This window comes from Diadema setosum, chromosome 15 (genome assembly GCF_964275005.1).
Source record: "Diadema setosum chromosome 15, eeDiaSeto1, whole genome shotgun sequence".
Lineage (NCBI taxonomy): Eukaryota > Metazoa > Echinodermata > Echinoidea > Diadematoida > Diadematidae > Diadema > Diadema setosum.
This window is the reverse complement of record NC_092699.1, coordinates 37305043-37377131: the sequence shown is the minus strand read 5'-3', so window position 1 is coordinate 37377131 and position 72089 is coordinate 37305043. Positions and strand designations below refer to the sequence as shown.

The 72089-nt window shown below is 37.0% G+C and overlaps 1 protein-coding gene across 1 annotated transcript; it reads right to left on the bottom strand.

Annotated features, from left to right (window-relative positions):
* Positions 1-16150: 16150 nt before the first annotated feature.
* Positions 16151-46837, bottom strand: LOC140238739 (uncharacterized). Its single transcript, XM_072318634.1, has 5 exons — positions 45425-46837; positions 19398-19641; positions 18658-18756; positions 17415-17506; positions 16151-16261 (listed from the first exon to the last, which is right to left on the bottom strand). Exons 1-5 carry the CDS (start codon positions 46835-46837, stop codon positions 16151-16153), a joined length of 1959 nt encoding a protein of 652 aa, XP_072174735.1.
* Positions 46838-72089: the final 25252 nt, after the last annotated feature.

The following is a 72089-nucleotide window of genomic DNA, read 5'->3' as shown; positions in this document are numbered from 1 at the left end:
TCATCCGCGGGGAAACAAGTAATTCTCCTGGAGAAAATTATAGAATAAAAACATCGGCCATGATATTTTCAGACATAAGCAGTTTCTGGTACTGTGATTCACAAAAGGTATATTCGTTTTTATTTCGCTTTGTTGAAAATGAAGATTATTTTAGAGTAAGAATGATAATTAGGAAGAAAAGAGTGATCGGGTAAGAAATCTTCCTCTGGTCAGCTCGTAGAGACCGCGTGAGTTTTATTCACTCTAAAAACGGCCAGAGGAAGAAGAAACGTTTTGCGTCGGAGGAAAAGCAAAAGTTTTGGACAATCATCCCGATTTTGGAGAACATCCGGGTTTTCTGAAAAGCGCGAACTCGTAACACAACAGAGATTCCTGTGTTGGATTCATTTTTTTTTTTTTTTTTTTTTTTTTTGCTTGAGTCATTCAGAAACATTGAAGGCCCAAGTTCCTTTAACTGAAGTCTCCCGACATCCTCATTGGTGTGAACCCCGTGGACCTAAACCGTCTATATACCTATTATATACCACTTCACGACATTACTATCCGCCTCATTACTGTTACTGTTTTACTTGCTGTTTGTTGTCCCTTTCACTGCACAGAGCGCGACTTAATAAATATTGAGCACTTGAATAGACCCTATACTTTAAATCCTCTTTTCTGAGTACACACTTTTACAGAGTGCATACTTTCTTTTCAAGATTAAAATAGGTTAGGAGAGTCCATTTGAATTGAATCATACATCATTCTAAAGCTTAACTAAGAATCCATGTCTGGCGACTTTTTGTTGGTTTCTAGTGCAGGGTTCACATACAGTGAGAAAATTACAAAACATTGACAATTGTTAACGAAAGTAAAACAAGAAGAGATTGATACATGAAAAGGTTCGTTTAAGAAAATAAAAAGTGAGTGTTTCAGTGACAAAATATCAATAAAAAATGGAAATGTCATTGTCATATAAATTTGCAATGTATTTTCCAGCTCCACACTCTTGCCCATATACGGCTTACGCCCATAAATATTTCCCCATAGGGATGTGTGTTAAAAATCAAATTTCAAAAAATTCAGTAAAATAGCTGGGAGAAATGAGGTGTTTCAGCTTCACTAACCTGGATAAGTGAGATATACACTTCCATCCATCAAATTTTCAGGGTGGATTCTTCAGTCCAAATTCTGCCCAGGGGTCCGCAAAGCCAGACTACGAGTTCTTGTCACTTAAAAAAATCACCCACTTTCCGCACACGTACCCAATGAAATATAGTCCCCTCAAATTCCACCAGAAAAGCTTTCATCTTCCATCTAAAATGCAATTTGTAGAGGAATTCATACTCAATATCTACAGCTATTCAGTTTTTTGCCAAACTACATCATTGATTTTTAATTAATTTTTTTCTTCATTTATTTTGGTATCTTTGGTACGAATTTGTGAAGGGGTCTGGGACATTCCATTGTATTTACGGGTGTGAGCCCTAGATAGCGGAGGTGGGAGCCAGGTCGGCAGATGACGCTAATGATAGAGTGCCAACGTTGACATACTCTGGGTTAAAGGAGACCTCCGCATTATTTCTAGACTCTTACATATGGACAACTATAAATTGGTTATAATGGGTAATGAGTCTCAAAATTTGTAGTGATTGGGATGAGGAATCGGAGTGTTTTCAAAATTTATAAGAAATCTTGGATTTCGTTAACGAAATGGTCATTTTGTCGACGAAATGGCTGATTTCGCAACGAAATAGGCCATGCGACACTTGGCGCCCCATACAACACTACGTTCATTGTCCATGGTTTAAACGAAGGACAAAGATTGTTCCATCTTCGTGAATTCGGGCCCAAGTGGACAAGGCCAAAGAACTCGACATCACGTATAATAAGCCCACGAGCTATACTTTACGAGCTATACTAACACTCGAATTCACAGTGTTTTCCTGCGCAAAACTAATGCTCGAAATCATTTTTTTTTTTTTTGCGAAAGATAAGTGCCAAAATTCCATGTAAATTAATGATATCACAAATTGGAATTTGTGATATCACAAAATGTATTTCTTGATATCAAGAATGTGAATTCGTGATATCTCAAATTGAATTTGTGATGTCACGAATTGAATTAGTGATATCACTAATTCGATTTCGTGATATCAACAATTATTTTGTTTTACGTGATAAACCAATGGGTATTTGTGATATCAAAAAATGAATATGTGATATCAGAAATTCGAATTTTTGATATCACGAAGTGGAATTCGTGATATCAGAAAATCTTTTTATAAAATCAAATTGGCTTGCCATAAGACCGAGACTCTGCAGACACAATAGAAGCTCGAATCACAAGCTTATCGTCCGTCGAGGTTTACACACAATGTGTCTTGTTCCGCCACCGCGTTTTTGACAGATTTTCAGAGACACAACGCATTGTCGAGGAGATTGACTTGTTGGCAATAGGGATATCTATCTTTGAGCAAATTTCATGGTAAGTGAACTTGTGATAAACCTCTCTCTTGGTACCTAATTTATCAAGAAAATAAAACGTGTACAGACCTTGGATGTACTTTATCTATATCTTTAGAATGAAATTAAGACAGATTTTAACACAAGTTTATATCTGTTATTCACCAGAACCGTTCTATAGGTCAAATTAACTCCGCTAAAGATATAAAGCGTTTTAAAGATTCTTCTTATCTTATTGGAATAAGAATTAGATTCTTTCATTATTGTGAAGACCATACAGATTGAATATTTCTGCGAATGAGATCACAAGTTTAAGCAGTTTGCTAAAAAAAAATGGGGGGGGGGGGGGTAATTAACTGAGATTGAAGCATGTCGTGAGTGTGTCCAGGCGTGATAAATGTAGACAGTGTTCTGCGATGGCCCTCGTCGCTGCTGTCTATTATGTCCATAATCACACGTCGAAAAGACGTATATCTAAATTTCATTTGGAAATTTAAAAGTTACATTGTACTTAATTTGTTTATATGATATTGTCATATTATATGCTTTGGTCGGAAATGAAATAAAAATGAAATGAAATGAAATGAAATGATTGGGCTTGACCTTCTATTGAAGGAAATGATAGAGAGTGAAAATCCAAGTGCCTTATCTGTTACTGGTCCTTCACTGCTCCTGAAAGTTAATAAGATCAGAATCGAATTCATGTGACCATGGTCACGTCACATCTCGATAAGACTAGTTTTATGTGCTTTGGCATCGACCCTTGAACTCTTCCTCCTTTGCTCCTTTTCCTGTCCTCCTCTTCCTGTCCCTTTTCTATCCTTTGGCCTCCTGTTTATTCTTTCCACGCGAATGTAAGAGAGCTGCTTTGTTTCTGTCTGTGTGTCCGCTTGTGAGCTTATGGTTTGTTTTATGTTCTCTCTGTTTTCCAAGCAATATGTCATATCGTTTTGTTTGATTATTACTATAATTTATTACTCACGAGGGGAATGCATTCTACAAGCCAGGCTTTTTAGCAGTCCTCTCCATTTCCGACATTTTTTCTTCGTTACGATTCAGTTGCAGTTTCTTTATCTAAAAGTATGTTTTACGCTGTTTTATGTCATTGTAAAAAAAAAGAGAATGAACTGCATTTAAATCTCATTTAAATATGCCAACATCACATTGTACTCTACTTTGCTTATACGCGAATTTTATATTGTATACTCTCGTCGGAAGTGAAATAAAATGAAATGAATGAATGAAATGAACTGAAATTTTGGACCGACTGGTCCACGTAATCAAGATCCCGTGCATTGTTGCTAGCGCAGCACAGCCCTGTGTGTATCCATTTTGCTGCATCTTTATTATGAATCCAGGCTATATATGCGATGCAGATATCCATGATATCAGACAGCATTTAGCATGATATTATGGGGTTGTAATCTGAATTTCTAATTGAAAGATTCAACACATGACCTCACTTATTTTCTGATTAAAAATGTGTCTTGTAATGAGTGTCGTCCTATTAGCTTTACACTTTCCGAATCGTCGGCTAGCTGCCGTTTATAGTTCAATAGTTCCGCAAACTCTATTTTTGGCGTTTGTTATTACGTGAATTTTGTAGTTTATCCGTTATGTCCATGATGATTTTACTTGGCCATGATATCATTTTATCAGTTCACCTAATCCGTTGGAGAGAGGAACATAAACATCTTCACCCCTTATCATAGCTATAATCATATCCTGATCATATTAGGTTACATCGAGTGGATTTCGCTCCACTAAATGTGAATTTCGGTGCCATAAAACACCCATACACGTCAAATGGGCATGTCGAAACTGCCTTGTATAATTCACATTTTGAATTAATGAAATTAAATCATGCTATGGCTTTAGTAAACTTAAACATTTTATGATATGATATTTGCCCTTTTAAAGTGAAATAACGTGTTAAAACACTCCTTAGAATGAACAGCATTTATCGAAACAATAATGATGAAAATATGGCATAACTTTTTTTGTGCATACTATTCGGACCATTGCGGGCTGACCAGCTGACTGGTCAACACATGATTTTCAAACTTTGCAGATATAACTAGATATTTTAACTATACATTGATGTACACTATACGGTTTCCATAAATCATGCAAATTATCAAAATACTTCAGTTTACTAATCAGTTTAGTTATTTAATTTAAAGATGATAATGATTTTGGAATATTCTCTAAGCTCTGTCCTGGCTCAACTGGTCTTCTGATTTTACAGCTGCACACACCACGGATTCTCTTGGTCGAACTAGTGTTGTGAAGTCGCTAAGAGAAGTGCTGCTCCGACTTGGTTCTTCAATATTCCATAGGCTACTGCTACTTTGCTCCTCGAGGGACCACAATAACATTGTCAACGGACAACCGGAAGTGACTATTTGCGACGACCATCTGCACCCAAATAAGCAGTGGATCACGATGGACCATTAAGTGTATCTGCCAGATTATGGAAAGAGGAACACAAATGCCATAGAGATCTGGTGTCAAAACAGAATATTTTGAAACGGGGATACTCTCTGAGGGCATAAAAAGTTAGAATCCTCGTTTGCTCGTCAGCTCACATAAAGTTGAGAAGTTATTACCGTCGTTAAGGGCGTTACAGAAGTGTCTTCCATATGTTGTATGGTAACATCGAATCCGCCCGGGCAACACCGAGAGTTCTCTGTGAAAGCTTACAAAGAAAGATTGATCCACATCAACTTACATGAAGATAATTCCTTTGATAGAGGGTCATACAGCTGAAGTGGTTGAAGTTTCCTTTTTGCAGTACACAATTTCACTTAGATATTCAGGAGTCAATTCAAATGAACAAACTACGTTTTGCATTAATGTAATGATTCTCTCAATTGTGAGAATATTTGTACAGTGTACTGTAGAATTTTTATATATCCTGAAGGTTTATGATTTTTGTACAGATAGCGAAACTTAGCGTATAATGAAAATATAATTTCGTCATTGAAAAGAATTCATAAATATTAAAGTCCAGTTTGTCTCACAAAAAAAGCCCCCGAAAATTACTCGAAATTAAAAAAAAAAAGAATTTGGTTCTGTTTAGAATTACATTATGGAGTCAGTAAGGAGCGGCAATGTGTATGTAAAGAGGTCAACTTATTCGAGCACATTACTGCTCTGCATGATAACCGGGGCCAGTTTATTTTGCGCCGTCTGGCCAATTCTTCCATCAAAAGACGGTCACGAAACATCCCCAAAGAACCAAGTCATCCCATACACAATCACCAGATACTGCCTCACTGTTATCTGTGTCTTCTTCCTCGTCTTTTCCATTGTGGTAATACGCAACATGGAAAAATTCCATAGGGAGCAGAAAGTATTCTGGCCAATGCGGTGTCGACACTGCGCATGGGCAGTGGGACTCGTTGACAACCAGCCGGAAGAAAGGGTCAATGACCAAGGAGTTCCTGAAGACCGTCAGCAACTCAATCTTCCCGGAACTCTCTCCTCATCCTTACCAAATCTCTCCGCGAGGTTGTCGTCCCCTGAACAAACGTTGACGATTGAAAACAGTGCAGCATTGATATCGACTCATCCGTTACATCCGTTTGCGCCATCTGTTTCATCCTTATCTTCTTACAGAAGAGGGTATAATCACTTTACCTCATCGGAACACCATTCCCTTTATATAAGACCGCACACATCTCTCCTTAAAGTTTTGTACGTGTTTGGCACTCTAGCAGCGATTAATCTTCCCATCCCCATCTCCACTGTAGTGTTATGTTTTACCAGACAGAATTCTCCTCTTGAAACTGGCATGCTTGTGGGACAGCTCCTTGTAGACATTGCGTTCGTTATCATGATAGTTGATGGAATGGTGTTCTTCAGCAAATACTATGACGCGGTTTTTGTAGACGAAGTTCGATTTTCTTACCCTATAGCGTTCTTCATCGCATTTTCCGTTTGGATTGCTGTAATGAAGCTGACATACCCTGTAGTAACAGAGTTAAAATTTTCATCTTTTCGGATCTCCAATCCGTGCGAACTTAATTCAAAGTACGGAAGTTTTGCTCTGCTAGACGAAGAAATGATGACACCTGAGTATGCTGAGTGTGGCATCATCGCGGCAGGGTTGTTCCTACAGATGTGGCATTCCCTTCTCCCTCAGTGTTGTATCAAGAAACGAAGCACTCCTCCGTCCTTTGACTTCTACAACACACCACGGACAACCGCTAATTCACGAAGGATGACAAGGGATATGTGGCTTTATGGACGTGAGTCGAGAAGGTACAGACTACCACGAATGTGGCAATATATATTTCCCGGAGTTGCTATCATGTTTGCTTCCATTTTCATAGGATTAAACCTTTTCGTCAAGAACATTGAATATGCAGGCTTTTCTGTCATTAACAAAACCTGCATTACTTGGGGTTTTGATGTTGTGGCATATTTGCCGCTGTTGGTTCTTTGTCGTCACCAGTTAACCGTGACAAAAAGCAAAGAAGTCTTCTCGATTGGAAAGGACGTATCCGTCCTCCACAGTCTCATTTTGGGTCACGACCGCATCCTATTACTGGGATGCGGAGGCATCTTTACCATGAATTCATTTCGTTTCGTAGCAGGAATAGGGTTGCTGATCCATGCTGACAAAATTCAGGATGACGAAATCGCTCTTGCGTGTTTTGCTACCTTGTATGCGATCTTTCAAATATGCTGTGCCTGGATCCTCACTTCGTTTCTGCTCTCTGTACAGAGACAATGCATTGAGGATGAGCCGGGACGTCAGTGGACGAAGATATGCCTCCTCTACGCCTGTGCCGTCGGTATTTCCACGTGGGTGTTATCGGTTGTTCAGGTTGGTCCTTGGCCAGAGATGGAAGCTTACTTCGGGGAGGGGACGGGCAAAACCATCGCAGTCCTCATAGATCCAATCATTTCACTGTTCAGCATTCATGTCGCTATGATTGCTTATGAATCCCACAAGTCCTTGTCAAAGAACATGTAGCGAACTACGGCACACCAGTACAATGTTTTGTGGCATGACATTTTGTTTTTAATCAATTTTCACCGTCTCTACATATGCATTTGTAAGATCACAACTGCTGATCTACTATTTAACAAACATGTCGGGTGCCAGTGGGAATCAAACCTGCCATCTACTGCTTTCCTGGCAGCGACCAAGGACGTGAGACGACCCTCCCTGCAGCGATGCTACCGCCAGGCTATTCCTGGTTACCGGCAATGACGATGATTTGAAACAACAACTCAACCTCTAGAAGTCCGATATTTTCTTGATAGTCCAAGTCTAGAGGACAAGGCTTATGGAGAAGCTAGAGAATATCAATGCGATGTTTTGTTTTGTACTATTTTTTTAATCAAAAGGGACAACATTGGTAAATAGATTTCCCGATACAGTCAAAGCAGCTGTTACTAAAGATTCTCTCGAAAGCTATGGATCATTCAAGTGCACGGTTCACTTATGATCGAGTGGAAAACCTTCAAGTTACAATTCTTATAGTCTTCTTCTTTTTTTTTTTTTTTTGGATGAGTTGACGAAAGCATTGAGAATTGCGTATAAAGAACTCATGACAACTTGCAAGTCTACTCTTAATGTGCCACGTTTGCACGCCTGACTCAGTCGAAGGTGTGCCAACTTCGCGTATTCTGCTCAAACCCACAAACTCGCCCAAACCGATCGATAAATCGCCAGATGCCACAGTACAATGAAGCGTTTTTCGCGATTTCGTTCCTCTCACATAGCTTGCATTTTATGTGGTGATTGACCAAGAAGCAGTGTTGCCTTCTGGATTTGCGTATAAATTCTAAGTGTTTGTCACTGTTTTGTTTGCAAAATTCATGCATTTACAGTAATGTAGCTACTTGTCATTTGAAAGGAAAACAGGAATAGATTTGTCAACAATTAACGTTCAAGCATGCAGGGCTTGGCACTTTCTAAACAACTTTGATTACTACATGCCCAGCCCTTTACAGAAATGCAGAAAAATTACATAGATTTGAAAAATAAAATGTTTTCTAAAAACATAACTGGGTTGGTGTCTCGGAATAATGTGGTACACAGGGGGTTTCCATCATGGCACATAAAGAGATTAGGTGTTTTGCACATGTGATGACACCTCCAAAAGATACTTGATTGCGTACAGAGTGGGTTAATCAGATCTGAAAGCAGTTTCCACACAGACGAGCAGATGTTACTAATTAATTGTATATTTTAAGTATGCATATTGCCACAACGCATACGTCGATGGTAAGGCAGCTTGCAGTTTGTATATTTATTACGTGTGTGAATTTATGAAACACCTGAAATTTCTTCATTTTTTACTTTGTACTTTACGCGCGAGATTTATATAATATTAGATGCACTTGAGTGGTATATCAGATATATTGCATTCATCAACATGAATATTGCACGAGTCGAAGACGAGTGCAATGTTCGTGTTCGTGAATGCAATATATCTGGGCCCTGTTTTATGAAGAGTTAAAATTGATTATATAGTTGATTTCAACTGTAAGTCTATGGCAGCCTGTGTAGTAAGGAAATTTAAAATCGATTTTATCTTTTGATAAAACGGGGCCCTGATATACCACGACAGAAATCCAGTATTATTATTATTATACATACAAACCACTGTCCACGACAACACCACATTCAATTTCCAAAAAAAAAAAAAGAAAAACCGTTTCATTCACCATTATATTGTTTACAAAATCTAACCCTTCAACTTGTACCCATACGGACGTGTATCTACGCACTATACAGTACAGTACAGAGCATATCAGCGAGCGACTGCCGCAGACAGCTAGCACAGACGACTTACGTGTACTCCTATGGCATTTCTCAACCCCATCGCGCATTTCTCAACCTCATCGCGCATATCTCAACCTCATCGCGCAATGCCACTGCACTTTGCTTTCTTTGCAAGCGATACTGCGCGCGCGTATAAAGAAACATTTGAGTGCGATATTAACAGCAGAGTACAATATTGGAAACAATATTGTACTCTTTTTCTCCATTGATACGGGTAATGTAAAATGCATAGGACAGGTATTATGCTAACAATATTGTATGTCATTAAGTAAACCCCTTACTGGAATATTGATACATGGTTTTATTGTATCGAAAAAGTGGCTTGTATGTATAATAATACAAAATATTGAATGATCATTTTTATAGTGCTTATCAACTGATGCAACATTGTATTATAAACTTGAGTGTTCACCCGATTTTTTATGGAAACCGAATGATATACAAAAGTGTGCAAGTTGAATGCCTAAGCCCCATACTTAATTGAATTAGAAATTACACAAAATTAAAGATAATGTAATAGGTAATGTAAGGTTAAGATGTTATGTGATAGTGAGAGGCAGTATTTGAAAAAAAAAAGAAGAAGAATATTCCAGTTGAGAAAAATGGTAAGAAAGTTTTGAACCATGTGTAAATGCTTTACTGCATGGATATGAGATTATGAATAACTTATAAGTGATTTCATATTGTATGATGAAGTAGTACACAAACATTCGACATTATTGATATTTTCATGTACATTTAACAATGGAAGTCGAACAATTTACTGTTTATTTACTACTATTTACTTATTCTGGATTCCAATTAAAGGATGCTTTGATTGTTTCCATTTGACCTGATCAATGGAGGTTGAGCTATGTCATTCCGTTCTCAACATCCAAGGCTCATTTTTCTCATGAATGAGGATAGAGCTAAGGGTCTTGTAAGATGGCTGAAAGGAGAGGAAATGCCCTGCATATTTCTGATTATTTCATCCATGATGTATACTAGTAGATGCATTAATAAATTAGTGCATTCCACATATTCTTTGTAATATAAGCATACACACACATATATGTTTAATTAGCATATCTATTGGATGATACGTATGTATATATTCAAACATCTATTATACATTTGAACGCATGTCATTGAATCTTGTATGAACAGAACATGATCTTGGCAAAGAGATGTGATACATTTGTTGCTTTTTTTCGTGAGATCATTTCCCCCCCCCCCCCCCTTCTCTTTAGCCTAAACAATTTTCGTTATGCTGTAATATATTTTCATTGTTTCCATGAGGTTCTGTAGAGCGATTTCATAAGATGAGCTTTTCCTAAAATACAAGAAATTTTAATTTCACTGCACACGGTTGTCTAAATTCTTGGAGCACTTATATGTAATCGTCTACTGAGAGACGTTGGAAGTGCCAAGAGCCAATTGACAATGTTTGTGGAACTATGGAGCTTAAAGGATATTCTGACGTCACGAAACAGATGTTTCTTAATCTTGCTCATCTTATCATGGTGTAAATATGTATCTTTTATGTTTACATGTGAACATCTCACAGAGTATCCGATATCATTATTTTTTTCGACAAACCTGTGGCCCAAATAAACCACAAAAAAGCCACTTTTGAAAAAAAAAATCCGTTTACTTCGGTACTGATAACATTATAGAATTAGTTGCAGTGATGTCTAGCGAATTGCTGTGTGTATTTAACATTTATTTGCTTGAGGTACATTGACGTTAACTGTTGAATTGTAGTAATAAATCGATATAGATACTCCTCATAACCATTTTCATTCTTGAACACATATTCCAGTTAAACTGCGTTCAGAGATTGTCTAATGTAACATAATATCTGCGCATGTAATTGAAGGGGTCAGTGCAATATAGTGCTAACCCACACTTCTGTTAAAAATGAGTTACATGCATTTTGATAGTCCTTATCCTTCACTCTAACCTCCGTGAAAATATCATATTTGAATTCTATCCATAAGATGGTAAAAAATGCATGTATTCATGTTTTATTAATGTTCAATGTATGGACTTTCCAAACATTCAGCAGCGATTATCTCAAAATGACTATTGTGTGGGTTAGCACAATATTGCACCGACCCCTTCAATTATCCGTTGAAGTACACAGAAAGCAAACAAATAACAATAGGGTTTTATGACATGGCTAGTTTATTGGCAATCATAATCATGTAATGTATATACTCTGATCAATATCCATTCGTTTATAAAGCTACTCTCATAAATCGTGGTTTGTGTGTGTGTGTGTGTGTGTTTTAGTTTGTGCAAAAACAATTTGCCCTATAAGCACAAGAGGGGATTTCCCCTGCAACATGATGATGATAATCATTACTTCCGTGAACTATGTTTTGGTCCAAAGAGTGTTTGATTTTCCTTCCAGATGGTTGAAATGCACGGACATACTGTCCCTAGGACCTAGCTACCAGCGAGTCAGTGTCATTATGAATCAAAACTATCAAATACGTTTTGTATGAATTGCCTGTAGCGTATTGTACAAGAAATGGGAGCAAGTCTTTCGGTTGTCGGAAGCAGCCTCTATGGTAAAAGTATGCACAAAATTAAATTAGCCATGCATGAAACATTGTACTATATTGCCACTGAAGTTTTAGTATCTCGTACTATAGACAGTGATGGAGTGTATATGGATTTAATGTGCAGGTGTGTGTGTGTGTGTGTGTGTGAGTACGTGGGCATGTGAGTGTATATAACAATATACAAAATGGGCAATCGCTTCAGTATACACAAATGACTTCACATGATGTCATGACAACATGAACTCAAAATATAGCTCCGTGAGTGTCTCTGCATATAGTATGCAAGCCTGTGTCGACAAAGCAGGCCTGACAACCATGATCACATAAAAGCGTACATACTACATAGACATGACAGTAGTAAAACAACGTCGTCCCATTGTGCGTCCATCAATGAGGCAAATAGCTAAAAGCTAGGATACACAACATTCTTTTTAGATTTGAATATTGCAGGGTCTGTGGATACTTGAATAACACTTCTCCTGATGAGCTGTTCTAGTGCGGAATGGATAACACGATGTTCATTCTGTTTGTTGAAACTAAAGTATAACTACTAGACCCTGGCACTTGATTATTTCAGTGAGAAAGCAAGTGTAAAACAACAAGAAGACATCGATCAGGAGAAAAGAAATGAGGACATGGAAAGGCTCGTTTCACAAAAAGATGAATCTCTCAGCGACAAAATAATAACAGCCATGACAGTAAAATGGATTCCCCAACAATGAAACGTACCCCGAAACATTTTGGTGTTGTCAATTACGGTGCCTTTGATATAATCATCATTACCATTTTATTTTCGTTACTGCCTGGTTATGATACCCCTGCAATTTTAGAATTATGAGCGAAGGTTGCCTCTTCTCTCCCTCTTTTTCTCCCTCTCCCCCTAAGAAAGAATGATCATGTCATATGTTTCAGGACGATTAAGAAGAATTGCTTAAGGCTGCGTTCACATAGAAGTATTCGGTATTCGCTATTCGCTATTCGCTATTCGGTATTCGCTATTCGGGCCCCGAATACACCATCACCCGCACCGTCAACTCACCATCCCATGCAGTGAGGATTTCTTCCTCCTACATCCTAGCAAATCTTATTAACAATTTCTAAACTGCATCAGAATGTCAGTCTACATGCTTATTTTTGCTAAAGGGCAAATCCAGACCAAAATTGTCATTATTTCATAAACGAGAGACGGTATACGCTGCAAGAAAATCGAACAAGTTTGATTCCCACTTTGCTATGCTTTTCGCAGCTATTCGGTACTTTCGAATAGTGCCCTCCTATGTGAACCGGTGTGAGGAAATCCTATCGTTCGATTCAAGCTATTCGCGTGCCCTCGAAAAACGAGCCCGAATACCCGAATAGTATACTTCTATGTGAACGCAGCCTTATACGGTAACATGGCTCACATCATTAAAACGGAACAGTGTAAATGCGAACCAAAAGCGTTTTTGTATGGAGATGCAGGAAAATTGCTGATTGAAGTAAAATCAGACGAGATAATAGAATTAAGGAATGTTTGTTGTTTGTTCAGCTAGCATTAACCTCATTTCTACCTTATATGAAGAAAACGTGAGAATATCCCTCCTAGAAAGAACTCAGTGTGCCATGCACAGTGTGTTCACAACGCGTTCACATAGTCAGCTATGTGACAATTTCACTATGGTGTGGTTTTTCACACAGTGTTCACATTGTAATGTTCTGTTTCACGCTGTGAATTGATGATCCGCAATGTTAAAACGCTCGAATTTAACAGTGTAAAAGATTTCACACTGTGTTCACAATGTCTTGACACTGTGGGACACTGTGGGGTTGTTGTTGTTGTTGTTTTTCAGCAGGGATACTTCTCCAGTTACAGCAAGCCAACAGTTCACACAATATTCATAGGCAAATTAAAGAATCCATTGACATCGACAAAGCATGATTTTCTACAATTTGTTATTCACAAATTACATCAAATAAATCATCGGTGTGACCATAAATACAATGAATCATCATCATTGTAAATAAAAGCAACAAAAATGGCAGTGAATGATTTCTTGATTTCATTGAACTATATAATTCGTTGACATTTAACCCCAAGTGAACTCGATGCGTGCAGTTTTCCCTCTTCTTTAGCTACCACAGCACAAATAAAGTTTAAACTCAGTCAAGGATAATCAAATTATGTACATCACATATATACATCACTGGAACTGGCGGCGCTTCTAAGTTTGAATGATATCATAATGCTGCGCCTCTTTTTGGAGGATGAAAGTCTGCAATGGCAGAAACATCGAAAGACGATGATCACCATGAACACAACAACAAATAAAATCAGAAATAAAAAGAACCTCACGCTAAATAAGCAACAGCTAAAGATTCGGTGAGTGGTGACGCACTTTCACTGCATGCTTATTCTATATACAATCAGGGAGAACAGTCTCACCTCCCTGTTCTATAATAGAAACATGTACCGGATATGAAAGGTTTTATTTCCGCGGCTACAATTCAGATTGACACAGTTTGCATCAGCAGAAAGTGAAGGTCGCAGGTTACGAGAGATTCGCAAGCCATCCGAGATGATAAGGTATCCGTTAGGATGACAACAAACATGGCAAAGAGTTGTATCGAGGGGATAGCTGCACGGCAGAAGCGTTGAAATGGATGTTTGGCATTTAATACCTCCGTCCGGTAAAACGTATACTGCACCCCGGTGCCGCTGCTTCGAATTTTCTACATCTCTCAACCAAGCCATGCATGAAGTGAACTGGCAGAGTGAGGGCATCTACTGTACATTCGCGATAATATTTAAGGGTTTCTTATCTGATATATCAAAAAGAAGATGTTAGCAGTCTGTATATACCCAATGAGATCCATAAAGGAAGAAAATCACCTAAAGTACTGCCAACTTTTATTCAAACACCTACGATTATCGGCATGAAGGATTTTTGTCGCTTTTTTGTTTTGTTCAGATGATCGATCATCTTTTGGCATTTGTAGAAAGTCATTTCCGGCAAATATCAACTTCGATGGATTTGTGAGAAGCAATTCTCTTCACGATTGATTAATTCTGTCGCTCCTTGGAGGCAGAACGTGTCAAAGTCCTTCGGAGAATAGGGGAAACCATGTCATCGAACAAGTTCAATTTGGTTTCTGGAAAGCTATAAAGATGGTTATCTTTTTAGTCAAAACAGACTTCGCGTAATTGTCAATTTCAGGAGTGGCAATGCACGTGTATAGTTTCGATGTTCAAGATGTCAACAATTTGGGCAAGTACTTAGAGAATTTATATCACTCCTTTTTTTTTTTCTTTGTGGGATACATGAAAATGAATATCGAAATACAGAACTATACTTTCCCGAGTTTCCAGCAAGATGAAAAAAAATGAGATTTTGGCTTTCCATGGTTGTATCTGCGTAGGTGAGAAATCTGCACATTTTTGTGTAGATGTGACGGAAAACAATAACAACATCACTAATGGGCATTATTCAGGGAGGAGAATGAAGTGCTACCATTCCGGGTAACAAGAGTTTGTTGAAACAATATTGGCGTGACCACATGACAGGTTGTGATCATTCTTAGCTCTCGTATAAGAAGGGTCATAAATCTTGGTGTTTGCTCCGGATAGTTTTGTCGATGCATGGCATGGTTTTGTTGGTGCATGACAACACCGGGATACTAGAGGAAAGATTGCAAGAATGGTGTGACATGTCGCGATTATTTTTGGCTGCATGTCAACTGTCATAAGCTCAAGTCTTGGCATTTGCTCCGGGAGGTTTTGTTGGTGCATGGCAATAAGTCCTGATGTTTTTACTTCCTTCATACTAATTAGGAAATGATGTCCGGTACGAAAACATACACTCTGGCCATGGAATAACAAGTGATACCTTTGAAGACAGAGCTTGCGACTTCAGCGATGAAAATAAAAGCTGAAACGTGTTGTAAAAATACATTGCATTTTAAATTGCTATATCAGCATATCAACATACCATCATGTTAACATTATATCATTAGCTCGATGCTGTATGGGTGATGTGCTCAGTAAAGGGATAACAACAATAAAAAAAACAACGAAAAAGATAACACATAACTCCTACTACTCTCAATATCATGATGGCAACAACGTGATTGTAAAAAGCGGCTCCTCATGAATTTATTTCAGTTTTAAACAATGTTTTCCGCACTACCAAGGAAGAAACCTTATTCTGTTTCATCCAGCTGCACGCAAACAAGACCTACCGCATTCTAAATATTTTGAACGTGGAGACGCATTAGTCACGTGACATCTACAGTTCTCTCAAGAGAGCACCCGTTATCGTCTGCGGTTCTCTCTCTCTCTCTCTCTGTGTTTGCCGCACACAATACTCAGTAGTTCCTACGCGCCGTTCAAATCTGGACACGATATTCGTCCGACTGGGTCCGACTCCTTTCCGACCGAGTCTGACTCCCTTCCGACAAGCCAATGAGTGAACATCAATCCTTTGCCCTGTGTGTTTGAGAAAAATGCATGGTTATTTGAAAATGAATCGTACATATCATTTTCTTTCTACATAATCATGCGTAGTATATATCGGTGATAACATTGTCTGTCATGTCTGTCCAAATCAGCAAACAGGTGGGTGTCCGTGAAAAGTGACCCACTTTAAACACAAACCCAAGAACTGGGCAGCATCGCTCTTGTTGTTTTGTAAATATTTAAAAGCCAGTGGCTACTGTGTTTGCAGAGTACCGATGAATGTAAAGAGCAGAAGGAATTGGATCTACCTGTATATTTCTCACTATCCTCTATATTCATATTCATATAATATACATACAGTATAATAATGTTTATGCATATTTTATATAGAGTATATGCACTTTACGTGTGTGTTTGTGTGTCTGTCTGTCTGTGTCTGTGTACAGAGAATATGGGTACATCCGTGGTGCCCAATAAATTGCTTTTATAATGATTCTAAAATACATTATCACGTATCTTAAATGACATTATATTGGCCTTTAGGTGATAAATCTATAAAGAGAAGGTAATTTCCCCTTTTCATCACATAACTCGACTACTTTCTCTATTGTAAACCACGAATAGAAATATGACGCAAAGTCGTACTGTGAGCATTATAAGATTAGTCACGAATTCACTGAATGATCGCCAAAGCAGCATCAAATCTAACAACAAACAAATAAACGAAATATTTACACGCACATTTCGGCGGACATGTGAGTGCAAGTTTATTTGGATTTCATGTGTTGTGTGTGCTTGGGTATTCATGTGTGAATGATGATTAATTGTATCTGTCTATGCACAGTATTGCTTTCAACTCGTGGAAGTGACTAAAGGAAATTATGATTCCCATTGGGTGATGTTCGTCAGTCGTTAGACCGAAATTGCTATCCCAAAACACACATTTTCCCTGTCATATACCTGTACTCATAAATGTTTGTTAATACGAACATTTGTGGCGTTACTCCAAAGGCGCGTTAATCCGAAAATGAAAAGATGATGAATACAAAATTAGTGAACCTTCCGAAGCTTCGGAAATACCAGCATTATTTCGTTTTCGAATTAACGAACCTCGCAATAACGAAATGTAACCATTCCATTATGTGGATCAAACGAATGTGATGACATAAAAAAGTTGCCTTACCTTCACATCAATGACACCCCTTGGTTCGGTGTGGAAGCCGCCGATTACGTCTAGAATAGACTTACACTCTTCACTGATATGGATCTTCATGGCTGTAAGGACAGTGTTTAAAAGGTCAAGTGAAAAGAAGATGTAATCATTTGAAAAGAAGCTTTCTAAAAACTCTACACCTCTATTTTGACGCCGAGAGAAACACTACATCTAGCCCACATTGGTCGGTTGGTTTCAGTATTGCATATTGTGGTTAAGTAGAATGAAATTGCACAAATGATAGTTCGGAAGTTCCAATAAAATCGAACAAAATATCACAAAGTCATGAAACCTTTGATTGCTTTATGTTTTTGCGAAGAGCTGTGACATCGTGTACAACGACAATTAGATATGCATTTGTAGTAGATTATGTGTATTCTAAGTTGATTTATATGTTTGTTTGTTTGTTTTGATGAATAGATATTTCATATTCTTCTTATTATTAAATTGTCTTCCGTTAATTTATTCATAATTCATAAGAATTGTTTTTGTTGATAAAAATTATGTAGTATCTGCAACTCCTTCAATCCTAAATAATACTTCTTATTTGAACATTATTGTATGAGCCATTGCTCTGACGGACACGTGCTCCTTTCTTTTTTTAAAGAAAATCCCATTATACCTCAAAATTCAATGAAGACTAAAGACTTTCAAGTCTTTTTGAAACTTCCTTGGTGAGATATGTAACGATAACATGTAAAATCTGCTAATACACAAATGTATTCATAATATACGTCTTTAGATTTAAGGTGGAATTTGTTTGATTTTTGGCTTTGTTTAATGACAAATAAAAAATAACTGAATTGAAATGAATTGAATGGAATTGAATTAAATTGACAAACATTTGTTTGATTTCCCAGTTTACAAATGGGAAATTCAATAATTATATGGATAATGCTAGAATGACGACACCATTGAATGAGAATTATACCGTAAATAATCACATCATGTGTGGTAATTACAAAAAAAAAAAAAAATCCTTCCACAAATATCGAATAATTTTGATCGAAGTAATGATAAAGCGTATATGTGATAAAAGGGGTGAGGTTTTAATTGCAGAATTCAGACGAGGGGTCGTTATGTAACTTTCTTTTCATGAATGAACTTCACACAGAGCGCGTAAGGTCCATTTTGGTGCATGAAATAGCGCCTAGGGCAGTGTAGGAGGAACATTGCAAGACATTCGTTACGATAAATGGCAGAAGAAACTTACGAAAGCCATGAGATTCCATGCGCGAGGCGGTGTTTACCGTATCCCCAAAGAGACAGTAGCGGGGCATCTTGGAGCCAACCACCCCGGCTGCACATGGTCCTAAAATGAGAAAGAAAAACGCAAAGAAAGAAAATGAAAATGAAGTTCTAACGTGTCCAAAGTACAACTTCATTTGGCATAAGTTACTTAAAAAGATCTCGTTCGCATAAGGGCGTGGGGCTGTGGGGGATAGGATTGTTTTTCCTCGAGACAGCATCTCTTGTATCCATTCCACCTTTTCATTTAATTATTTTTGGTCACCATGCAACATAACTTTCAACTATAGTAAATCACACTCCTCAATTTTCGACCTCATCTTTTTGCTCTTAAAGAGCAATGTACAAAATGATATCAAAGGTTAACAATAGATTAGTATACTGGAAGTTTTGAGGGCCACAGTAACTATGTTACAAATATTGACCATCGCAGTTGTTGTTGTTGTTGTTGTTGTTGTTATTGTTGTTGAAGGAGACATCGCGGTTTACAAACATTTGCGATACACTGGAGTCCCGTTACAACGAAGTCCTCGGAACCAGCAGTTTTCTTTCGTCATATCGAAATTTCTTTGTAACCGAACAAACAAACAATAAAAAACATGTAGTGCGGATAATGTTGCGGCCTCAATTTTGACTTCGTTGTAACCGTGTTCGTTATACGGGAGTGCACTGTATTATACGCCCCCATACAGGGGATTTTAATACCTGTGTGGGCGCCAATCCGGAGAAGAATGCGTTCTTCACTAAGGTGTGGTATTCTGAATGTGTGGACTCCCTGGATCATGTCGAGAGCCAGGGAGGCGATCTCCGCTGCATGCTTGTCCCCGTTTCGGACGGGCACGCCGCTGACCACCATGTAGGCGTCACCGATGGTCTCGACCTTGTAGACGTCGTACTTCTCGATGCACGAGTCGAAGAACTGGTAGAGCAGGTTGAGAAATGTGACTACCTGAGGTTGGGAAAGGCAAAAAGCGACCGAATATCGATATTGTAACAGATTTTCTTTCTTTCTCAGGAGTTTCATCACAACAACAACAGCAAACGATGGAAAACGTCACTGATCGTTATTACTTGAAATCTTTCATAAAAATCAGTGACTGTTTCGGTGTCAAGAGCTCACGTCATCCCAATTTAATTTAAACAAAAATCGATAGGGTCGCCTTATTCAGGTGATTCTGAAGTCACCGAGTTGTACTACTTTCTTTGTTTACCTCCGTAGATCATGGGCCTTTTCGTGTCCAACTGGTTGGCCTTATTCTGTGTTATTTGCCTACATAGTCGAGCTCATGGGCCTTATTTGCCTAGTGTCGAGCTGATGGGCCTTTTCTGCGCAGTGTCGAGCTCATGAGCTGTATTACTCGTTGGCTGTTTGTGTCATGTACCTTTTTGAACGTGGGCCGTATGACTTGAGGTTGTCGGGCCTGTTGGATGACTCCCTACCCCTCCCCGAGCCCTATAATGGGATATGATGACCTTTTATCATTTTTTCTATGCCTTAAGCCAAAAGGAAGGGTTCACAAGAACACTCTATGAAATAATGCTTTATTTACTGCATGCAGTAGCATTAAAATAAACTACTTTGTAATGCGCAATAGGCCCTATTAATGCCATCGTGAGTTTATGGCAGAGGTTTATTTTTTGGTAAAGAAAAAAAAAGTGAATGAAAAAAAAAATCTTTACCAGACAGCATACAATTTGTGTTGTCTATAGTCTGTCCGGCTATCACATTTTCAAAAAAAAAAAAAAAAAAAACCCGAAGACAAAACAAAACAAAACCCCAAAGAATAGAGAGACTCAATAATGTATAATGTTATGAACAGCGAGATCAATAGACACAATTGTGCATTATTCAGCGTGTATAATACGAACCGATCTTCGTTCTCGGTCGCGTCGCTTTCTTTTGTCTTATTTTCCTTGCTCTTTAGTATGCTGGACTTTACGACTGTACACGTCCTTCACTTTCTGCAGTAGATGAGTAGGTTAATCAGTGGCAAAATTACTTTCTCACCCCAGAAAAAAAAAATATAGTCAAACCGTAACGTCATTAACTTTTCATAGGTGCTTAATATAAACCTGTGCCCGCAGAAATGACGGAAGTTAGAGAGAGAAAGGGGGGGGGGGGATTCAGAAATGAAAAGAGAGGCAGCATATTGATTGTGGTTTGCTTTTATTGTCGCGAACAATTACAGGTAGAATACAATCATTTTGATTACTGTATAGATGCCCGAAAATGACATTCCCTTGCCCTTGTCTGTCTGCGTGACTTTCACGTGATGCTCTTCAGCGAGACACAATACGGACTATTCCAGTCCTTATTGCTCTGCGCATGCGTGTATGTTTACAGATTTATTAGTATACAAATGATGCACAGGATAGAGTGCGTTAGTGGAGGCGTAGCGCACTCGAGGGTATTTACAATTGTGAATTGTAAATACCCGAGAGTGAGCTGCGTCTCCACTAACGCCACGAAATAATCCTGTGCATCATTTGTTTTATAAAATGGGTCGAAAACTAACAACATTTTTCACGTACCTTTGTGGATCAAGATGTCCGAAGATGTTCGTTCCAAACACGTCGCACTCGGAAATCCGGCACATATAAGTACTGTACGTATAACAGTATACGTACGCCACACATGTTATGCACACAAGAAAGGCCGGCCGGCAGCCCGAACTAGAAGTTGTTTACAGGATTGACAGCGCGTATAGTAGCGCGCGACGCACTTGTAACAACTGATTGAGTGCGCACTGCTAGTGCAAACATTGTGACGTCGGCCGTGGATCCGGATGTTAGTGAGAAATTAACACAAGCACACGTGACTTATTTCAGCGCTTCCAATTGGCTACATTCTTGAACCCATTTTATAATTTACAAATGATGCACAGGATAGAGTTCGCCTCGTGCATGTTTCACAATTGTAAATACCCTCGACTGAGCTGCGTCTCCACTAACGCCACGTAATAATCCTGTGCATCATTTGTTTTATAAAATGGGTCGAAAACTAACAACATTTTTCACGTACCTTTGTGGATCAAGATGTCCGAAGATGCTCGTCCCAGTAAACACGTCGCACTCGGAAAGTACTGTACGTATAAGAATATACGTACGCCGGGCCACACATGTTATGCACACAAGAAAGGCCGGCCGGCAGCCCGAACTAGAAGTCGTTTACCATATTTACAGGATTGACAGCGCGTATAGTAGCGCGCGACGCACTTGTAACAACTGATTGAGTGCGCACTGCTAGTGCAAACATTGTGACGTCGGCCGTGGATGTTAGTGAGAAATTAATACAAGCACACGTGACTCATTTCAGCGCTTCCAATTGGCTACATTCTTGAACCCATTTTATAATCTCATATAGCGTTTAATTACACTTGGATATGAGCTCGAATGACTCAAGTGACTTATTTCACGTCGTCTCACGACCCTGACCGAAATTAACGCCAGGACTCTACATCATAAAGATATTTGATTTCACGCAAAGTTGTAATGTCACTTAACATAGCAACGAATGCACTATATATGCTCATATCTCATTGGTCACTACAACCCCGTTGCCAAGGTAACGAGGAACTGTAGTCATTGGGGTTGATCTTACTGACACGTGTTTTGCGATCAAGGCATGGGTATAGTGAATTCGTATTAATGGTCACGTGCTGGATGTGTTGGAGCATTCTTTGCATTCTAGGTCATGAAAATGAGGAGATCAGCTGCAGACAAAGCTAGAGAATGCATCACACCGATAAATTCTCAGCTGCATGCGAGAAGATAAATTACAACTATGTTCTCCATTTCGATATGGATGTTCATTATCTATCATTACTCCCGATAACTTGATATATAGCAGAAAAGGAGGCGAAATAGAGCGTGTGATATCTTTCATTTTCTTTAAAATTGATAGCTGCAACCGGAAAATATAAAGAGATGAATTAAGAGAAACGTGTTGGCGTATAAAGTCAGGCTGGATATGTGCTAGAGTCATTTTGAAAGCATGTAGTATCTGAAGATTGTTGCTTTGGTCTACATGTCAATATCCCTCATATGTTCACGATGTAGATGTGATATATCCGTCATATCCAAAGTACAATTATGTTCTTCCTTTCGATATGGATGTTCATCATTTATCATTACTCCTGATAACTTGATATATACCAGAAAAGGAGGCGAAATAGAGCGTGTGATATTTTTTTTTCTCTCTCTCCAAAATTGATAACTGCAACCGGAAAAAATTTAAGAGAAATGTATTGACATATAAAGTTAGGCTGAATATGTGCGATAGTCATTTGTGAAAGCATGCAGTATCTGAAGATTGACGCTTTGGTCTACATGTCAATCTCTCTCGGTACGTTCACGATGTAGATGTGATACGTATATCCGTCATTATATCCAAAGTCTTATTTGGCCTGAATCTGTGGCTGGTGAAGGGGGGGGGGGGGGGTGGGTTTCAGGGGGGAAGGAGCCGAGGGTAGAAATCATCACACTGATTGTTCACTGACGTGTAAAAGGGTTGATACCGATTGTGAGCGGGCCCTTCTAAGTTGAATTTCAGCGTTTGGTTTGGTGCTGCATTTATTTATTATTATCATTATCATTTTTTTTTTTTTTTGGGGGGGGGGGTGAATTTTATACCCTTTATAATTTATCCCCAATAAAGTAGGCAGTGTCGTTTTATTTTTTTTAACACCTACAAAAGAAGAAGAAAAAAAGTCAACCCACATATGCAAATATCGTGGGATTGCTACTTCTAACAAAGGTTGCACTTGACAGGCAGAAACTTGCCAAAATCTGGCAAATGAATCTTGGGATTCATGCGCTGTATTTGAAGCTCTTCGGTAGTACATGACAAAGAACAGAATGATGAACAGTTGATCGCATGGAGATGTTCTTAGTGTATATCTCTAGGATTGTAGCCTCAATAGATCCTCATGGAGAGAGAGGAAAAAAAAAATATGTAAGCCAGCGTTAACTCATTACTATAGTAAGCCAGCCTTGTCGATATCAAATACCACGAACACTGGACGAACCCAGGCAAACACATACCCAGATACTGAAACATCGCTGAGTACCTTCTGCGCACAGTTCTTCGTTTTTATTGATTTAATAGGCGGGTCACTGTATTCGAATGCTAGTGAGCGGATACTTTTCACTTATTATCAAGTAATCATCCATTGAATTCACCTGTTGATGCTGAATACATTTCAGTCTTGGGGAGTCCAGTTGCATGCATCGATTCTGTGGCTGTGTTGGAAAGGATATCGGACAGGTTTTCAAATTGTAAGAAGAGTTCTGATTGTCAGGGATGTCTCCACTAGCGTACTGCTTTAATACACGCAACACACCCCGTACAGATTAAGTGTTGCTACAATATTGTATTAATCATTCCTTCTTGGTTTTTATGATGGCGAAAGTGCCTGAAACAGCATGCATGCTTGTTATATGCAATAATGCTCTAATTTTAGCCCAATCACTTACGCATGTGTGTGTGTGTGTGTCTGTCTGTGCCTGCCAGTTAGTGTTTATGCTATATGTACCAATACCACGTGAGTTGAAAAACTCAAGCTCCATAACATCTTTTAGGATTAATCTAAAATCCTACTTGTTTTAACCATGTTAACAGTGCGTTTTGAAGACAGATTTTCATGTCTTCTTTTTCATCTTCTTCTTTTACGGCGCAATAGAAATTGTATGTATGTATGTATGTATGTATGTATTATTATTATCATTGTTATTATGAAAGAATATGTACCAATAAAGAACATAAAAGAAAAAAATATGTCTGCTTTTTGCACAATATGCTATACCATTGAAGAAATTACATAATTAAGTTAAGTTAAGCTGACCTCTGCTTGTATAGGTGATTTAATGTATCGGGGTGTGAATGCTCGGAGTGAATTGTTAAAGAAGTGTGAAATGGGAATGGAGGGGAACCCACGATACAGCAATCAAAGCAACGACGTGGATTCTCTTCTCTTGGGTAAGTCGGAGACATTTTATAACAAATTCTAATTTGTCTAAAATGATTGATTCTACCTCGTTCAATGTCAAATAATGCATCATTTACACTGTCTTCATTAATTCATTATTTTTCCATTCTGCAAGCAGAGGTCGACTGAGAATGAGGTTGAAGCAAACATGGCGGCCTTGAGCGGAGTACTGTATTTTTTTTTAGTCTGTAATTGAGCTCAACTTGACTTTGTTCATATCCATGAACCAACAACTCGTATATATATGAATTGTTTCATTTTGCTTCTCCCTTTTACTGAATGGAAATAAATGATAATTGAATTACATTGATTAAACGGAGTCCCATCTAATATTAAAGGTATGAATGCGTAGTACCACTCTATAGGGTCTTTTCTTGGATCTTTTCTTTTCTATTTTAGCAATGATTTACGATATCCAACATATATATTTCAGGTAAGATATTATTTCATATTATATTACATGACAGAACTGCTTTATTCATAAAGGTTCAGATCCTGATGCTTCACTTCATAAGTTAACGTTCACCTTGTATCAAACGAATTAATTTAAAACAAATAAATTAATTCAAAACATTGACAAAAATAATTACTTATGTTTTACAAAAACCAAAATTGACAATAATTTGAACTTGGACAAGGCACTATAAAAGAATTAATAGCACTAGATTTTGTTATTTTCTATATGCAGTAGATAACAAGATGTCGTGGAACAACTATGTCCATCATTAATGTTCAACCATAATCGTATTATCTAGCAGTTCTGAGGTTTTCTATAAACTACACTCCCCCCCCCCACCCACCCGAAAAGAACCAAAAAAAAAAAGTTATATTATCCATTTGTTTCATCCAACATTGTAGCATCGTTTAGGGCCTCACATCAAAGATAAATAATGAAGGCATTCATACCTGATTCATACTTGTAACAGAAACGTAGCATTTGCTTGAATTGATATCTGACTCCGCCCCTCGTAAACTTTTGCTTTTCACAACAAAATTTTACCCGTTCAAGATCTTAATTCTCTTGAGAGTGCAATTTTCATGTTTCGTCACAATACTCTTCCTTAACTATTTCATAATTGTTTCAATCGATCGTACTCTTGTTAACTGTATTGGCTAAGATGTGCATTGGCATTGCTTGGTGTGAAGCGGTCAGAATAAAAAAAAATGTGATTGAAATTTGAAATTTGAAATTCTTGAAATTCTTCATATTATCATCATTATCATTACCATGACCATTATTATTATGATTACTACTACTACTACTATCATCATCATCACTATCACCATCATCACTATCACCATAACCATTATTATTGTGACTTCACTCTGAATTGCTCTATTCATGATTATAACACTTATAGAGCTCAAAATATTCTGCCTCTATTAAACCATTTTAAAAGGCTTTACAAAATATTCGTTTTGATGAAATGTACCACGACTTCTCTCCATTTATATTGTTATAGGACCTATGCAATGTGTCCTCCTTTTAATTCCTTTCTCCTAACCTTATGTCGTTCATCCACATTTCTCATAGTTTCATGTGAATTTGTTTGATAATCGTTTAAACGTAAAAATTATTGTAAGGGATGATTTCTGAAAAGTCTCTCGTGTTCCTTTTCCATGATCTAATCTTATTAAAGACGTATTAAGATGAATATATTTTGAAATTTGTAACTGCTGTTATTATGACTTGAAAACTTTAATTGAAATGAATGAAGGAAATCTGGAAAGATAATTCAACAAAATCTCGTGTTCAAATGTGCTGATCAGACATTCCGAAAGTTTGAATACTAATCATTGACTTGTCTCTGTTTGTTTCATCTTCGATACAAGGCATCTTTTTTTTTTTTTCCTATCAGTGGAGTCTATTCATGGGAAAATATATCATCAGAATGAAATCAATTCCTCACACCTATTGCGAAAGAATGAATAGTCAACTTCAACATGTGAAGTGCAGTGGGCAGTATTTTAGAGTTCATCAACCTCCCGCCTGGATTCTTCGCGATGTAAAACAAAACATGTTAGCACTAATCGCTTGTTTACCACACGAGTCTCCAAATTGATTTGATACCTTAATCAGTTAGCTATAAACTATAAGTTCAAATAACATGTCCATCATGTAATTTGTCCATTTTTTAAAGAGTTGGACCACATAGCTTATGATGGGAGCTAAATCAGAATGCTTAATCTCTGGAATGACTTTTCAGAAAGTGCTTAGTACCTCTGTACTTTTTATTTTCATTTAATGAAGTGTCATAAAGTATTACTTGCAATCACCACCGCCGATAGTGAGCCTGCAGAGACGTGACTTTCTCTATGGCGATCGCTGTCAAACACCTGCCATTTGTAAAGCAATGAGGGAATGATCCGATTAGCCTCAAATTTGGCACACTCATTAGGCAAATTCTAGTCATAATTATTTCTATTTACCAGTGCCAAATCGAGTGTTTTGAAAAGCAAAAATAAATCAAATCAATGCAAATTGAAAGAAGAAAACTCCATAGGCCTAACTGGACTCAGCATACATGATATACTTGATAATCATCTTGCTCCTAAACTGCCCATTGCGACCAGAGCGACTTTATCATGTGGGAATGGTTAATGATGAGTGGCCAACATACATATCAGTACTATTGTGTTCCCATACAGTATGGATTACTAGAAAGAGCTTATTCCCAGACCAGTATTGCAAACAAACGGCAGCGGCATACAGCCTGGTAGAACGTGTGAGGCTTGCACGCGCCAAATTGGTATAGCAGTAATAATCTCACTCGTACGTATTCTCATGCCACTTTATCTTATTTAGCACGTAACCATTCATTACTTCCTTTCTAAACAATAAATGAAAGTTTGCGTCACTATACTTTTCTTGTAGAGTATTTTCTTTTTTGCCAGTTTTCACAGCTCATTTTCCCTTTCCTTGTAACTTTCACGTGAGACTCACGTTACTCTGCTTAAAAAGGGGAGGGGAGAGGTTGGTCATAATATTATTATAACGTGTTTTTTTTCCCAACATGATACACTCTCCAAGGTCATCAACGCACCAACGCACGCATTCTACTCACACACACACACACCCACACACACACACACACACACACAAGGAGTGAGAGAGAGGAAGAGAGAGAGAGAGAGAGAGAAACATCTCTGCCTATTTGACTTTTGCACACAGAATTTGACAAGAAGCGTCAAATGAAATCCTATTATAAAAGTGTGATAACTGGCGCTCTGCTCCGATGATCGAAGATTTGGTGCTGCGGATGAGACAAAAGGGGGTGAACGGGGGCTCTTGTAAGTAATTGTTTCAACCAATCTAATTCGACATGCTTCGATACTCTTTAAAACAGAACGTCCTCTCTGCCTGTGGATGTACGACCTTTGATCATCGAGGATGACAATGATATACGAAAAATGACAGTAACCATGACCTGTTTTATTAATGCATCGCATTTTACTCAAATTATCGCCTCTATAATTTGATTACTTCCGCCAGTATTAATTTGCGCAGTTGACGTTATTGCGATTGAAGTTTCTTTTCGCTGTAGTTCGTAAAGTTTTAGGACGCCAAAGAGAGGGAGAGGGGGGGGGTGGAGAATTAAGCTGCAAAATATAAGGTTACAAAGATATCAAGCTGTTTTGGTATAGATTAAAATAGATATAAATATACCAGATGAGCGAAGACTTTAGCGGACCAGGAAAGGCATATAGTAAGACATAACCACACCTCCAAAATCCTCGTGAGTTTGTAATTCAAATATGGACATTCCCATGACTTTTTTATGTAAGAATTTTTACCTGTTCAATGTATCAAGTGAATGACGTTATGAATAATATATGCCTTTGAGGGAGCGACTACATCATGGCTCTTTAAAAGTCCTTGAAGGGTACACAAATATATGGCGGGAATACTGGACTAAAATCTTAATTTGATTTTTAGCCATGGAAAAGACTCGAGAGGAAACAAAATTCCAGCCAGAAAATCTCTTGAACATCTCCAACCTAAGTTACTTTATGATGAGATCCATAATTTCATTTGGCTGATTGTTGCAAAATATCTGAATTTGATGTGATTATGTGTGCATGGAGTGCATGTAGAATGTGAATTGAAAGAAATAAAAGCCTTAACATGATCTTGTCTTGACTGTCTTTAGAGTATATACATTATTTTCCAAAATGTCCTATAGTCCCCAAACCATTAAAATTCAGTCTTTATACTCCCTACTCTATGTAATTTATATTCTTTACTATCATCAGATTTGCACTGTATACCACATGTTTCTGTAATAATGCTCAATATAATAATGACACAAAATTAAAAGCCTTGATAGTATAGACAGTATGTAGTCTACACTTTCCATACGTTGTCTGGTGTTAAATATTTCCAGGATTTCTTTGTGCGAACCTCAACTACAGTACTTCACCATGCATTTATCCCACGCCTATATTGTTGCCAACCCCCAAAAAACTGATCAATTTTGAATGTTAATGACTTTCAGATGGGGACCTACAAGGTTTATATTCACAATCTGATCATATCTTGAATAGATTCTTTTCATATCTAATTAAATCATGATCATGTTCTAATATAATCTATTTACAATAATTTGTAAATACAACAAATTATTTGAGCAGATTTCAAGTGAAAATCCCCCAAGTCCAAATTGAAATTTTTTTTAACAGTATATACAGTGTAGGATCAACGATATATACAGCGGTTCTCTTCTCCATAATAATTTCATTGTCCACAGCGCTGTTTAGCCGCTACTCTTATCATACAGCCAAGTTTTGATCTGCCATTATCAAACTCATGCTGTTTATCATTATTGACACCTCGCACCTTACGCGTGAAGTGCTTTCGTTTTTTTCTCGCCACTGTACATCCTCCTGCTAATTGATATATTACAGGATGCGTGACTATCTCTCAATTACCTATAATAATCCGAGGCAGGCCTGCGACAACTTTATTGATTTCGTTTACACATAATTTCCTATACAAACACTATTGCTTGTATTCAATGAGGCCTCCGAAAGTAGCCAAAAATAGGAAAACCCAAACAAAGCAAAACGAAGTAACTGAACCCGATAAAATGAAAGAATGAATGGTTTCGCCGAAGGTCTTCTTGATCCCGTGTTTGCTAAATGGCACACGCCAGCACCTAGGCACTCTTGGAAGTCCATACGAGCTGTGCATCGCCGCAATCATACTCTCGGGTTATTTGTATGGATGTCAAGAGCGAATTCTTGCAAGGTGAATTCAAATAATGTGAGAAGTTCCAGTGCTTACCTACAAACCTTTGCTTATAAAATGATTATTCAGCATGAATTTGTGGTCAACATTTGCCCACAGTGGACGATGAAAATTCCACCTTTCTTGCCCTTTTCTTTCTTTCTGCTATATCCAGTTTTAATTAGTTGTTCTCACTGTGAAGATTTGCATTACATCATCGATCAATTCATCCCAAGTTGATTTTTAATGTCAAGGTTTTGGGCAAATATAATGTGTTCATACGCACTCTCAGCGCATTTTGTACATGTTTATGTATATGTACATTATGTAAGTATTTATATATTTATATCCATGCCCCCAAAATGTATATACAAACATATAGGTACCTACATACTGCACTTGTATGTATAATTATATTCATTAGTATACGTAATCATATATCCACATTTTATATGTGTATTTATGTGTATGTATTGCATATAAAACATTTCTTAGAATTATGTTGCGAGTATAAAAGGCCTTTAGTTTTCTGATCTTACATGCCTTAGATAACGAATATGCAGTAGCGGCGTGATCAATTGAAACATCCAACAATTCACTGATATGAATCGTGCTATATAGTACCAGGTATATGATATTCTCGTCTCGGAAACATAATTTGTCTTATCTAGAGTGTGTCACAACCCAAGAATGTACATCTACATCACTCAGGTATTTTCAATAATAGCATGAAACCATTGATATTCGTCTTTTTGCAAAGGTATTTTTTTTCAGTGTGTGATGTTCAAACGTGTGCCAAGTGCTTTTTTTTTTCCATTGGCGTTGGCGACGTATTGTCGCTTTCCCGACGTTTACATTCCTACGAAGCATAATGGATACAAAAAAAGAAAATGAATGTTGCAAGTGAATGGTGAACGCAAATACTTTGTATACGAACATCTGATATACATTTTACTGTAAATGTCTCCCCCTCACTCATTTATCCATTCAGATACACCTGTTTAAACAAGGCTTCAAGTATCTCTTTACTTTTTCTTTTCGTGGGATGAGCCCCTTTATTTCTAAATGTGTGTCGGCTTGCGTTTTGTCAATTCAATTTTTGCTCCGTTATCATCCCCCCCCCCCCAGTATATAGGTGCCTGGGTAATCAAAAGGTATACCAATACACAGCTGAACATTGAAAGTAATCATAGTGTGTTGAAAGTAATCATAGCGTGTGTGTGTGTGTGTGTGTGTGTGTGTGTGTGTGTGTGAATGTGTGTGAGAGTGGATACAAAAAAGTCATGAAAGTATCTTATGTACAAGTTACGTTTAAAGGGATGGTACAGTATTGGTGAAGATGAGAATTGGGCTTTTAACTTTTTGCGAGATACCAAAAAAACACTTATGATATAGTACAGAGCATACCATTTTAAAGAGGAATTCAAAGTTTATTTGATGAAAATCGGGTTTGGAATGACTGAAACATCCAAAAACAAAGTAAAACAAAGCGATAGTAATAAAGTGTGGGTCCCACACTTTATTAGAATCGCTCTTTAGGGATATGTCAGCTATTTCAAAACCAATTTTCATCAAATAAATGTTGAATTCCTCATGGAATTACATGCTCTTTCATATTTCATAAGAGGTTTCTCATTATCTCACCAAAAGATATGAGAAACCTGAAATTAGGTCTCAACCAAAACTGTACAATCCCTTTAAGTAATACGGACTGATAATTTCAGCTGTATAAACAAATAATGATTTTTAGATATGATGAAATAATTATCTAGCATCCTCCTATTCAAAAGAATTAATAGTGAAATCTTCCTGTCATTTTGTTTCCTTGTTTTTTCTTGTCTTGTAAATTCCCTCTGTTTTGGCCTAGAAGTGGTCACATGAACTCACACACGCACACACACACACACACACACGCACATACGCGTCTATGGTGGAAACCGAGGACCTGTTTTATCCACAAGAATTTTACTACATAACCGAGGACCTGTGTGTATAGGACTCTTGTCAAGCGAGGACTCATTTGTATATTACCAGACATGTACAAACATGTACCCCTACATGCAAAAGCAGACCGTTTGGAATGGTCTGCGAACCGAGGACGTCATCGGTTCTCTGTGTGTCCTCAGTTAAAATGTAAAGTTCGTGTGTGTGTCCTCGTTTTTCACCACGGGTAAGAGCACACACACAATCAACCAACTGCCGGCAAACACTTAAAGGGACTATGCAACGCAATGCATGTTGTCTTGTACTGCGATTTATGATATCGTCGGTGGGGTGACAAAACCTCGTATCTCAATTTTTTGAGATTTTGAGTTTTTTGCATAATTTTGTACCTAATGGCCTACCGCACCATCTGATAAACCTATGGAACGCCATTCTGCCTTTGTTTTTTCAAAAACGTCTTGAAACTAAACCTCGTAATTTCAACCCACGTCGAAGTTGCACTGACAAAACCTCGTAACTTAAGATACGCAAATCCTTCTCCCTATGTCTCCAAAATCTGCACTCACAAAACCTCGTATCTCCACACCAACTTCGACCCATATTGGGTTACAAGGTTTATGCAAATAGGAACTGCAAAATATGCGCTGATAATACCTCGTATCTCAATTGCAAATTTCGTTCATCGAGTTACGCGATATTATTACCTGCCGTGATTCCAAATGAACATTGACAAAACGCGTATCTCGTACATTTCGCGCGAAATATTTTTGCGCGCGCTTTCTTATTTATCATTTTATGGAATTGGAAGTCGATGTCATATCGATTTCTGTGCTCTCCCATTGAACAGTTTATAGGAAGGAAGACGCAACAGCCATCACGAACCAAGGTACCAAAAAAACTACCAAATCTTAAATTACTTTTCTTATACTGTGTTTCATAATTAATTATGTAAGGGAGGTTAGCTGAACTTTAATAGTGCCGAGCTAGTTACACTGTGTCATTGTAAAATATCATTATAACATTATGAAATTAGATTTAACTTTTTAATATTATTCATAAAGGTAGGAAAAGTCAGTCCTGCCTGTGTAGGCTGTGAGAGTAAATTAACTGTGATCGGTGTGTCGCTCTGTGCGTGTGTCTGTGTGTGTGTGCGTGTACGTGTGTGTGTATGTGTGTGTGTGTGAGTGTTTTGAGTCATGAGTGTTCCTGATTTGGGTTTTATGTTCGGGGAACAGTTGAACTCGAACTTTATGTCAGGCTGGTCAAAACCTTGTTAGAAATTAGAGAGTTCAGATGTAATGACTCATAACTTAATTTGGTTTTAGTAGGTCTAGTCTAACTTACAGTAAATTAGGTAATTTGATGCTTTCTTAGGACATTGATCGTTAGTTTAATATAGAGACCTAACAGTTAGATCTGACTAGATCTAAATGTAAATCTAACTTGAATTATTCTAAAACTAGTATACGGTCAAACTTATTCTATGTAAGTTAGTAGATCTACCAATCTTTGGCATACAGGTACGTGCCAAGACAAAGACTTTCAAGTATGGCCTGTACGTCTACCCTGTTAGGGCTGGCTATCTTTTAGCATATTTTCGTACATGAAGCTCTTGTTATTATTAAATATCGGGTTAGCTAAGCCTAAGTTAGTAAGTAAGGCGTAGAACTTGAGTAGCATGTAAATCTAGACCTTTCTAAGCTGATCGTTTCAAGCTTGTCGGTCCTAGCTGCATGTGTAATAAAGCTAGACTATCATACATTGATTATCGTCCCAGCATAGAGTTCATCTTTGACTTTGTATTTTCTATGACTATGTAATCTTTGTAATTATTCTAATGTCAATTTATATTACTTTTATTAGTCTAGATCTATATGTGCATGGCTGTGATCATGGGTACCCTTCATCCTGCAATGTTTACATCCATAGAATTTTGCTGACCGCACCAAGGTGCTATTTTCTAATAAAGATGTAACAAAATAAAGCCAAGGAAGCTGTAAGACTAGTTTCGTATTATTAAGAATAATATTTTTGTATTTACAGCCATTTTTAGATTAAAAATGCAGTTTTTTGGGGGGGCTTTTTCTACGTAACATTAAAAACAGCACAATTTCATGCCCATCATCAAAAGGAAGGATTGTGCTTTTGTTGGACATTGGATAAATGAAATAAGTAGTATAGTGCAAAATTTTTTATATTGAGAGCATGTCATGTGCTCTTTAAATAAAAATATATGGATATATTAATATTTAGGGTTTTGTTCATAACGTTTGGTGTCCACCAAACATATATAAATAAATCACACAATTGCAGTTGATGTTGCAATAGCTGTTTTGTAATATAGCATTCAAAAGAGATCAGAGTAACAGCCCAACAATTAAAAAGGTTTTTATTCCCCATTTCTCTGATATTAAAAATACACTATCACCTGCAACATCACTTGAATTTTAAGTGTCCACAGTTATGAACATAATACAGCCCTATTCTGAAGTAATGGAAAATCATTTTCTGAACTTTTGTATCACCAGGGATTGCTTTCATAAAATATATATGAAAATATTACTTCATATAAGCATTTACATCTTTTTTTTTTTTAATTTTTCATCAATTACGAAGGTGGACATGGTTATGAACAAAAGAGTTATGAACGTAAGATTCGGTTTTTATTCAATATCAATGTCAAAGTTATGAAGCTATTTCCTAACAATTCTAAACTATTCTGTCTTTTTCAGTATAAAAACACAAACTACTAATGATTTTATGCGTTGTATACTACATATTGTACTTCCTTTCATCTCTTCCTTATGTTCATAACCTGGACACCACGTCCAACACTTATGAACATGACGACAACTTCATAAAATTAAAACATTTATCGTGAAATTAATCTTGTAAAATTAATTTGATTTTAAGTCATTCTTTAGTCTTAACTAGTTTCTTGTAAGTTTTGATGCATAAGAGTAATCTGTTTCTTTGAAATAACCATCATTAGTGTCCTACAGTTATGAACATACTCTTTTTTGACAACAGCAAATTCTTATAGTGAAAACGAATAAGAATGATTATTGAAATGTTGTTAATGGGGATATGACATCAATTCAGGGATGTTTGCTAAATTTCTTCAGCACAGGTCACAAAATCTTAAATTCATAACTATTATCCATAATGGATTCAATCACTATGCTTTGGTGAAGATGCAAATCCCTGAATTTCTGGTATATGATGATATCCATAGCAATTATCAACTAATATATCACTTAATATTTTGCTGAAACTGCTTCCATAAATGAATCAAAAAAAAAAAAGGAAATGGACATGGAGTTATGAACAAAGACACTTGATGTTTTGATGTTTGATTACATGTGCACTGCCCATGAAACAGCTCTTAAAATTGGGTGTGAGTAATACAGGGTGTAAGGAAGATTGTATGGAGAGAATCAGTTTCATTCCAAGAACTTAATTCTTGAACCCAATATGTTACACTTCGGGTACCCATGATTGGAGCCATGCTCTGACATTTATAAATTAATTCTACTATCACTTTGGGTACAATATTTTAATTTAGTGATAGACTCTAGGTCTAAATAACTTTTTTTTGCATAAAATAATCAAGTTAGATTCAGAAATTGAGCACATCTTACTGATAATGGTTGTACTAGACCGCATTTTGATCTACCCATCACTGTGACAAGCACCTGACCATATTTCGGTCTAAAGTTAGACGATGACGGGTTAAACGTAACATTCAAGAAGGTCTATATTCATAACTTTTACGTGCACGGGACCGCTTCTATTATTATCATTAATACTAGTTAGATCTGTAATGCTTTATTTGTTTTGGTGGGGGGGGGGGGGAGTGCACGCATTACTTTTGGATCCGTTAATCACAGTTCTGTCCAAACTCCATCTGCCCTGAACACCTCGCGGAAGTGGGGGGGGGGGGGGAGGGGATAATGGTTGACTATATAGTTGCCGAAATCGGTTCTACATTTTAGTAATGCTTTAACGTTATTTGTGTTTTTAGTACTTAGACAAAAATAATTGACGGCCAAATCCTCATACACATAAAAAAATGAGAAAAAATTTTAATAAGAAATGAGAAAATAAGATCGGTAAGATCTGACAAAATTGTGGTCGGTTTTCTTTCCGAGTTTATACATTTACCGAACACTTGGAAATTTGCCCTAATTCTTCCATCAACATTTATGTATTTGTTTATTTCTATTTTTTTTTTTGGGGGGGGGGGAGGGAGGGTGGGGGAGAGCAAAGGTGCCAGGTAGGGGGAATGGGATGCCCTTCCCTTGTTTTCTACGCTTAGGATATTCATTTTGTCAACCTATCCCATTTACTCACTTGCAGGAAAATGCATAAACTCACGCGAGGGTGGCAAATTCTTGAGCTTAGTAAGAAACAAACAAAAAGACAAGAAAATGAACAAGCTAAAGTCGAAAGAACCCAGGAACCAATCATTCCAATGGACACAGAAGAATCACAACAGGACTCCTAGGAGGACTCCGATGATGACGCCCGTCATTTGAAGGGTGCTGTTCGTTATTCCGAAGGTTCGCTATTCCGAAGGTTCGTTGTTCCGAAGGGTCGTTAATCCGAAACACGCAAATTCCCTATACCTAGAGGTTCGTTAATCCGAAAATGAAAAGGGGTTCGTTAATCTAAAAATTTTTGGCGTTATTCCGAAGGTTCGTTATTCCGAAGATCGGTTAATCCGAAAATGAAATTCGGAACAATGAACCTTCGGAATAACGAATCTTATGAATAAAAAGCCTTCGGAATAACGAATCTTAGGAATAAAAAGCCTTCGGAATAACGAACCTTCGGAATAACGAGCTGTAACCAATTTGAAGGCCCAAGAGGTGTTCCTTGACATTATTCAAGGGAGGTCAACATTTGGTGAGAATTGGAACAATGGAAAGTAAAAAAAAAAAATAATTGGAATGGATGATTCTGTCTTTGTTTTTTCCTTTTTAAAGGTAAGCAGGAATACTGGCAGTAGGTCAATTCACTTTGAAACTGTGCATTGAAATACTGTATTATCGCAATGAAGATGAAATACGGGTACACAACAAAGCTGTTGAGAATAGGGGAACATGAATTTGAAAATAGATCACTATTTTGGCAAAGTACCAACACAAATAAACAGCCACGGGTGTGTAATGAATAATATTTGCTGAATGGCAAACACAAATTGGTAATGATTTAACTTCAAACTCTGCAAAATTTCAGCAATTCAATGTGAAACGTTTTAATTTATACATTCTCGAGATGCTTTCACACGGCAAACAACCAGATCGAAACTGCATCAAAATACTCTTCATTCAATACTCCACATTAAGTTTACTTTCCTAGCAGTAGCAGGCTGGGGGAAAATTCATTTTTCTTTTCAAAAGACTTTTTTCCACTCAATGGAAACTTACGTGAGCCGCATTTTCATCTTCCACAGCTGTTTTCCCCGGGTACTGTTTCTCTATAAATGTATTTAATTTGTCTATTTAATACTTAGCACTACTGTCTTACATATTGTTTAAAAATATCAATAAATCATATTTCCCCTTTTAGTCCTTTGTGTGTACTGTCTCTTTTATCTAAGAGAAGTTCCATTATGTGTAAAACTAAAATTGAGAGGATGTATAATGTCTTTATAATAGATACATGTACAGACATTGAAGTCAAGTCATATTCTACAACCTCCCTACCCCTCCTACTTAGTTTCACTATTTCATACTGAGATATTTGAAGTTTTTAAAAGATATTGCATGTGTGATTGTTTTGACTTAAACTTTAAATAGATAAATAATTCTAATTTCCCTCTGGTTAACTTTTATTATGTAGAAGAAGGCATTTTTGTTATACATGTTGTTTTTAATTATGAATGCTTTCCATCCACATTCCCACATTCGCCTACAATGAACAGGTCTTCTAAAATTAAAGAAAAAAATATAACTATAAACAATGCCCCTGTGTGTCTAACAAAATAATATTCACGATGACTAATGAAAAACAAAAAACTTAAACCACAATAATATGCGGCTGTTGGGTCCGTGTCAGTGTTCAACATTCAGAGGCATGGCATTTTTAATCTTATCACTCGAGTCCAACTCTATTAAAGAAGCATTTGTAGATATTTTTACGGGTATTCATCTTTATACTCGATTCCTTCCCCATTGCATTTTAAAACACAATAGATGACATAAAATTTTTACCAAGAATAGCTGTTGAGAGGGAACAGTCAGATTTGTGTCACATAATTATCCATTTAAATAAAATAAGTGTCTCTCTCTCACGCATATTTTCGTCATTCATAGTGCCTTTTATTATAGCGAACATGTATTCCAGAACAATTATCAGTAAATACAAATATTTTTCAAGTGGATTCACCCCCCCCCCCGGTACTTGCTGATGTGTTCCTATTTCAGCCTTGATCAACAGTTGCTCGGCAACTCAATTTGTATAAAAGAAATCCACTGTCAAACGACATTGACATACATGCATTTAAACTTGGGCACTACCGCTGGCCTTGCCTAGACGACTTAAAAACATAACACAAACTATTTAGCTTTGTATAACAAAATACCCTGTCCCGCTGCTGTAGCATGTGAATCGCCGCCCCTCCCCCCCCCCCAAAAAAAAAAAAAAAAATACACGGGTAAACCTTTAGGTGAATGGTATATCTATTTCGGTTTCAGAAGACACAAGTTCAGAAGCAGCAGATCTCGACAACTCTGATGAAGATTACGCACCAGACGTAAAAGATGTCAGTGATGGGGATAGTTCCTCTTCTGATAATGATGCCGGACAACCGTCTCAAACTCAATGACATAGAACAGGCGTGATGTATAAATAGAGCATAGACAATGATACTGCATTTCATTCATAAAGTGATGTACAGTTTGCCGATACATTAGACAAACTCTGTTGTTGCGATCACATTCGGTTTGATTCTGTTAGCAAATTTGTGACTCCAAAAATGATCATGTTTTTGCTGATCACTTTGATACCTTCTTCGAAGAACAGGAATATATCTGTGGGTGTTTCATTAAAGTTTGTCGGTGCTGACAAGTTGTCATCACTGACAATTTTAGTGAAATCCTTCATTTTGATTGGCTGAAAATACTGGTCACTAACAGTTACTGTGGTAACCATCAGCGAAAGACAACTTGTCAGCGACGATAAAACTTGATGAACCACCCCTCTGAACAATAAAATGCATTGAATTTAAATTAATTCGATTAATAATTTCAGATTCTATTTAACATTGAATCGATGTTCTAAGACTATGAATTTTCAAGGATTCTAAACAAATCCATTTTGATATGTTGGGAATGCGTTGCTTGGATTTTGGATTGAATTGAATGAAATAGAATTTATCTGGCGATTTAAATGATAAATTGTGAATATCTCATTTGTTTTGTCTGAACAATAATCATTAATGCAATCATTAATTTCATCTATAATGTTTTTTTTTTTCCACTATGGATATGTGCCGTCAATGTCTCTGTTTTGGGAGATGGGCGTGTGAACGATGGTTCTGTTTTGAAGTTACAGATGAACCGTGTAAAGGAGAAAATTGATATTAGAATGTTGACAAGATTGCAATAATCTTCATAATCACCATGAACATCGATTATCATAACAACGACTCAGCAAAATCCTCGTAACTCATTCAGAGTTGAAACTAAGAGCTCGTATCTCAATTTGAATAAAAGGTAAAAAACTCGTATCTCAATTTCGATAAAAGTCAAAACCTCGTAACTCAATTTCAAGAATCAAAATAACCATTTTATGATATTTCAATAATGATATTTGAAAATTAAGAAATATTCCACTTTTAAAAAGAAAGAACGTTATCACAGCACGTAATTTGTTGAAACAGGAATGTTTTTTCCCTCTCCTGAAAATTCGTGATTTTTGAGATACGAGGTTTTGTCACCCCACCGACGATATCCTGATTATCACCTATGGGGTCAAAAATGTCAAAAATGTGCGATATATTTTTTCAACAATTTTTCTACTATTTTTTTTTATATTACTTGGATACGCCAATAAAAAACAACAACGTTGTAAACCAAGATTCTGTCTGTGACATAATCTGTCAATTACTGCTGAAGTATATCAATATGTGTATAACAAAGATATTCGAATACACCTTTTTTTCCTGAACTTATAGCAGTACTTGCATGTTTCCATATACCTAATATGATTACTATAATTAACAAAGAACATTGCAGTGACATATGCATGTGCATTGCATAGGACCTTTAACCTTCGTGTCGGAAGATAACCGATCTTTCACGAGACAGCTTTAGAATACTAAGTAGGCTAGACATTAAACAACAGCAACCAAATATCCACAGTTTACTTTATATGATGACCTTACAACACTACAGGACTAGATTAATCTGTGCGAGATCACGCTCTTTCTTGACTTGTCCATCAAATTAATTTACTTTGACGTTTACTCTTCGTGTCTCTATATCTCAGTCACCTCCCCCTTTCCTTCAGGCATTGAAAGCATTAGGTATACAATAACACATGGACCACACGTGATCATTTACCAAATATAAATGCACGCACACACACACACACACACACGCACACTTACATGCACATAATCTGAACATAATCGAATTCACTCATTCGCATTTTGTCCCGAGATGACCAAAGAGCACAACCCTGTTTCTAATGGCGCCAAGGCACGCTGTACACACGCACGTCCTTCAAGTCTGCGCGGCAAGGTGACTTGTTTGAGTTCATTCAAACGATGAAAATTTTCGATAATGCCATTCTTGCTTCAAACATTTTTACCATTGATCAAATTTAGATGAGAAAGAGCAAAATCATTTCTCTTACTTTATCGGTTTCTATGTTTTAAACTGACAGATAATGCATGGTTTACTAGTAAGAGATAAAGTGTATTCTGACGATATGGGTCTTCAGGCCATGAATATAGTACCCTGTGTAATATAGGAAGAAGTTATGAACTCCACATTAAAACTCACATACTGATACATGGCTATTAAAGATGGGCCATCCCTTTTGCATTCCTTCCCAAATATCACAGAACATGATATATTCCACCAGAATGACAAGACTATTGTAAAGCTTTAACATTTCTTTGATATTTGAAGGTTGTTAGCCGTTAAAAGTCAAAACTTATAATACACCAAACGCTCACTGTAACGTATTATGTGTACTAGGCACAGCTGCATACATTAATCCTCCTGTGGTTGTAATAATATGATACTTATACTTCGAACAAAAGATTAACTAAACAAATGAAGACCCTGTCGAGTTCAAAATTTACAGGAAGTTTCCGAATAGTGTTTTCTTTAATACTTAGTGTTCTCACCAATTTTCAAAAAAAAAAAAAAATCGCATGCAAAAGGGATTGGCTGTCTTCGATCTCTTCTTCGTCTGTGATATTATGCCTCTAAAGAGTGGCGGATCAAGGGGGAGCGCACCGGGCGCGCGCCACCCTTTATTTTTTGTTAAAACAAAAGAAATAAAAAGAAAAAATGGGGGATGGGTGCGTGCGCCTTCTTTAAGTTTGTAAAGGCGCCCCCTCTTTATGGAATTCTTGGATCCGCCCCTGCTAAAGGTAAGCGCCCTTACACTATACGAGCTCGAACTTTCCACGATTTCGTCACTGACATTTTTCCTAATTTGATTTGATTTGATCTGATTTGATAGGAAGGTATTTTATCAAAAATCATCCATGGCGGCCCGCAGGCTGAATTACGGACATTTATGAAAGCAGACTATTAATAGCTACTTTTCTATGTTAAACGTGTTTGATTGATAATTTTTCAAATATTTTACTGAAAGCGTGCACCACAGCGGATGTACAGGAGAGTCAACTATAATTTTGTAAATGGACAAATCCTGTCTTTTTGAAGAGCAGCAAGTTTATAGTAAACAGTTTTGATGATGTAACCCCGGTCTTACTTCCGTGTGGAAAAGTTATATACACCCCTGCTGGAAAGAACGCAGTGCCCCACAGTGTGAACACAATGTGAAACACAGTGTGAAACATAATGTGAAGCTCTGTGTGAACACAGTGTGAAATATCTTCACACTGTTAAATCCGAGCTTTATGACATTGTAAACACACTGTGAATCATCAATTCATAGTGTGAAGTAGATCAAGCCTGCATGAACACTCTGTGAAAACCACACCACAGTGTGAAATCATCGTCACACTCGTGAACTCGAGCGTCTTCACATGGTCGATTCTACTGTGAACACATTATGAAGCACCGTGGGACAATGTATTCTTTCCAGCAGGGACAGCTTAGAAATACTTTCTTTTCTTTCTTTTTTCTTCTTTTTTTTTCACTGCGAATCACCGAAATACTCACTCCTTTACCTACATGCTTTGCTTTCTTTGCAAACAGATCATTTATTACTAGACTGACTCTGTTTTATTTTTTAAAACTTTCCAGCTAGACTAGATGAGCGAGTCACAAATCATCATGAAATTAAAGGTGCTAAACACATCCATAACATTTATGTAATCTAGCGGTCACAACGAGGTATGAGAGCACACGGGTTCCTGCATAAAGCTGAAATAATTCCTGTCTGAAGGTACCGCGTGATAGAACACGCGTTTCATGACCACTGATGATGTATGCATTTGTTAATCTAGAGGTCATACCGAGATACACGGATTCCTGTCTAAGGCTTAAATAATTCCTGTCTGAGGGTACCGCGTGATAGTACACGCATTTCATGATTACTGATGATGAGAAAATAATTGCAAATAAGCGGGCAACATCATGTTACATCATCACAACACGTGCTCGTTGCCCAATTCTCTTTGATTTGCAGAGGGATCTCTGACAAGGGTGGAACTTTTGGCCACATTGATACCTCGTTCCAATGTTTCTTTTCATAACATGGCTAGTGGGCTCTACTTTAAGCATGATATGACAATGACCCCGAGGACAGGGGTACTTTTTTCCTCCGACATGACTTGTTAAATAACGGCTTATTATAAAACCTCTAGCTTATAGGAGTTCCGGCTTTCAAGTTTCCTATTTACAAATTTCACTTACTTCAAACTTTCGGATGCTATACATAATTATGTATGTAGGCCCTACATAAAAATTATGAAAGTATCATGGAATACCTATAAAAAATGATTCATATATTACATATGATTCACATCATTATCATTATCATTAATTTATGCTCACTGTTAGTACTGTATATTCTTCATTGTACTTTATACATTAACGGAAACCCACACAACAATAATGTATGAATTATATTTTTGTCTTGACCGTCTTCATCTATTAAAAATAAGACGCAGTCATGATCTCATCACAAATTTCTCTTTTCTCTCTAATACACACATGTACGCGCACACACACAAACACAAACAAACACAAAGACACAGTATCTCTTTCTCTCTCTCCAAATTTACATATTTATATAGTATATACTATGTAAACACAGAGAGAGACATAGTTGAATATGACTGTATGATAGAGAGAGACAGACAGACAGACAGAGAGGAAGAAATATACAGAAATACAGAAAGATCAGTAGAATAAGTGAAAATAAGTCGTCAACAATAAATTTCACCGATGAAGTCCAACATGCAATTATTCCCATAAATAACGAATACATACACGTAGGTCTGCTTGTATAAATACATGGATGCACGTTATACAGTATTAATATGTATACTGTATTATCTTTATCTGTGTTGTGTTTCTGATATTTGTATGTGCATGGATGAACAAAAACTATTGCCGCTTTATATTAACACCGTCTTGGTTGTGGTCACGAAAGCAGGCTCCCGCAGGACTCTGGATCTAATTGGAAATATCACAATTTGGCGCTACGTGTGCTTTCGCCCTTTCCTGGTAATCGTTTACATGACTTGTGGACGTGCCTTTACTGCGCTGTGTAATCTCGAAGTCTGCACGAAATCTGAAGAGTATTCATCAAACACGCATACAGTGAGTCAGACGCATTTTGATACATTGAACTCGTAATTCTAGCACCCAGTCCTATAAATGGAGAAGCAATACGTTCATGACGTTTGGACAACCTAAGCTTTGGGCAGCAATTTCACGATGCAATTGCTCTACTATACGATGACATCTGGTCAATCAATTTTTCCTCATTTCGTTCGCAATTTTAATAGTTCGTCAGGACAATATCATATTAAATTTTGTGAGAACCTTGCAAAATGTATGATTCAAATGCATTTCGAGTTGTGGGAACCAGAAATTATGCAAAATATTGAAATTTTTGCTGAGCATCACGTATATTTATTTCTGAATCTTGTCAAATAGCGAATTTTGCTTTCGTCAAAGTTCTGTCCATACTGGAAATCACAATGTTACTCCCAAGCTTTGTTGTTTATCTTTTATGGTACATTGTCAGAGGTGTCTGACAGAGTGCAAGACAGAAGGGTGAGATTAGCGGGACACTGTGCGCGACACCCTGAGCTATCTGCCAATTCCCTCGTACTCCGGGAGCCCAAACAGGAAATTGCAAAAAGAGTACGAAGTAGGGCCACTTTCATCAGTGTACTGAAGAAGGACGCAGAATTTGATAGTATTAATGATCTAAGGACAGTCATGTTAGATAGGCAGGTTTGGAGGTGCAACTTTGTTTATGGAACCCGAGTCGGCATAGGCTGAAGTTAATACATGCCCTCGAATTAGTAGTAGTTTATCCCCTGTTTCTCATTCGAGTTTGATTGCACTCAAAATGAGTGCATCCATCGCAGGAGACCAAAGAGCTCTATTCCATAAAACCAATAAGTACAAATATTCGACTGACATAACCAAAACTCTCGGACATCACAATTCGTCTCACCTGTACTTTTCGATGGCACAAATTCATAGTTCGTGGGACCTTTTATTTTACATTGTATTGCCACTTTTGCCATTGACCTTGCAAATATGTGATGTACTAAAAACAATAGAAAATTCCCAAAGGAACCCAATTAAGTTCCAGGACTCTTTAGTGGCAAAAAAAAAAGTCTTCAATTAATTTAACAAGTGATAATGACAGAATTATAAACCTTGGGGATGAAAAATGGAATGTAGTGATGGTTCATTACGAAAACCACTAAAATGTATCATTCCCATTTTGTTGACAGAGTAAAGTATAAAATAATGCTTAGTTTCATATCCTGGTCCTGGGGTCCTCTTCATGAAAGTCTTATGAGGGGCTTTTCGCTCATAAGACACACTTATTAGGGACTGAATGAAATTGATTTTTCTTATTTTTCAATGTCTCTCATTATGTAATCATTATTCACTTTCGCCATTCTCAGATTCATGTAAAGACATGGTGATGACTTCATGAAACCCCTAGATATTGACCTATCTGCCTCTATATATTTATTTATTTTTAGGAGGATATTTCTCTTCTTATGAGGAAACTTTTCTTATCAGTAGCCTACAAGATTTTTCTTGGAGATAAAACAAAATACAGTGCACACTTTTGTATACCACAAATATTCACTGAATTTGAATGAATCAAACTACATGCGCTCCCTTTCTATCTAAGGAAACCATACACGAGTAAATACTTACATCTAGGGGGCTGCTTCTCGCCGAAAGCTGAGTAAAACCAACAATATCGCTGAAGTAGATGGTTACACTGTCGAAATTTTCTGCCGGAACCGACATGTTTAATTTCAGTTGTTGCGCTACCGTTCGCGGCAGCATTCGATAGAGGAGAGAGTCGCTTCGCTTTTTCTCTTTGGCCAACTCTCTTGTCTTCTCAGTCAGTCCGAAGGCGTAGTTCTGTATCTTCGAGGTCGTCCGGACGGCGAAAAATATGATGGCGGGTGAGGCGATGGCGATGATGGCGAAAAGGATGCCATCAACGATGACGTCGTTTAATATGCTTGTAAAGTTATCCTGAATGAGTTCGTCGATGGTTTCAACGATAGCGTCTTCGACAGCCTTCAGCCCCTCGAGGTAAAGACTCAGATTACCATACCATGCTGAAGAAGACACCGACACGATGCCCGATGAGTTTCGACTAAGCGTGTCGATGATTTGGTCTCTCATACGCCTTGTCATAATTTCGATGCCGGAGTGCAAGATGGTTTCGTTGTAAACAACAGTGACATCGCTATCCGCGAATTTCAGACTTGCTTCCAGATTGTACGTCATCAGAACGTCATTTTGGATAAATTTGAGGAAATCCTCAGTACCAAGAGAGCCGTTGAGAAATGCCTCTTCTCCGTAAGCCATCAACAGACCAAGTTCCTCTTTGGCGTGGATGGAGAACTGGTAGGACATGATTTCGTTCCAAAGATCCTCGTGCGTGCTCTGTAGAATAGTATCTACGAACCACTCGATGAAAGCTTCGTTGACTTTTCTGTAGAAGTCGATTCCATGGGCGACGTCCAGTTCTCCAGGTCTGATGGCGTTCCTTTCTTCCTCCAGGCTCTCCGTGAACGTTTTCTCATTCTCCAGGGCGCTCAGAGATTGCTGGACACTGTTATTGACAGGCCATACCGTAAGATTTCCCAAGGCCTCGTCAGTCCGCTTAAAACTATCCTCGAGTCTGGCTTTAAGCTCCTCCAGGACTGCAGGAGCTGAAGACATGTTAGACACCAGGTACAAAGTTGTCTCCGATCGTTCTACTTGCAGGGCGTGGATCAAGCTTCCAACGCTCTTGGTTATCTCGACGTTTTCCTTCAGCACCCGCAGCCTCTTCTGTTCCACAAGAGAGTTGTTCAGCTGGACACTGACCAGTATCAGGAGGGCCAAGGCCGGCAGCATGGGGAACATGACCATCTTTAATATCTGCAGATGCTTACTCATGCGGGAGTAAGGCGAAGCGTTGCAGATTCCCATCTTGACGGTGACCAGTGCTGTGCAATTCTGATCCTGTTTCCAGTCACTGCTAATGGACAGGTGGCTCAAATTCACACTTCCTTTCTTTGGCTTCTTAAAGTCAGTCTCAGGTACCCGCAGAGCCTTGGTCGACATTTTGGTCCGATGGTTTTACACAGGCAAGAAGGGTAAAAATGACTTTGGGTATTGCCTTATGGGGGTCATTTAAACAATGTCACGATTTTAATCGCCATTCGTATCTTAAATGAATTCAAGAAATATCTCAAGTTTGCAATCTTAGCCAATTTCGGTCTGAATAATCATATACGTGTTGGACGCTGACTATTTGCCAAAGGCAGATACTGTTGATGAATCTTTCGTGGCTAAATAGCTGTTTCGCTCTTCTTCCAACAATTTTCCAAAGAGATAGTTAACATGTTTGAGGAATTGTCTCGAAAAGCAACAAGCTTCACATTTTCCCAAACGCTTAAGACTTTAAAGTTGACGCATGGTTTCTTCCTCGACTAGTGTGACAAGATGGATGTGCGAATCGTAAGCCGCTAATGTTATCCACAGCCGATGATGACCGAAATAAACAGACGCACACCACATACACACACTTAAGTGACAGCGTGTGTGCCGCGGAACGAAGGAACGAACCTGCTTCCATCAGTCGTAGATCGTGAACTACTGGCTGCCTTCGCAATGTCCTGAGCTTTTTGATGCGTATCGCGTAGTTGTTTTTCCAGTCGTTTTGTGTTATTTGTAAGGTACTTTAGAGAAAAACTGAACAACTGACTATGCTGTAACACTTCAGTAAATATAGGTTCAAAGCGCTCTTATGATATGACTGTAACAAATGAACACAATATGACGAAGGACATTACCCATACTCATTAATGAAATCATATATTTTTTACACATTGACACACATGCGTATTCACATATGCATTCAATTAATCCTTATGTATGTGTGTATGTGTATTTGTATGTGTGCTATCCACTTATTTGTGTACATATTTATGTACCTATATTCATGTTAATGTGTTTCTGTACACAATAATACAGTTCAACAGAGGGCATAGAGAAGTCATCCTCTTGAGGAAAAGAGCAAGGAATACAACTCTCTGTTGTAATGGAAAGCGCACTTTATGAAATAATTATACCTTCTCGTATCGGTGTAGATCAAAGGAGTGATTGAACCTAGAAAACTTCAACTTCCACGGAAAGAATCATGAATTATTTGATAGTCTACCATTACATTCATTACCGCCTTTCCTTCATGGGCAGTCTATGTCATTGTAAACTTGATCAAATATGGTTTCAATCGCACACAAGATGACAGAGTATACCATCGCACTATCCCCTGTTCACGTAAACTCACGAGCTGTTGAAGTTGACGTTAAAGACCAGACAAGAAAGATTCGAATTAAGTTGGCTTTGATAAATATGGTAAATTCTGACAAACAGAACGGGAGATCTTTCATTAAAATCGAACTTAGAGAATAATGAGAAGCGAATGTTTGTTCAATGTTCGTTTTCGGTTATATTAAAAACACTATCAGCCTCACTGCTGTTTTTCACTGAGTCCGTTTATCTGTTCATCGGTTTATAGAAGCATAAGACTACACATAATGCAGAACGGTGGTTCTGTTGACAAGCACCCATTACGTTCATACAGACTAGTCAGGTGAAGGTAATGTGTTATAAACATTAGAATATCATAAAAACCATGTTTTAGTCGATATATCACTGAAAACAGCTCTTCCTCCCTAATTAATTCCACCGCTGAGATCAATTCAAGACTAGAAAGACTTCAGGTGAAAAAAAAAAGTTGGTAACAGAAAGGTAATGTAGTGGAGACGGGTAATTGAGAGATCTGTAAGACTATTGCATCATCATGCTCTTTAATTTTCCTATTTGCTACTAATATTTCTTTTTACTTTAGTTAACAATTGCCTTTTGATTGGAATCGCACTTTAATATTTTGATTATCATCAAAGAAGGAAAACCATGGATACTACTTTCACAGACGTCCTTCTACCTAACATTGTCACAAAGGTTTATGGTTACTGACGAAACTTTATGTTACACTACCAACTTGACTTTCTTATTTATCTTTATAACGAGTTCTTCTAGATTGGGTCATCTCTTTCGTATTTTTGTAACCTCTTTATCAGTAGCATTTATTAGAATCTGCGTTGACATCAAGTTTAAGCTTACGTACGCATCAGTGTGTTTCTTTGTCTGCGTTTGTGGGTTTTGTTTTCGTTTTGTATTTTAAGACTAATTTTTTCAGTTTTATTTCAAGAAATAAAACAAGCCACAATGTTTCTATTTGTATTATCTGAGGTCTTTCTTTTGTGCTTCCCATTTATTTCTAAAATATATCGAGAGATTAGCGCTTTGGGTTTTCTTGAACTATATAATGTTGCCTACTAGAGTCGATCAATCTGTATGGTGTTTACTAGTCTCACGTAGTCGCCTCACAGACACACTCTACGAGTTTTGTCACCTCGCAGACGCCATGTACGAGCCTTGTCATCAATGTTGAATATCACACAAAGATCAAAGTTTTAATATTTTCACAAATTCCGAGTAGTTTACATAGTGTAATTAATGCTGAAGCAAATTAGCCGAAACATTCTCCTGCTATGAACAAAAAATTATCGAAGTTTCTACCAACAAGACTACGAGACATGATAGCGCATACTCAAGGCAAGTTTTCACATCTTGAGTAGATGTAATCACAGCTCACCGCTTCTTGATCTGCAAAGAATACACGTTTGCCTTTAAGGTCAACTAATCACTCAGCTGGTAAGAACAGACGCAGTGTAGCGTATAGTTATCAAGATGCAAAATTCGCTAGTCTTTTGCCAAGTCTACTTTCTGTCCTATTTCATTCAGTTTCTTGTTACCAAAGAAGTCTATATTTACGTACGAAAGAAAGAAGCCCCTCCTGAAATCATTCTAATCCCTTTGTTATTTGTGGCTGATCCAGGGATATTGTTTCTTTCAGGTCAGTTCAGTTTACTGTTTTTTCATATTTCTCAGAAACAAACAATACTTTCTGGTAATACAAAATGCATAACATGCACAAAACACATTAAAAGCATTATATTACGCAGCCATCATGCTCATACTCCAGATGCAAATTAGCAGAAAGAGGGAGAGTGAGAAAGAGAGAAAGAGAAAGAGAGAGAAGCATAACGGAAACCTAAAGGAAGCGAGAGATCGTAAGGATTGTAAATTTTCAAAAGGAAATACGAGTTCTTAGCATTAGTGAGGTTGGAAATGATTTGAAACTGACCTAAAAGAATATTCATATTATTATATGACAAGAAAAGAAAACAAGTATGTATGTACTTGCTGTTCGTTTACTATAGAGTTAAGTGTGTTCTTATGATTGAAGCGTTCGTTCCATCACGTGATGTCTAAAGTCAGCAGTTAAGCTGTTACGGAAAGTGAAGCCCCCAAGTCACTGGGGCGAATCTATCTTCGCACTTCTGAATTCCACTGTACATTTTAATTCATTAGACTTTCACAAAATAAAGCAAAAATCGTGAGAAACTTATACTTTTTCTTTACTGTGCCCTTCTAAATGAAACCCTAATAAAACATAATAAAAGCTACATCACCAAACCACATTGACAAAATTAATTTCTAGGACGTAATTGGCTAAACATCCACATGATATTTTCAGCCCATTGACTTACTACAATCCAGCGACAGTTTCATTCTGTAGCGAACATACTGTGACGGAGTTAATTAGTTAACACCAGCTAAAAGTGGGGAAGGTCGAGTCAATTGATAATCATACAGTCTTGTACGTACAACAAAATATGACCATATCCACAATGTGTCGTTAAAGTAGCCATATATCTTTCACAAAATGTCACTATATCTATGGCTGCAATGATAACTTTTCAACTGGTCTGGCTTTGAGAAAAGTATTTTGAATATTCTAAACTTCGCGATCTGTTGCCAGTGTGGCTGCACATGTGCGAAAGAAAGAAAATTGGGAACAAGCCAGCGTGTGACTGTGGCGTTATCATTTAAAGAATGGAGTGATGATGATGTTGGTGATGCTGATGATGATAATAATAACAATAATAATAATGATGATGATGATAATAATAATAATAATAATAATGACAATAACACTGTCTTATCGGTTGTATGTAGCCTTTTTATCGTTGCCACTGCTGTACAAATGGACCCTAGATCCCATTCCTTTGACCTACAACATTAAAAGTTAGCCATTTACACAGTTGGGTCGAGAGGGACATTGTAGTTAAACTTTTAAAAAAAATCGGACTGGAACTCTGACCCTTTGAGTGACAGTTCAATTTTTTCTCACGAATGCCACAATGCTGTTACTCTTTTGGAATCAGACATATTATAGTCTATCGTAAGAAAATTAAATAAGAAAAGAAAGAAGTGGCTTTCACAACAGGAGAGTGTATGTGCGCTGCACTTGATACTGACAAAATACAGCAACGCTCTTTTACTCGAGTTTTTAATCTTATCTTCAACAATCCTTTCATCTAATGAAATACTCTGTCCATTGCACGAGTGAAAACAATTGCTTAATAATTTGTCACCTAGAATAGGTCATTGTCATTAAAATTGATGTTTTATGAATCTATAAATAAGAGAGAAGGGACTAAACATTTTGGTGTGCGTCACAGTAACTGGTTGCATGCACAATGCAAAGACAAGGGTTTTACGTACGTAGTGCGCCGCGGGCTCACGGTGTGCGTGCAAATGGAGCAAATCGCATTGATCCAAGATTGCACGGTATTATCCAAAAATGGAACCGCAATCATTGCATGAATGCTGACATGATAGTGAAATGGAACAAATGATCAATATTAAACAATCAATCAAAATAATGACACGGATATAGTGAGGTGTTACATAATGCATGATAATGCACATACGAACTCCACTGTAATACATGTTACCACTTCTATTGGCACAGGGTTCCAGTTGCAAAGTAATCCCTATCTTGGTGGATAGGTTAGAAATAACAATTCGGCGAAATTTATTTGAGCTGAAGAAAGAGGGGTTATTCAAGGTGTGTATACGAAGGAAAGTGCATATACACACATACACAAATACACAGTTACACGGGAAAGGTAATCACTTCATTGGTGCGGTATTGTTGGTATCTAGGCATATAGATGTATCATACTAATATCATGTTATTCATTGTTGGATACATTTATTGCATTGTATACCAGTCACGATCAAAGGGTGCGCAAATATGTTGGTATCTTTCTGACAAGCTTTTTCTTCCTTGGGCTGGGCGACATCACAACTCAGGAGTGCTCTTCAGAGCATTCTTCTTCATATTCTTCTTCATATTCATACATTCTTCTTCGCAGAATGTATGAATATGTCTGTATGAAAAATGCCTAATTTTGTAATGATTATTGACAAATGTTATTCTTTGCTATCTATGTATCATTCCTTCAAACGCATGTCGAATCTATATTTTTTGTACATTCTGTTGAAAGAAGTGAAAATAAAACCTTTTAATTGAATTGAATTCAAGATCTCTCGTTCAGGGACAGCGCATCCATGCAAGGAGTAATGGTATACGCACCTTGCTATCATAAAGGGTGATATCAACCTTGGCACCAATCTCGTTCATGATAAGATTCCTTTCCCCTACCCCCCCCCTCCCATTTAATACAAACAAGGGCAAAATCCTACAATTCAAAAGAAATAAATATATATATATATATATATATATATATATATATATACACACACATATATACTGTACGTGTGTGTAATTGAGACAAAGAAGAGATGTCGCACGATGCCGACTGTTGGTAGAAGCTTTCGACCTCAGGTCTTCGTCAGCTTCATTATCTGTTTAAACAAAATGGAATAGAGGTTTTGAGCATAACAAACCATCATCCCACTAGATATATATATATATATATATATATATATATATATATGTGTGTGTGTGTGTGTGTATGTGTGTGTGTGTGCGTGTGTGTGTGTGTGTATGTGTAAATGTGTGTGTGTGTGCGTGTGTACTTGCCTGTGTGTGTGTGTGTGTGTGTGTGTGTGTGTGAATATATCCCTGTGTGCTTGGTAAAAAAAAAAAACTACATAAAAAGAGCAAAAACGAAGTTTATAAAGTTAAAAGTTTAAAAAAGTTTTTAAAGAACTTTAAAAACCGACAAGCTTAGATTTTATGTATGAAGCCATGATCAGACCTAAAATAGATAAATACATGAATAAACCTGAAAGGTACTTTAAATACCACCATTATAACCTTTCTTAAGATAATGACTTTTCACAATCTTTAATCCACAAGGACAGAAAGGCGCGAAGTGTGAAAGGCGTACCTGGCACCCGTCCAAACCTTGCTTGCAGCACACTCTTCACCCTGTCCATGGCCTTTGTCACGGTGAGTGAGTACAAAGCACATGCTTTCGCTGCACGTGCACAAGTGTAAAAGTGGGCGTAGAGCGCCATTCATCTCACAATTAAGTTTAATTGGAGTATCTAGAGGGCCTATCTCAATTGACGAGATGTCACCGGGACTGCTGCAAATGATCAGTTACCGCGACTCGTGTACGCCCTCCACTTCCCCCCCCCCCCCAAAAAAAAAGACGACTTGTACGCTCACCAATTTAAAATGCGACTCCAAGGTGACAACTTATTTGTCCGAAAGTCGATTGACGGGGGCGTCGCCGAAACGTCTCCGAGATACCTTCTCAGTCGAAGTCTCCACATCGTCGCTGGTTGGTCGCTATGGATTTCCGCATGTCTGAGAGAAATATCTGAGAGATTTCGCAGACAAAGTTAGTCTCCTCGACCTCGCCGCAACCAAGAAACGTCGCCAAGACGTCGTAAACATGTCACCAAGACGTCGCCGAAACGTTGCAAAGAAGCTTCGAGACTGGAAAAAGTCTCCGAAAAGCAAACATGTCCGATTCTCTCGTGACTGCCCACAGACACACGAACCGTCTCAAGGAGACGTCGCGTAGATGTCTCCGCGACCAGCGAGACTGAAGTCACCATCACGTCTCCATCTATAGTCTCCAAGGCAATGAGATACCCAGTTAAGAGCACGAAGAGTACGTGATATGAAACATGTACTAATATTGAATATTCACTGATCATTTACCACTTCCACTACATCGTAACTTTGCGAGATAAATCGTGTCATATACTTGTAACAGCTCACCTTTGAAAAAGGCATATTTTCCTGCTAGCGTTAAATTGACAGTATTGACTTAGACTTTCATTTCATTTCATTTATCAAACTCTCCACAAATCACATTTGTAACATGCAGATCAAACGACAGTCACAAAAATCGAAAATCCAGTACTGAACTTTACATAATAGTTAGGATTAGAATGGAAAATGCCATGGAAACTTCGTACACGTAGGTTGTATTATGACATACAAAGAAATCATAGTCTAGTGACTTCCAGGGATGGCATAGTTTTAGCGGAGATAGCGATTCAGATTTCAAGTTTTTGCGAGATGATTAGAAACCCTTAGGAAGTATTTAAGAGCATACTATTCTGAGAGGAATTAAGTTAGATTTAAGTTTATTTGACATTTGTTTGATGAAATATATATATGAATATATATCAGGTATTTCAAAACCAATTTTGATCAAATAAACTTTGATTTCCTATTAGAATTGTGTGCTCCTTCATATTTCAAAAGAGATGTCTCATTACCTCACCAAAATGGAAACCTAAAGCCCAATCTCAAACAAAACGAAACGAAGTGTAAATATTTCAAACAGTTTCCAAATTTAAGTGACTAATTCTAATGGACTAAATTGAAATTCACAAATTTTCTAGTCGGTTTTCATTAAAGGAATGGTGTTGTATTGGTCGAGGTGAGGATTCAGCTTTCATCTTTTTGGGAGATACTTAAAAACCACCTATAAAATGTTAAAAAGCACACAACTTTAAGAGGAATTCAAAGCTTGTTTTGGTGAAAATCGGTTTTCAAATGGATGAGATGTCGAAAAACAAAGTAAAACAAAGCGACCCTAATAAAACGTGGGTCCCACCTTTTATTATGATCGCATTGTTATGAATATCTCAGTCATTTCAAAACCAATTTTCGTCAAATAAACTTTAAATTCCTCCCCAAAGTATATGTTCTTTCATATTTCATAAGAGGCTTCTCATTATCTCACAAATAAAGTTGGAAACCTGAAAGCCCTATCTCATCCAAAACTATATCATTACTTTAAATCTATAATTCTTTATGATACTGTTCGTGTGATTTCACTCCGTTATCAGCCATCTTGAAATGGTGTAGCCATCGTGAAAATGTAAGGCCAAAAATAAGATTGGAATGATATTTTTGATCTTCGACAGACTTGTTTTTGTGATCCGATATGCAATTCGGTTCCTTGTCGTACAGTCTTGACACACACACACACACACAAACTCACACACTCACACACAGATACACACACCCATGCACCTCAATACTTTCAAATCTGAACTGAAAACCAGCAGTTTTATGAATGATGTGTGACACGCTGTGGGCGTCGGAAGCCTTTGAATATTTCTATACAAAAATGACGCTATATGAATGCTGTTTCATCATCATCATCATAATGAAAGAAATCAAGTTTGAGGGGGAATGTTGCTCTGTACTTTCCCTTTTTACCTAGCTTTCGGCCTGTCATGGCCTTCATTTAGGATTACGAAGAGATAACAATAATTAAGTTGTCTACGTATCATTATGGCAATGATAGATAAGTGCAATATCATTAATAGTGCAATGTGATGTAGTTTTAGGTTCTCTTTCTAGGTCCATACATGTCAATGTTATACGAAACACACCCTAACCACTAAAACACAATCAGAGACGGTGAGCGGGTTGGTGAAAAAAAAAAAAAAAAAAGCTTAAACTTGTAAACAACTGTCTGCTGTTATGTATCTGTAAGGCTGGGGATAATAAATTCGTTAGTAGATTCAACTTAATGGAATCCTCTAACTCTATGGAGAGGTTTTGTAACGTAATTAATATCCCGTGTTCGTATTACTGATGCAAGGGTTCGAACCTTTGTTAGGCGTGGTCGACACTCAAAAGAAACAGCTCTAAATGAAATTAGTATGAAAGAAGCATGAAGGTATAGCCTTGTGATATAACATGTTTTCAGTCTCGCACAAACTATCTTCACTGACATGGCTTTTGTATCGTATGTTTCGCTGTGGTGGCTAGGGCATGCTACGAGTTAATGGGCCGGAAGAGTTTACCACTTCCATCGCTTGTTAAATGATGCAGTGGCGTGAGACTTAATTGCATATTAGGCTCGGTGAGTGCAGAAATGACGTAGTTGCTTTTGTCTCGGAAATGATAGCTCCACTTTAGGGCCGGTGTTTTTCAATGTCGAGGCGCCATTTTGTTGAATTACCAGCATTGACCGATGCGCGCAATGGAGTTTCTACCGCGTGTACCAATAGATGTTCGTTAATCCGAAAATGAAAGAGGTTCGTTTTGCGAACATTTGTTAATTTGTCCCAAAGGTTCGTAATTCCGAAAATAAAATGAGGTTCGTTATTCTCAAATTTTGTTGATCCGAAAAGAGAAGAAAGAGTCGCCATTCTGAAGGTTCGATAATCTGAAAATGAAAAGAAGGTACTTACCAACGACGTTCGAAATTACACACCCTATTTCGAGTTCGGATTCATTAATCTTTGAACAAATCTTTTTTTTTTTTTCTGATTAACGAATTGTATAACTCGTCAAAATATCCAATTCTCATCATGCGAATCTCACGGAACAAAATTTTCTAGATGCTAGTGTAAGTAGTCCGTGTTAGTCCAACATCCGTCTAATGGTCCCTTTGAAAAGGCGATTTTGCAGCTAATCATATTTATGTTTCTTATTCTCTTTTCCCATGAGTTTAGTTATATTTTGAATTTTGATTTTTTTTTTTTAACATTTACTTTTGGGGTTAAGCTATAGAGACACAAATATTAGTACCGTAAAAGGTTGTGGAAAACATATCAAAAGATCAAATCGTTTAGTATCATCACCTATGTCGTATTTTTTGATACATTTAAAGATATTCTAAAAAAGAGAGATTAAGAAATTTGCCTCAGTTGATTCTCCTGAGGTTCATAGATATCATGGATGATGAGAAAGTTTAAAGGACAATTCACCTTCATAGACATATACATGGGTTGAGTGAATGCAGCAATATTAGTAGAACACATCAGTGAGAGTTTGAGGAAAATCGGACAATCCGTTGAAAAGTTATGAATTTTTGAAGTTTCTGCTCAGTCACGGCTTGTGATGTCACATGTGTACAACGATATAAAGAAAGAATAAAGAAAATTCAACATATTTCCATTTTTCTCGCATAACAAAAGAACACTCGACTTCTCTCTTTCAGAAGGCAGGGGGAATAATATTACCCTTAAGATACGTCAGTAACAAGTCGAAGAAATGTGCACTTTATTCAAAAAGTAAAGTTTTGTGAAATTCTCTTTTTATTTTCTTTATATCGTTGTACGCATATGACATCATACACTGCAGTAGTCTTCTCATCCAGCAGTGACTGCGCAGATACTTAAATAATCCATAACTTTTGAACGGATTGTCCGATTTTCCTCAAACTTTCACTGATGTGTTCTACTAATATTGCTGCATTCTCTCATTCCTTATGTATATGAAAGTGGACTTGTCCTAATTTCATGCGCTCGTGTCTAACCACGTGTTGCTGATTGACATGCTCTTTTTGCGGCGGCAAACGTAATTGAATATCGTCACATGCGGCTGTGGCATACGGGGAGATAATGTTAGCATACTCAAGGAGAAAACGTTTAAGAATGAAAGACTCTTTTACGCTGAAAGCACCGTGTATATGAATTTTAGTGTCGGTCATCTATGCAAAGGTATTCATTTAGGATCAAGAAAGAGGATTTTTCTTCATTATTTTCATAGCGTTCTATATGGTTTAGAGTGACGGTCGGGCTATATTTGTTTATCTGAAGTACCAAATCGTGAAGACCCTTCATTGTGGGTGTAGGAAGGACGTACTGACCGGGGCAATATATAGCGGGCGGAAGTGAAATAAAAGATAGAATGAAGTCCCTCCTGCACTTCATTTTTAATTAACGAACTGGTGTCGACCATGAGTGGAGGTGAACGACAAGCAGACTCTTGACGTTCAATCTTTGTCAGCGAGAGTTATAACAACTGGGCAGCATTGTGTTATATGAGATGAATAGTGCCGTCATCTGTAGCAAACATGAGAAATTGAGAGCTTGATGTGATAAGATGAACATGATAGCACCAGGGCTTTATCATGATACCTCTGCAGTAACTCTAACTCATTGGAAACACATTATACACAGTAATTCGAGCACATTAATTCTTCACCTCTTTCTCTCTTTTAAAGGTACAGTTTACCAGTGGAAGCACTGATTTTAAAGATGCTTGAGTTATCACATTTAATGCATATGGGTATGTCAGTTGTGTCATAAAACATCCTACAATGTACAAAATTTGCAGTAAACCCAAAATATAAGGAGATATCACCATTTTTCTCACTGAGCCATAACTGTAGACGGTTTTATTGTATAAATACATTTTTATTTTAATTTAAGTATTGTTCACATTTTGTATATTTAACAATATTTAATGTTGATTATGTTGATTTAAATTTTTACATCGGTTGTTTCTATCCAAAACTCACATTTTAGGGCTACTTCGAAGCACTGAACATTGCTGAAGCTGGGGTTTTGTTTCATGTGCAAATGGTGAATAATGCCTTTACACGTTTTGCTTCATTCATTTGCTATATATAACAACAACGACAAAATACCATACATATTACGAGACAAAACAAGATATATATGATCACAACATATATGCAAATTAGAAAAGAGGGTTGCGAACAAGGCCAAATACAGGGTCTCATAATGTTTATTATTTATATTCACACAAACTGGATTCATTAGCGGTAATTCATTTAATTTCATTCATCCAAATAACAACGTACATCGCTTATTGGCAATCCTATAGGAAATGGCGGGGGGGGGAATAATTGATAACTTGCTTGTTGTTTCTTGTAACTGACGAACGCTATTACTATAAAACTCATCGACAGACAGTGAGAGATGTGAACAAAATGAAATATAAGAATAAAGTAAGAAAAAAAAAGGACAGAGAGAGGAAAATACCAAAGAACAGGTTGAGAGAGAGAGAGAGGGGGGGGGGGGGTGAAGTAGCCGGATAGAAGAATGAGTAGAGTGATATCAAGAGGCAACTGTACTGGATATTTGATAAATTTAAAGAAAATCTACACCTATTAAAAGCTGTAAACCTATGCGTGCATCTTCTATGCCATGTATACATCTATATTTATAGATGCACCCCTTTTCCATGAATTTCTAATCTTTATATCTTTGTATATCTTACCATCTGGTTGTGATGGTATAAAATATCGTATATGGTATATGAAGTTATCAAAGTGTCTATCTATCTACTGTGTTATCATTGTTTGTGTGTTTGTTTTTGGTTTTTTTGTGGTGACACGACATCTGTTGCAGCAAACAATTTTCTTGGGCCCGTTTTATCAAAAGACAACATCAAATTTGAATTTCCTTACTATACAGGGTGCCATACACTTACCATAGAAATAAACTTTATAGTCAATTTTAACTCTTCACAAAACAGGGCCCCGGTCTTATTTTCTCCTAGGATTTGGGGTTGGGGTTAGGAATGTGATAAGGTTTTAGGTTTAGTTTGATGTGAGGATTAAGATTAGGGCTATAGGGTTATGCTTGTAGGCAGGTTTTAAGTTTGGCTTACCGTTCATGCAGATATTCCATGGGAGCGATATGTTGCAGGAGGAAATAAAACGAAAACCTTACACGGTATCTTACATAAAATCAATAATACTAAATGCATATACATATATCATTATTATGTCAATGACTGGATGATTTATCATTAATACACATGACGAAGATGTCTATGCAACTTTCAACTGAAATCACTTAAACATGCATGAACAGATGTACATATATAAATATATGTGTATGTATGTATGTATGTATGTATGTATGTATGTATAGGCCCTATATATATACATATGTATACGAACAAAAATGAAACAAAGAAATAATATAAAAATAAGTGAAATAAGTACACAAATGTAGAAAATTATAAAAAATAATGGAAACTCAATACAACATCAAACACAAATTAGGATATGATAAACCATGATGTGAAATCATATATCACTTTGAAAAAAGCCAAATTATAGAATTGCATGGAAAAAAAAATGTGCTTGTTAAGGCATTTCCTTTTCATATCAAGTATAAGTATCTAAAAAATGATTGTATAGAGCCCTAAAGGATGGAAAAATTAACATTCCTCTATGCACCACTTGAAGAGAGCTACAGAGATGCAAATAAAACTTCAGAGATTACCTCCGTGCAAAACCGGTTGAAAGAACTTTTGATCAATTGGTCATTAGTACTTACATTCTCTCAAACTGTGATTGATCACTTCATTTGGTGCACTACCATATCCAAATAGAAATGTTCTTCATTAGATGCAGACTGGCGTCGTTCACTGACTGCTCTCTGAATGAGTGTGTGAAAAGGGGGAATTTAAATTTTGGATGTTATCCGGAAAATGGGTAGCCAGAGACAGACAGACAAACGGTCAGACATACAGGCAGACAGACAGACAGAGAGATTGATAGCTAGGTAGGCAAATAGTGAGAGAGAGAGAGAGAGAGAGAGAATTAAAGGCATACTTTACTATTTGCAGATGAAATGAAAACCCAGTATTAGTGCTTTAAAATATTTCTAAATTGATTGTAAAAACCAATTAAAAATTTGAATCAGTGTAATCAATGTTAAGTATTCTTAAATATACAAAAAGTGAACAACGGTCATAGTGAAAATGTTTCCAGATTAAACCGTCCACAGTTACGGTTTATTGAGAAAAATAGTGATATCTCCTCATGTATTAGGTTTTATTGCAAAATTCTCAGGATCATCACTGACCGCCCTCTGCCTTTCGTCTGTCCGCCCTCCTGCTCTAATCCCCCTCCCTTTACCTGTTGGGCTCCTTGCCCATGACCTCCCAATCTCTCCTTTGTTTTCTTTGTTCTGTGTACCCAGCCTGTCCCTGACTGTTCTTGTTATATGAAGTCCTTATTGCTTTCCCTGCCTGTTTGTCATTTTGCCTGTGACGAAGATTTTGCTAGGATCGAAAGCTCAGACCCCTTTTGACTCCAAAATTCTTATATGATAGATATTTTTGTAATACAACTGACCTACACATATGCATCAAATGTGATATCTTGAACATTTTAGGACACTTTAAGAAAGAGATGTGCAGAGAGAGAAAGATAAAGATATAGAGAGGATTATGAAGAAGGAAAGAGAGGATATACAAGAAAAAAGAAGGAAAGAAGAGAAAAGAGAGCGAAGATGAAAGCATATTTGCCAACTGTCTGTAAACGATCTGATTGTCCAACCGTGCTTCAGAGTATTGGACCTAAGGACACAATGCATCATCCGGAGCTCTCAACTTTCGCACTGAGGAGGCAAACCAATATGGATAAGTGGCTCATGAAGTGCGTCTGAAAATGCAATCAGATCGACACAGGCGTTTAAATAGACAATTCATTACCAACATTCTCAGCAATCGGGATGATTAGCTGCCCCTGTTTTGAGGGCGTGAATATCTCGAAAACGACTGGCAAGCAGAACAGCGAAAAAGGTGAGCGTTATCTGTATTGTCGTTTCAACTCCGCTACTCCGTGGTGACGTCACTTGTGCGCAAAAGGCCCAACAATGCTCACAAACAATAATAAACAAAGTAAATCAGTATTCTATTCTGCACCATGATTCATACAGGTGATGGCTATAGAGAGAGTTATGTTCTCTATCTTTAAATAAAGCTTCATTGTTACTGCTGATCTCTTGATTCACTTATAACAATCCGAACAGAAAATGATCCACAAGACCGAGTATTTTTGTAGTGACATTCACAACTTAGCTTCTATTTTGTAGCTAACTTGTTACAACTGCTTACATGGTTGACCTAATCTTGTTGAATGATACTGGGCTCTGAAAGAGTGAACTCACTACTTTTAACTTTGAAGTTATGACATGTGATTACAAAAGATCATCATCATACTGACGGCATTTATTAGACTAAGGTCAAGGGACGTCAACATTTCAGTTTTACTGAAAGCTTGAACAATATCGGCAATAACATCAACAATAATAATGTATGTATTTTTCCACAGTTACTATATACTGTTAGTGCAACTCCTGCTGCTACGTAAAAAAAAAAGAATAAAAAAAATGGCATTTTATTACTAACGGAACGACATATGTTGTACTTCATGAGTTACCCATTAATCTTCATTGCTGAATCTAAGTAACGATCTGATGCAAAGGAAATTGTCGACATTCGTGGAAATGAAAATGGCTTTATATATATTGTCACGGTAGAAAAAACAGAAATTGATGGGACTCGTGCTTGCAAATCTAAGTTGTGTAATAATTCAGGATGGAATGTAGAATGGAATGAATTCGAACAATATCTTTAATTATATATGATCATTGAAAATGAATATCTAACTTTCCTATTTTCTCTTGTTAAAGATGCTTCTACCTTGTTGCAATAACTTTATCTCTTAAATTTCATCTATTCGACCTCTCACTAAAAAATAAAATAAAAGAGCTTGCTCATTCAGTCAGCACTAATGTACAGACAAATCTTACATAGGCCTGCTTACATACCTTATGGTAGAATAATAAAGCGTCTTATCTGACAAAGACTTAAATTATGTGACCTGTGATGGTTCGCAGATGTGCAAGAATGGACAATGAAATAAAGGAAATGTTAAAGCTTACCTTATTATCCACTTGTCATTAGGCATGCTTTATCTTCAAGATTGAGGGAAAATGCTCTTGGTAGAAGAATGTACAAAAACATTCCTTGAATCAGCCCTTTTTGGACAATATGGACAATAGCGAGGTGGGGTATTTTGCTGACTGTCTATTGAACGTCGTTAAAACAACACAGTTTAGATCGGAATAGAAAACATAACTAGTTTGGAAACAGATACAAATCACGGGCAAAATGTAGAAATGCAAAGTCTTATATATCCCTGGTTGGAAAAATACGACAAATTGTTCTTCTCAGGCATTGCAGCATAATAATATTTGTTTTTTTTATCTCCATATTTACCTCTGACATCATTCGGACTCACTATAGTTTTTACTCCTATTCACTTTCTTTTGCTAATAATCTATCCGTACCATATCTTTTTTTTCTACCCTCGATATTGTATATGTTAATTGTGAGGCATTTAGATCTTTACAGCAGTACCACTTATATTTCCAGAGAAATGAAAAATAAATGTGTTTTTTAGTTCTTGGTTAAGGTTACTTCAGTGGTTGAATTAGTTATCTGCTTTTGAAACACCAGTTTAATGCAAATACGAATTTGACAGCTGTCTGACCAGGCACGCAAACCCTTAGAGATGTTGTCCATCTATACTGGACGGTATCCCAATTCCATCATCAGCTTGTTGCTATAGCAACGAACCAGCGGTGTTTCTTTCATGATAAAAGAGCGGGTAATTCCATGTGCACATATATATTGTATGAAAACACAGTGAAGCTGAGAGCGCATATCGAGTCCATTTTCTCCCCAATGTGAAGTCAACATCGGAAGTCAGTCGACGTCGGGGTGTTTGTTCCTGTTTTTTTTTTTTTTTTTTTTTGCCTTTGGGTGATACATCGCTAATTCATGACTTTTCGAGAGTGATTAATCGAAGTAATCCATCCCGTCTCATAGACAGTGACATCAGCGAAGCTCTATGCTTGATGAATTCCTAGGGCCGTTGATTCAGACCCGAAGGACGGCTCAGGAGCCTGCAGAAAATGTGTGTTTTGTGTGCGTGAGAGAGAGAGAGATGGAGAGAGGGAGAGAGAGAATGGGGCGCCAAAAATGAAAAAAAAAATGTTCCATTATGAATTACTTCTGGCAAATGCGATGTGTGTGTGTGTGTGTGTGTGTGTGTGTGCGTGTGTGTGTGTGAATTGATATAATGTGTGTCCGACATGTGTCGCCGTTACACCTGGGCGTTTTCCTTGTGTTTTTCTCTTTCTTTCTTGATTTAATCGGAGCAATCGGATAGAATATTATATATATATATATATATATATATATATATATATATATATATATATATATATATATATATACACACATTTTAAGTGGTCGGGTACGATTATTTTTGGCTGTTTTCTTTTTCAACTTGACCGGTTGTTTCGCTGACAAGATATAAATCTCTCTTATTAAAGAAATAAAAAAAATATCAAGAGAATTATGACATATATCAAAGACATAAGGATGAAACAAGAACAACGTTCAAGGCTCTTCCTGTTTCATCGCAGTATACATTAATTCTCCTCCGCATCTTGGTAAGTGACAAGCGGACAAGTTGCCATCAGTTCAGACTCTTTTTATCCTCCGACGAAAGGAAGACGAACAATCAATGAGACAATAGAACACCGAAAGAATCAAACGCATCGAGTTGATATAAAACAGCTTTCTCTTTGACAGACAAAAGGTTTTTTCCCCTCAAGCATTTCGACGATGCAGATGCTCTAACATGAAAGTCAAACACTCTTTTATTATTGAACCGTTTCAAAAAAAGAGAGAAAAAAAAGTGGGGCAGGAATTCATTGACACGATTGTCTGAAGTCACTGGTCTCTCGGAAATTTACAGACAAAAGGGTGATCGAAAAATGTCTTAAACAACGACATTGACATTTAACTCGCAAAAATCGCATAAGAACGAAAGAAACTTCAGAATTATCCTGAAATGAGAAACAGATAACTGAAAACAAGATAACAGTAGTACCCAGGCACTAGAAATATATATATATATATATATTTTTTTTTTCTGCAGCGTAGAACTCGAGGTACGTATTTCTCTACTGACTTTGAATTGAATTGTCATATTTTTGAATATCATCTTATGACGCTCACATGTTGTATTTTCCCCAATGTAATAAAATTCTTCAATATTGTAATTTCATGCAAACCTTCATCAAAAGTCTTGAAGACTAATCAGAGAAAATTAAAGATTTTCTAGTGGATATGTTGAATGAAAAAAAGGAGAGAAAAAGAACTACATGTTTTATGTTCAGACCTCTCCATTACCTCAATCGCTATATTTCTTCTTGCGTTTAACATATCCTGAAAGAAGAATAACAAAATTGATATTGTACAAAACCCAGGGCGAGTGGGGGGGGGGGGGTCCATACCCAGCATCTTTATGATTTATGACTATGAGAACACATACCATAAAGAAAGTAGTTAGTTTCGCTACGTGAAGGAATTCATACTGTCTGAAACATTGCGTGGCAAGCTGTCTTGGCCGCTAAATTAGTTTTTTTGAGACAATTTTCGGCAAATGTAATCGCATTGTGAGTCAGCAGATTGACTACGCGATCCTATTGCAAAAAAAAAAAAAAAAATCTGTTTATTGAATGGAATGTTCTCAAAAGATGAAAAGGTCTTACAAATAATAATAAAAAAAAAAGGTATTCGTAACAAATTGAAAAGAGACTGAGAATGAAGCTTTGTGAATAAAGTTCCCTATATATAGAAGGGCTATGGAGAGACCTTAACCAGTAAAATGATATGAGAAAATTGACATAGTGTGTGAGAAAGAGAGAGAGAGAAAGAAAGAGAGAGAGGGGGGAGAGACAGACAGACAGACAGACAGAGAAAGATAGGGAGAGATGAATCTTAAGCTGCAAAGAGATTTCACGTGGGTAGGAACGTGACTGGTATTAAAGTTCGGAACTCCATCGAATTTTGAGACAAAGTTTTCCTCTTTGATATACCCCCTCCCCCGCCCTTTGAACAAAATCAAAGAGCATCATACAGTTCACTCAAAAGTTTGAGAAGGCTTTTCATTTAGTAAAGCCAATTTTCTTCCTCCAGATGCATTATTTTACTGACGCAAACATAACCAACTTCACAGATCAGGCACAAATCAAAATGTTATATTTTCCTCTCTTTTTGTTGGTATTTTGTTCATTAAATTGGAACAATGTATAAATAAAATAAAACAATGAAATGCAGCCTTGGAATTGGAGGAGAGCCACTTTCAATAAGTAGCATCGATTGAGTAAAGAAGAGACATTCATCTATAGCACCACAAGAACAAGAACAACAAATTAACAAAGAAAGAAGCAAACAAGAGATTGCACTGTGGCGTAGTGGATGAGACTCCTGACTTTCGATTGGAGGTCCAGGGTTCGAATTCCGTGAAATGCCTAGCCCCATGTTCCTCTCAACAAAGGCGTAGAGTACCTGGCAACGCTTGGATAATAATAATAACGGAGGTCTCTTATAGCGCAGTGGCAACACTAAAGAGGCTTCCTGTGTAAAGAAGACCATATTATTGGTTGCTATTATCATAATTATTACCACGACTCTTGTAAACAGGAAAAGAGCAGACTGCAAGAAAGAAATTAAACATATAGCATTCTATTTTCAAACATGGCGAGATCCGTAGAGTCTGGTTTGAGAAATGTTCATGTAGTCTATTAGTACATTCTTTGTATTGATTGTTGTACTGGTATAATCTTAGTTGGTCATGATAAACATATCCGTTCTCCGTTTGAATTCGGGAACCTACAGTTTTATAAACGTTATAGCTTTTGCATAGGAACCATCATATTTCTGTTATTTCCTTGTGGCACCCTCAAAATGACCATATACACTTGTGTTCAGTATGTTTATTTGTTTTTCTTTTTCTTTAATCAAAAGACATGGTTGCATATATATTGTATCCTTACTTGTTGTATTACTGTCAATCATTTTGAAATTTCATCGAAAAAGTGGAAATATGAAATAGATTTGAACTGAACTGAACTGAACTGAAAAGGTGTATATCAATAATCATATATATATATATATATATATATATATATATATATATATATATATATATACACACACACACACACACATATATATATATATATATATATATATATATATATATATATATATATATATATATATATATATTGTACACATATACTATTTCATGCAAATTAAAACGCATTTTTTATCCTCAAAGAATCCCCCAGCGAAGAGTGAAACATAATAGCTATCCCGAAAGTGCCAAACCGTGACTATGAAAATAACTTAAGATAAAAATAGATTTGAAAGTCGATTTCCTTGGATACTTTTTTATCATTTGAACCAAATTCCCTCACGGTCTGTTGCTTTCATTTATTATTTTTGGTGTGCAAATGTTTCTCTTGGGCCGCATTATATTTTTCAAACTCGTTAGAGGACATTCGCGCTGTTCTTTGCAATCTATATATGAAATACAGTTATATTAATGTTCCCAATTTCTTTTGCATTTACGTCACTCTAATAAAATGAAGAAAAACAGAGAAAATGAAGCGAAATTTAGAATGAAAAAATAGCAACAATAATACAAATGATAAATAGGTGGATAATATAGGACATACAGTATCCTTCAGTCGATATACGGTATATCTGCGGTTGTATGAACCTATCCGTCAAGGGTTTTAAAAGCTGAAAATTTAAATTCGATTCATGTATCCTTGTCTTAATCTTTTAATTTCCTGTCTGCCATATTGGCTTCGGGTTATTGCTTTCCTTCCGGGCTACACACACACACACACACACACACGCACACACACACATACATACTCGCATGTACATACATGTGCATATATATATATATATATAATTATGATTTTATTCAATTTCAAATTACAATTTTAATAAACTTATTGCACATAATTATTTGTAATATAATGCATATCTTGTTCTCTTTGTTTGTAAAAAAAAAGAAAAGAAAAAAGATAAGATTTGAACATGTTGCAATTTTCCGTCTTCTCTTCTCAGATCGCTCAGAGTATATAGTGGTCTGTGGTGTTATAAATCAACCAGTGCTTGCTAAACCAAATAATCACTAACACTGAGCTAATTCTAGCGGGTATTGGAAGAGGATCTCTCTCCAGTATCTACTTCCTACCTATCTTCACGCTCTTCAAGAGACGGTAATGTTTGTTAAGGGTCCTGTTTACCTTTGGGAGCAGTGATTTTTAAAAAATCAAGATATCACATTTTGATGCATATGTGTAGGTCTGTCGTATCACAAAACATCCTACCATATTAAATTTTCGCAATGAAGCCTAAAATATAAACCGTAACTGTAGACGGTTTAGTCTGGAAACATTTTTATTATAACTTATTGTTCACATTTTTTGTATCTAACAATACTTAACATCGAATATACGGATTCAAATTTTTACAGTGTTTGCTATCCCTAACTCACATTTTATTTCAAAGCACTAATGCTGGGGTTTTTGTTTCATCTGCAAATTGTAAATTATGCCTTTTTTTGCCTGAATTATGCCTTATGCCGTCTTACAGCTTCGGTGTATCTGACGATTTATTTCATGAGAATATTAGCTCTTTTAGCGTCGATAGCATATGGAAACTGTATAATCCCCTCCCCTCTTATACCTAAATTGGAAGTTGCTTCTCATGTCTCTTGTTCATAGGTAATAATAGGAAGATCATCATTCAATCACACCAGACAGACGATGTTTGAAAACTACTGTTGGCATGGAATCCATGTAACCTTTTCTGTCGTTGTTGTTGTTTTTGTGTTGTTGTTGTTCTTGTTGTTGTTTTTAATGAACGATGCATTCTGCTATGACGAAGTAAGCAATGAGCACGGAAGTATAACTTATCTGAAAGCTCCTTGGTTGAAAATGCTGAATTGAACTGTGTTGGGTTGTAACTTTTTGTATTCTAATGTTATTGTTTTGTTTCTTTTTTTTTTTCTATTATGACGGCAATTTGAGGGAGAAGTCTTCATCCACTTCGCTTATTTTGCATTTCCGTTATAATCCTTTTTGTTTAAATCATGAAAACTACTGGAATGTGACATCACTGTATGAGATAAAATGTATTTACGATTTGCGACCAGAAAATCCACTCATTTCAAAATACGTTTTATCTCAAATATCTTGAAGGAATACGTCAGGCGTGAAAAATGAGTGAATTTTCTGGTCAGCAAATCTAAAATCCTTTATCTGATATAGAGTTTAAGCTATATACCAATAGTTTTCATAATAAAGAACAAGACGGAGACCCGAAACAAATGAAGTGGGTGTAGACTTCTCCCTAAAAATGCTATCAAATACAAAACGAAACAGGACAATGCAATGCCATAGAATACGGTTATTTTTATACTATTATCCGTTTGAGCAAATATTTTCAGTAACCCAACCCGATAATATTTCCTCTTCAATCAAAGCAACCAATTTTCCCAGAATTGACATAATACGACCAATGATTAATGATAAAGATAGACGGACGTGACTGACGCTTTCTACATTGATTGTTATATACTTCATATATACTTTAAAAAGTAAGCATGTGATTTCAGGACCTCTGGTAGAGCATTGGCAACACTGAAGAGGCTATACCCTGGGTAAATAAGACCTTATTATTATCATCATCATTATTTTTATAACGTATTATACTTGACCAAAAAAAATCAACTTCGTGATATGCGCAGTGTCATAATCATCGGTAATATAAGTCTAGCAGAGGCATAAAAAAAACTTTCAAGAAAATAAGAACTTTCTCCTCAAGCGCGAAAAAGAAGGAAAACAAAAGACATGTGATGTCATGATCACGTGGCCGTAAATACCATTTTCGAGGTACCAGAAGACGTCATATCTAAGCTCACTTTAAAGGTCCTTTCTTCAATATTTTGTTCGCTTCCATCCAAATTTTCACTGATCTGTTTACCAAGGTCATGATTACACTCCCCAAAGGAAAATTGTCATCTGTGCACGACTAAAATGAAAACTAATAATGAAAAGAAGTCATGTGTTTTTTTTTAATAAATATAAAATCTACGAAATAAAACAAAACAGGAGAAACTCAACTTTTGATATATTTCATATTCACTTATCCCCTTTAAATCTAATTCAGAGAGGATCTTCGTGGTTGTTAGTTCGTCGAAAATTATGGCGGTAATCTGACAGTAATTCAAAGACTTGATCGTGGGCTGCCAGTTTCATGTCATTTACGCTTCAATCATTCTCTTCTTTTGGTAAATGTTTTATGAATTTCTCTGAAAATGAGGCTGTAAAATCTATTGAAGTATTGTTTTCTTCCGCTTCAATATCACAGACTAAAAGCTCTGGAGCTCGTAGATGCCTCGAAGACTCGTCGAGAACAATAGTGGACAGTGGAACAGAGATCGCATTGAGCATTGGAGCTGACGTGTAGCCATCGATTAAAAGCACCTCTGACAATTTTCTGATGCTGTTCTTGGAGAATTAAAACACGCAGTAAGCCGTAAGTCACGATAATACTCCCACGCATTTATTTCATTTACGAGCAAGTCAGACATGCTTTTTGTTGCTTGTTGGTTGGCTTTAGATTCACTCTTTGCCATCAAAGTAAATGTTTTGTATCACATTTCATGAAATGAATTAATGAAAGAGAGTGAAGGACACGCTTTAATCTGCACAAACACACACACACAAACACACACACAAACACACGCACACGCATATACACACAATCTTGAAGTCACAGCATTGTTACATTAAGGCCATTTTTCCAAAGGAGTATTTCGCATATTGTTTTGTTGGTCCCACTTCATTCATATTGTATTCCATTCCAAACCAACATGAATTAGTTTCCACTTGAGTAAAGATAAATGTTTAAAAAAAAAGTTTTGGTGCCTACGTTGTTATACATTTAATTTTATTTAATTTAATTTAATTTAATTTAATTTAATTTGATTTAATTTATTTGTTTCCATATCCAAATAATACAAAATAATTACAAAGTAGCATATAATCAATTTGTACAAACAGGTGAAAGGTGAAATACCATGAAGCACTGATATAAATGCAAACAATCATATTACATAAGTATAGTACATGTATAGCTGCACCAACAAGCACATACATAAAAAGACAACACCTACCTTCATTTACATGGCATATGCATGCACGAACACACACGCACACACACACACACACACACACACACACAGGCACACACGCATACACACAAATTCACACATTCATGTTTGCATGTATTAGGATATACATACAGTATATAATATCCTCATTCTCTCGGACATTGTCTGATGTGTGAATAACCAGGCACCGGGCAGTATTTTTCGAACTTTGATAGAATAATGATTATAATTCCCAACGAATGGACGAAGGCCCGAAAGTGCAATATATAATGACAACATGAGATTACGAAGATTATTTATTATTTTGAAGATAATTGGGCAGTTAGACAGTGCCCACATTAAATGCCGGATTCTATGATGATATGAAATCAGCAGGTCTGGACGAAAATAACCAGACAACTTGCTGCTAGTGAGTTTAGAAGTAACGTTGCCATGTTCTGTTATTCATATTCCTTCCGCTTCCCTCATCCACTCCAAAGAAATTTCCAAAGTTGCCTTCTAAGATAAGAAGAGCATGTTTTTAGATCTTTTTCCAACTGGTTCGGAGGCTGCAAAAGGTTTATCTATTCTCACGAGTTCAGTGTCACTTGCCTTACTCATTAACTGTTCATCTGTTGATGACATTCGGCCCCATCATTGCGTCCTTTTTATCTCTTTTCTACAAGTTTTCCTCGAAGATCTGTTTGACATGTGGATGCATTGTTACTCCCCCTGCAAATGCGATCACCCCTCCAAGTGGCAGAAGGAACATCGATTCAACCAAAAACAATATCGTTTGATGTCTCCTCACGTCGATCGAAGAGGCACAATTAACCCTTTGGCCCGAATTCACGAAGGTGGTACAAAATGAAACCATGGTTTAAACCATGGACAAAAACCATGGAGCGCCAAGAGCTTAGTGTCGCATGGAATACTTCGTTACGAAATTGGTCATTTTGACGACAAAATGACCGTTTCGTTAACGAAATTATCATTTCGTGGACGAAATGTTCATTTAGTTATAAAATGTTGTCATTTCGTTACAAAATAATCATTTCATCGATGAAATGACTGATTTCGTAACGAAATATTCCATGCGACACTTGGCGCTCCATGGTTTTTGTCCATGGTTTAAACCATGCTTTTATTTGTACCACCTTCGTGAATTCGGGCCATAGTGTGATTTTAATGCCCATTGGCAAAGAAAACCCCATAGGATTATTCACATTACCCCTAAGTCCCTGGAGTCGAAAGAGTTAATGAGAAACTACTTGATTTTCACAACTTGTTGCATATTCTCTCCTGAAGTGATGCTATCAGGATGCCAAAAATAAGACGAAACTCCA

Bases quoted from the DNA above. Each gene is read 5' to 3' on its own strand.
- LOC140238739 (XM_072318634.1), bottom strand. From the start codon at position 46,837: ATGTCGACCAAGGCTCTGCGGGTACCTGAGACTGACTTTAAGAAGCCA. The intron at 19,642-45,424 runs GTAAGTATTTAC...TCCCAACCTCAG, and splicing joins CGAGAAGCAGCCCCCTAGAT to GTAGTCACATTTCTCAACCT. The intron at 16,262-17,414 runs GTAAGGCAACTT...TCAAACACACAG, and splicing joins GGGGTGTCATTGATGTGAAG to GGCAAAGGATTGATGTTCAC.